Source organism: Nuphar pumila, chromosome 2, assembly GCF_984573655.1.
Source record: "Nuphar pumila chromosome 2, dmNupPumi1.hap1.1, whole genome shotgun sequence".
NCBI lineage: Eukaryota > Viridiplantae > Streptophyta > Magnoliopsida > Nymphaeales > Nymphaeaceae > Nuphar > Nuphar pumila.
The window spans coordinates 95,593,304-95,665,392 of NC_143250.1; the positions used below are offsets into that span (position 1 = coordinate 95,593,304).

Consider the following 72,089-nt stretch of genomic DNA (forward strand, 5'->3'; position numbering starts at 1 on the left):
TTGGAATTGAGATCCGTCGTAACAGAACTAAAGGTGTCCTTGGCCTATCTCAGAAATCCTATATCCTTAAGGTTCTTAAAAGATATGGGATGGAGAATTGTTCTCCTAGTTCGGCACCTATAGTGAAAGGGGATAAATTGAGCTTGAAGAACTGTCCTCAGGATGATATTGTGAAGGCTCAGATGGATGTTGTCCCATATGCTTCAGCAGTTGGGAGTTTACAGTACGTGCAGACCTGCACTCGACCTGATATAGCATTTGTTGTGGGAATGCTTGGTAGATATCAGTCAAATTCAGGCATTGCGCACTGGAAGGCAGCAAAGAAGGTCATGCGTTATTTACAAGGAACGAAAGACTATATGTTGACCTACAGGAAAGCTGACCACCTAGAGGTCGTTGGATACTCTGATGCGGACTTAGGGGGATGTATTGATAGTAGAAAATCCACTACTGGATACATTTTCCTTCTAGCAGGTGGTGTTGTCTCATGGAGAAGCGGAAAGCAGTCTACCACTGCTGCTCATACCATGGAGGCGGAATTTATTGCTCTATACGAGACTTCGTCACAGGCCATTTGGATAAGGAACTTCATTATGGGTCTTGGTATAGTGAACTCTATTGAGAGACCACTAAAGATCTTTTGTGATAATGAAGCAGCCGTGTCTTTTTCAAATAACAAAAAGAGCTCAACATCGTGTCGACACATGGAGTTAAAATATTTTGTTGTTAAAGAAAGGACTGAGAATCATTTGGTATGTATTGATACAATTGGGACGAAGGAAATGACTGCGGATCCCCTTACTAAAGGGCTAGCACCGGGATTGTATTCCCAACATGTAAAGGGGATGGGTCTTTTTTATTCCTTCTGATGTATGACAATACATTATGTAATCACATTTGTGTTTATGTTTTGATTCTCTAAGGTTTTGAGTTATTGTTGATTTTGCATAAATGATCTCTCATATGGGTTAGAGAGAATAGCAGAATAATAATATTAAAGGACCAATAGAATAAGTGAGAGACCAACCTATTCATAAAAGGTAATTTCTTTACATGCCTAAGCACTGAAGGTGAATTGTAGTGTAGTACAAGGAAATATGACATTTCATAAAGGGGTGTTCATATCCTTGACTCATACGATTCATCCTTGTGATAAAGGGTGGCATGTGAACCCACATGAAGAATTAAATCGAGATAACGGTATACACCTCGATTTAGTACACTTTTGGTGTCAATGGGTCAAGTGGGAGAATGTTGGACATTATGGGTTACGGGTCCAACCCGCAATCTGACCCGGTTTGACACCATGTTAGTGGGTCACGTAAGTGACTGGATGATGGAGGTAGTGGGTGGGAGTTACGTGAATGTGGAGAGACCACATTCACGTAACTGCCCAATTCTCCATTATAAATATGGGATTAGGGGCTATGAAGTTGATGAGAGTTCATAGCCATATCCTGCCCAAACTCACTTCTGCATTCAAGCTTAAGCAGAACAGGGTCCTGCTCACCGTCGACATAAGGCCTGGGCTCATTGTGGGCGTCGACCGGCTGAGGAGAACGCTGAATCACCTACACGATCAATGGCGAATCCAGGTACGCTCCCTGTCTATTTGTTTTCACAGGGTGTTCGCCTAACTGATCTCCCATGTTGCCTTCTTCTTCTATTATTGTCTCTCTCCTTTTCTCTTTTTCTCAATCTCTCTCTCTCTTCTTTATCAACCTTCTCACAACAAATCTGAAGAAGTGAGGGGCTCGTGGGCCTCTTATATAGAAGCTCACCTATAACTCTCCCATTAATGGAGGTCCCTCCATCTCCCCACTACTGAGATAGTGGGCGAGAGGGAGAGGCTTCTCCCTTAAGGCATTAAAGGGTGAGTTTTTTTTTTCCTCTTTCTCCACTAAGTGGGGAAGAGGTTGGGACTCCTCTCGTTCCCTCTCTTAAGTTGGGTGGGTGCTTTTGGAGCATCTCATAAGCTATATAGTGGTACACTGATGAAGTGCTATATATATATATATATATTCTAAAAATGAAATTGTGTTCTTGCCACATGAGCAATTTCACTATCGACTAGGGCCTATGGCCTTATAGGCTTAAAATGATCAACTTGCCTGCACGCACAAATTTAGAATGGTTTCATGGTTCATATGTCTCTTTACGGGGCAAGAAGTGACACGTTGATCATGGCCCTATCTTGGTGTCTACAGTGCAAAACTCAACGGGTACTCTCCTCAGTCCACTGAATATAGCTTTTCATTAGCTTAGAAGCTTCATGGCAAGGGTTGCAGATGCATGCCAGATTCCAGATATTGAACTCCCGATGACCTTCAACTTCAACACCTTAAGTCGCCCCTAGTCTGGTGTGAAAAACCATTGTGGGCAAGTAATAAGTAGATCACAATAAATAGATAAATAAGCAAGTACACTGGCATATTAGGTGTATGTAGACATTTGGGTGAGAAATAATGATACAGGAGGCGTGCTTCTCAGTTACCGTAAATGGGAAACAAGCTTCTCACGTTTCGTCCACTTTGAGGGAAGTATAGTGCTCCCTGCTTTAAAGGCATGCTTACTGAGAACCCCCTTAAATAAGTGCACTTACTTCTAAGGTAGTGTTTAAGGCATGCTTACTGAGAACCCCCTTAAAGAAGTGCACTTTAGATGCAACCACTTATCCAGATAAAGGGAAAGCCCAAACACCTAAGGAGGTCTTTTGGCATCTATGTTTTAGTCTTTTAGATTATAAACAAATGAGACATGACATGAGCAGCTTTCCCAAGAAGCAAGAGCATCACCACTGAGATGATATCCCATGTGGTAAGCGGGGTCCTGTGCCAAGCTGAAGGCCCAGGTTCGAATCCCTCTGTCACATGGGTGTTAAGAGAGATCTGAACCCCAGCTTGCCTTTCAAAAAAAAATAAGCAAGAGCATCAATGAGGCATGTTTGATAGGTCACCAGCATTTCATGGCCCATGAATGAATCAAGGCAGTCAAGGAAGGACAGTGCAATGAAGGCTCATGGGCAGTTGAACAGTTCTGCCAACAGTGTTCCTAATTATAAGCCATTTGAAACAGGAACCATAATGATTAGTTACACCAACCTGACAACCAACTCTCCCAAAGGGAATCCCAAATCCTGTAATCAGACCGAGTACCTTTCAAGCTATTCGACCACCGAAAATTCTTAGGCCCAGAGTGTGCAGGTGCCTTTAACTGGTGAGCTTCTTAAGGGCTTGGATGTCAGTGACCCCGAGTCCGTGCCCACGAGGGCTTTGATCATCTAATAAAGAGGACTTGTGAACTTCATTAAGTTGACACGATGTCACAAGTTCGAAACCCACAGGTGGCATCCATTGCCGTAAGGTTGAAACTTGGTGTAATCTCCAGTGGGCAGGAAGAACCTCAAGGGTTTTAACCAATGTGCGTCGATGGAGTGTTTCCCTTGGATTATCCAAAAAAATATCACCTTGCATCTTTGAACCCATATTTTTTTTTTTTACTAACATAACCTCTTCTACCCTTTGGATTTATGGGTCTCAATAAGTCTAATCTTGTTTGAACTTAGGTTGGCCCAAACCCGGATCTGACTTTGAGGTGCTCGTACTTGGTCTAGTCAGACCCACCATAAGAAGAACTATATTTACGTCCTATAAAGATTACAGGACCAGACTCAATCTATATCAAGTAAAATAATATTTTTTTTTACTTTTATGTTGAAAATTTGTAAATCTTAATTGGAACTTGAGTCGAACCTTGTTGTGGTATGAAATTTCACAAACCATACCGGGCTCCATGTGCTAGTTAAACCCTTTGAGTTCGATCCAGATTCCAGACAAATCTCCTGCTTTTTCACCAAATCCTGACCCTATAGGATTCCGTACGGGACAATCCTCATCAAATCTGACCCACTGACAACACTATTCAGAATCAAACAAAAGGTAGCATAGTAATATTTTCCTAGGAAACCGAGGAAAAATCGCACGGTTTTACCAGGTACCAACCCACGTGCTGAGGCAGCTTCCTCCATTACTGCACTTAAAAATGGCAGATCGACAAGGATAGTGAACTTAGCCCCTGGTTAGCACCCTTACCCTCCATACCATCCAAAGGATTTATGACTCATTGAAAGAGAGGCCATATCATTAATGCAACGTATGGCCCTATTGGCAATCCCCATCAATGTTGTCAGAGTCGGTGAGTTGAACCATTTCTAGAAAATATCAGAACAATCGGTCTGTGGATCAAATCTACTCGTTTTGAATAGGTTTATTTAAAAAATGGTTGTAAAATTTAAAAAATATCTGAAAAAACACATAAATTAAGCAAATAATGACTAAGGGTTCAATCAAAATTCTTAAATATACATTTAATACTTAAAAAAAATAGAGATGAGATCAGGTCGGAGGCCGCCAGAGCACCTCTGGATGTCGTTGATCTCAAGATGAATGGCATCCAAACCCTTACGAATGGGATGCTCGTCACTTGGATGGGCCCAATCTTTTTTTGATGTCGTTTGTAGTTCGAATGGACGGCATCGGAATGGTTTAAAATAAACATTTCACAATGAGCTTGTTCATTATTTTGATGAGTGTTTTATGATGAACGACATCTAAGGGGCCTGTGAGGGAGTGGTGCCTCTGACGTGATCCTCTCTCTAAAAAAAGTATAATATCAAACATCATAATCATCACAAAATACTAAAATGTAAAAAAATAAAAATTGTTATGGCCAGTTTTTAATCAAATCCATGAGGTGTCACTTTGATTCAAATTGTCAGATTAAGGTGATTAGATTTGATTTCAACAGTATTTCTCTCGTCCACAAGGGCTCCGAGCATCATATCACAAGTTCAAAATCCACAGGCAAGTGAACCCAAGCCTTGGCTCAGGTAAGGCTTAGCTCAAGCTGAGCTTGTGGCAATTATTGAGAAAAAGAAAAAAAACAGGTTGTAATGCTTTGAGAGGGCATGATTCGAACCCACCACCTCCTGAGTAGAGAGTAAACCTCTTACACTATCTTTTTTTTTATTTATGCAAAATAAACCCCTTATATAAATATATATGGGGGCTCATCGAGTTTAATGAGATTAATCAAGCTCGCCTCATTTACTCTGTTGGGTGAACCAGGACCAGACTTAGATGACCTGAGCTCAAGCCTACCTGGTCCGTTGCACACCTCTAATAGTTTATTCCTAAAAGAAAGAAAAAGGATAGCAAACCTTCTTTCACTTTTTTGCAAGATTTTATGCCTTTTTAAATTTAAAAAAAACATCAAATACCCCCTAACGTTTGGGCTTAATTCATCTGCACACCAAACTTTTTATAGTTTGCAAATGCCCACAAAAGTTTTTACTTTGGTTAATCAAATGACTTCAATCATAAATTAATGTTGGGTTGTTATAACTCATGTTTCGAAGTTACTATTTTTACCCTTTTTTTTATTTTTCACTCTCCATAATTGAAGACTCTCTCTCTCTCTCTCTCTCTCTCTCTCTCTCTCTCTCTCTCCTGCCATTGACATGCACCCACCCACTCTTTCCCAATTCCCTACACCATCACGGTAATCTATCTCTCTGCGTGCACCCACCGACTCTATATCTCTCTCTCTGCAAAGCCAAATTTTCTTGTGATTGTAGAATCGCAAAGGACCTTGAGTGAACATGAACTAGCAAAGGCAAAAGCATGCTAAAAATTAGAGAGGAAAAAAAAAACAGTTCATTGCAAAACTACCTGAAACTAAATCTTGAAATATTTCTGTAACAATTGGTTTGAAAATTGTGGGGAAGGTATGAAGAAATAATCTGTGGTTAGGTTCCAATTTTTCTCTCAAAACATTAACTTCATTAATCTTTTTTAAGGGGTGTTATGTATTTATGTACATCTTTTCCTTGTTCACTTAAAAGCACACTGTTGTTAAAGAGGCAAACCAATTGGAGGATGTTGTGGTCAAATGTCTACTATCCACCACTTAATGAGGAGTGTAAGCTTGCTAAGTCATACATTCAGATGCTAAGCCTCTTCTTAGCCTTTGGGATTAATCGATCACTGATGGATCGTGTGCCTTGAAAATTGAACCTTTTTTCCGTAAAATGTTGCAATCTAGAGAAGGTAGTTAGTGTCATCCATTAGTGCATTATGTGAAGATCTTAACATAGTTAAGACCATAAAGACTTAAGTTCTTAAGGCCAAGTGGAAAGGTGGTATGTGATGATCATTCATCTAAAAACCAATATTACACCGATGATGCTACAGTAAGAGTAAAAACTGACTTTTGTCCTCTCGTTTAATGTGGACAGAATTGTGGTCGAACAGTTGGTGCAATGGTAAAGATTATGCTTGTTTTATCATTCTTTCTGCTTTTATAAATTGTAACTTAGATGGGTTTAAATTGCATTCATTATCGGTTTCTCAAGGAAGAAGCACAAATAAATAAATTGTCAAGATCTGTTAAAGCCCAATTGTCGTAGTATGTCTGCAACTCAGAGAGAGTAACTTGTTTTTTTGATGCGTCGAACCCATGATGGCGAGAATCGGCAAATAGTCGGTGGGTACACGTCAATGTTAAGGAAAAAGAGAAGAGAGAGACATTGGAATAACCCAACATTATAGTGAGTGAAAAATAATTTTTCATAGTGACCAACTTTTTGCTCCTAATGGCGAAAACTGGTCTCACATTTCTTAATTTTTTTATATGGGTCTCTATTTTCTTCGAAACTACCAAACAAATGTGTGCATTTATTATTGCCTATTAATTTAAGTTAAATTTTAAGTCAAATAACAATAATAGGTGGTTAGCATGCATTAAAAAGGCCTAAATGGAGTCATCTTAGGGAATGCCATCCACCTCCATTGTTGGGCTTAAGTAACCCATCCAGACCTTAATTATTATAATGAGTAAAACGTAATAAGACGGTTTCAATTTCATTTATTTTTTACAGGTGAAAGTTGTGAAGCCATTTAAGACTGTGCTGCTGATTGGTCATTTGGGGTCAGTGACGTGCACCAACCAAACAGGCCTACCTACTGCTAAAAAATTTGGTAAAATAAGGTACACAACCTCAAATTCATACATAAGACAAAACCTGCTCCAAGGGCACGTTTGGAAGAGAAAAAAAACTCTCATAATAAAAGAAAGTTTTGCTTAAGAGAGTTTTTGATATGAGAAGTATTTCAAAAGAAAAAGTTTTTTCCTTGTTTGTGTATTATGAGAAAACCAAAGTGAAAAATGTAAAAAAATGAGAGAGAGGAAGAGGGTGGTGGTGATGGCGGTGGTTAGTAGTGAGATGGATGGTGGTGATGACTGTGAGATGGTGGGTGGTGGTGGTGGTGGTGATGGTAATGGTGAGATGGGTGGTGGAGAGAGTATTAAAAATAAATTTTCTCTTGGTAGGAAACATTCCTCCACCCTTCTCATAGAGTTATGTTTCCTAACAAAAAGTGCACTTTAAAAAAAAACTCTCAGCAAAAAAGTCTCTCTCGTTTGGAATGGTCGGAAAATCCGTACTAATTCTTTGTATTTTGTATCACTTTTCTACATCTTTTTCGCTTCCAAACGTGCTCCAAAAGTATGTGTTGCCATACTGAAAAAGTGAGAAGCCACATGTGTGTGGTGTACCTAGGGTGTCAACGGGCCTGGTTTACCCAGACCCAACCCAAACCAAACCTATAGACGTTTGGGTATGGTGATAAATAAGAAGATTCAATTAAGACTCGGGTCCAGACCCGAATGTCCATTAATTAATACATGGACTCAGCTATAGTTTGTAAAATTTTATACCGGACCCGACCCGACCCGACCCGAGTTCAGATTAAGACCCACAATTTTTCAATGTAAAAATGATAAAAATATATAGTTTTACCGGGTTTGGTTCATATAGTTTGTATTGCGTTCGGGTATGGTTTTTCTTATAGTGGACCCAATTAGACCTGGGTCCAGACCATATATCATACCTGAAAATCTAGTCCAAGCCTGGTTCCACCTGGGTTCGAACCAAACCCGACCCGTTGAGACCCCTAGGTGTATGTACCTTTGGGCTAGCTCAGTGCAAGGTTGGTCCCTCCCAAATGAAACACCAGGGAGAGAGAGAGAGGGAGAGAGAAGGCCAAGTCCTATTAGATGACATTTGAATTGCTGGTTTTTACGCAAGCGGTTGGTGTTTGACAGTAATTTGCAAGTTTAAATCATCAAACAGCAAATTATCTCTTAGATAACCCAGGCTTGAATTGTTCAAGCTATTCTTGTGACGAGATGAGCTAAGTTCGAACTCATGATGAGCCTGGGTAAACAAGCGAGCATCGAGCTCGCATGTATATAAAAAGAATACATTGTTTCGAAGCTAAAGTAAGCCGAGAAAAAATACATTATTTTAGAGCTGGAAGCAATAAGTTTGTCAACAAACCTATTGCTTGCAAACCAAATGCTTTTTTTATTGATAGGCTTTGCAAACCAAATACTTCAATCATTTGTTCTATATTATATTATTTTATGTGAAATATTTGTAAGATATATTTGTCACTTTTTAGTGAGCATGTACGAGCCCAGCCGGACCAAACACCTATTTGTTCATGTTTGGTTTGCCAAGTCAATTTTATGCGTTCAATTGAGTTCTTTACGAGCAGAGCCACGAATGGCACAGCTTGTTTTTCCCAGTTGAGACTTCATGTTGTGTTGGATCACACGACAATCACTTTCTCATTTGAATGAGAGTGATTCTCACATGGCCCCAAGTCTCATGCTCAACCAAACAAAAAAAGGTGGATTGTGTGAGAAACCTAATCAAAGATGATTAGGTTTCTCTCCAACCGTGAGGGTTGGGGTTAAAATGTGAACCCCAATGTCTCTCTCTCTCTCTCTCTCTCTCTCTCTCTCTCTCTCTCTCTCTCTCTCTCTCTCTCTCTCTCTCTCTCTGTGTGTGTGTGTCTGTGTCTGTTTTTTTGAGATTGCATTCCTCACGCTAAACAAACATAAGAATTGGAATCACATGATTTTGAATCTCATGAGATTCCAAATCTCATGTGATTTATTTTGACTTATGAAAAACACAACCAAACATAAGTGGGATTTCATATAAGTTTCATTACTCAAACAGGATCACTAAAGATAATTTATGGTTTAGGCAAATCTGAAAATTTATTTTTCTAGCTAATTTGGTATTGAATCCTCTGGATCGTGTTAATGAGCCTTTAATGTGAAGCTTTTAAAAATGATTTGATAGAAAACTGCCAAGTCATTCTTGAATATTCACCTTAAAGTTCATTGATTCAAGTCATAATAAGGAGCTCAGTAGGTTCACATATCAATTCCACTTTCACTATAACGGAAATCCTGTCTTGATTTTTTAAGAAAGAGCTAGCCATATCTTGCTAAGTTATCACGGGATGCGACTTGATCTTGATAACAATGCTGCAAATCTCGTTTTTGTTAAAACCTTATAGATATTTCGAAATTTCTGGTTCTTAGCAGAATAATCTCACGAAAGTATCGATGTATATAAAAACATAGAGATATAAGTAATTGGAATTTGTAAAAACATTATTTTTTTATGTTAATATCAAGATAAAATCATGTTTTATTTTCAAAATATCTAGATAAAATCAACTTTGCACCCATTAGCTCAACTACAACCGCTAATATGAGTAATAACAACTGAGCCTTTCAAAAGTTGATCTACCCACATCACACCCATGGTAAGGCTCCTAAAGACCAGACCCACTCCCACTAGTCCAACCCAAACAAAGTCCCAATTTTTTAATCCTAGTGTGAAAATATGTGCTGCTCTTCTTTCATTTAAACCGTGCATCCAATCCAGGATTCTCTACAATGACAGAATGATAGAAACTTGAAACAAGGAAGCCAAACAGGAGACCTGACAAGGGCCAACCAGCAGTATCTTGGGAAAGGCAAAGCAGTAAATGGTATTGGTTGAGGGAAAGTTAGAGGTTGGCACTAACATTAACTGCATCCGCCCCTTCACTCTCTATTTAAAGACCCCATCTCACTCCCTCCATACCCAAGTAAGAAGTAGCCTTTTATAGAGGGTTGAAAAGTGTGTGTGAAAAACGGTATCAGAATCACCATGGCTAGCCTTTCTGTAAGTTCCCTTCTGTGCATCATCTTTGCTTTCATGCTGCTCTTTGCACCCCCAAGTGAGGCCATCCAATGCCCTGATGTTATAAGATACCTGATGCCGTGCGTGGGCTACCTGAGGGGCAACGGCGGGCCGGTGCCGAGTGCATGCTGTAGCGGCGTCAGGGGGCTCAATGGAGCTGCTAGTGCAACCCCTGATAGGAGGACTGCTTGTGACTGCATCAAGAAATATGCTATGGGAATGTCTGGGCTCAATCCTCACCTAATTAGCTCGCTGCCTGGGTCCTGTGGGGTGAACCTTCCTTTTGTTCCTACTCCAAGCACTGATTGCACCAGGTCTGTGGTCATACCAATACCATTAGCGTTGTGGTGCATAATGGTGCCTCGCCAACTTTGAAATTTCTCATTGCATGATATATATATATATATATATATATATATATATATATATATATATAGAGAGAGAGAGAGAGAGAGAGAGATTACATAGCAAAACAGTTAAATATCATGTTAGTTATGCCAAGGATAATAGCTGATCATACTTTGTGAACTTGGTTTTCATTTTTCATTGTGAAACATGAGTTTTATCATATTGTTTTGATTACTGATCTTTGTTTTTTTTTTATATGTTGGCAGGGTGTCTTAAGGTGGTATGAAGATCATCATAGCACTTTAGTGTATGATGGCGATGATATGATATGATATCTAGGAGTAATAAGAGGGAGACTGGTCGCACGTGCGGCTCACGTAGAGTTGCCATTTTGTTGTGGCCATTCTTTTGTAGTGTTTGGTCTTATGAGGGTAGTGTGTTGCTTCTCCTTTAATCTACATAGTAATAAAATAGTTGCTTCTATATACTTCATTGCCTTTCTTTGGTTCAAAGTTCTCTCTCTCTCTCTCAAACGCCGATTGGCTAGATGTTGACCCTTAAAGACAGATCACGATTAAAGATTAAACTGCATTTTGAAAATGGTTCCTGATACATTGTGCCGTGCATGCCCACCATGCAGCGATGCTGCAGATAATGTGTCCCGTTTGGATCCTTAGGCTCATTTTCCATCGTTTTTATATTAGGGGGATGACGAAGGAAAACCCTCAAGAAGAACCGGGTCACTTAATGGGCTCATTTTCCTTTGTATTGACTTTGTGTCATTGTCAACCAAGCATCAATTAACCTCACGAAGAAAAGTAGAGGGATAAATGCATTTTGGGCCAATGGGTCGGGTTTGGTTCAAAACCAGGTGAAACGAAACCCAGACCTGATTTGAGATGATTGTACCGGGTTTGGACTTGGGTCTAATCGGACTCACCGTAAGAGAAACCATACACAAATCCTATAATGATTTCATGAACCATACCCGGTAAAATAATATTTTTTATCTTTTTTACATTGAAAATTTGCTAATCTTAGTTGAAACTCTGTTTGGGCCCTGGTCTGGTATAAAAATTTACAAACCATACCCGGCTCCATATATTAGTCTGACCCTTTGGGTCTGACCCGCATTATACTCAGACCTTTTTTATCACCAAACCTTGACCCTATAGGGTATGTTATGGGTTGGGTCCGGGTCAAACCCGACCCATTGACACCCCTACTTGCGTATATGCATATATATGAGAGAGAGAGAGAGAGCTCATGAAATGTGGTACACATAAATTAGAACAATGAAGCAGCCATTAATTCGAGCAGTATAAAAAAAGTATTAAGCAGTGTTGATAAGCATAATGTGAGATTATGAACAACTTAATGTTACAAGGAGGGTGCACATGTACGAGACCCCGCATTATTTTTGGAGCTTGTGGATAGGGAGCTTTTCTCTAACCCCAAGTTCGAATCTCCTTGTAGGCACTCCTTTCTGCAAGGCAAAGCAGGAGGCTCCTTGGGGATCAATAAGGGTGCGTACAGAATTTTATGCAGCCGAAATGGCCATCTTAAGTATGACAGTATATGACCGGTGTGACCAGGTCTCTGATCCCAGAAATGGTTTTTGTGTAATAAACAGAGAGAGAGAGAGAGATGTATTAGTTAATTAAGAAACGTAATAAACAGAAGAGGACAATAAATCAGACTGTTTATTTCCTAATCACGAGTATTAGATGTGATTGTTTGGAACATGGATTGTGAAAACCAAAACAGACTTGCAATACAAGAGCAGTAATGAGAATGAGGTACCAACGGGGCTCCGCGTGGTTGGTAGGAGCTGTCAGTGCAGGTTTCCTTGTGAGATGTTGCAGGTTCAAAACCCAGTGGTACGTTGAATAATAACTGGTGGGGGTCAGACAAACCCCAGCTTGCCTTTCAAAAAAAAGTAGTGAGAATGAAGAGCTTGGTACCGAGGTCTGGAAAAGTTATTGATAGTGGATAATGCACATGGGCCAGGCCACCGATCTTGATTCCATGATCAAAACTACCAAGGCAGTGGAACCGTCTTTCTTGCTTTGGAAAGCAACTCGGGAAGACATGATTCCATATCTTCAGTTTTGCTCGGTGCACAAGCAAATCCTATGACAATCTTTGAACATAACGCCATGCAAACACACTACCGATTATCACCCCCAAGTTCAGAAAACCTATTGGCGCCATTCATCTTTTGACATGGCCGGTTACAGTTTTGCCATGTCGAAGCTGATGAGTCTGGGAAAACCAAAACTAGCCAAGACTTGGAAAGCATGGATCTGAATTCAAGAACATAATGATATTTAAATCATTCATCCACGGTACACCCCATTCATGATTTTTTTTTTCATGAAAGGCAGGAAAACCACCCTACGAATCAGAAACCTAGTCAAGCTGGCTAAGTACGGTATCTGTGCCGACAGAGGCTATTGAAGTGGAAGGTTGCTAAAAAGGGACTGGAAGAAAAGACCAGGATGCATGCCTCTGGCCAGCCAGTAACCTACTCTGAAACTGACCTACCATACCCCAGGGAGTAGCCAAGCTTCAGCTGAACAAGGGTTTATCCCTTGCCCCCATTAATGCAAGGGGCTGATGCTCATGGGAATGGAAACCTGACCACACGTCTAGTAGCCAAGGAACCTTCCACTGCACCAGGCCCCTTGGGGCTACCCCATTCATGATTCACCCGATAAAAAGATGTCTCATTAAAAGATTCACCAGTAGAAGTATGATAGCTTAACTAGACTAATACCAATACCTGCTGTAAATAATTTCATGAATCTAAAAAGAACATCCACAAGTCCAAATATTTAGCAGAATGCCTGTAACCAAGAAAGAAAAAGCATAGCCGGACAGTGCATTCTGTGAATTACAGCAGAGTTTTCCGGATAGATCCTCCTGTGAGAACTTGTACAACAGAATCTGCTGAAAAGGATCACTTAACCACAACCACTTTTAGCGCCTTCGCTGCAAGAAGCTGTCGTGGCACTGATTATTTCGTTGTCACAGAATTCATGAAATAAAAGCACACGCTCATGAACTCCTCCATCAATACCTTGAATGCCAGGAATACGGGCGAGTCCATTTTCCAAGATTACCCAACTGGACTGTTAACAGCTACAAGATGGAAGCTACTACAGCAAGGGAACTAGAACTAAACCTTGTTCCGGCTTTTGCTCTCACCTCTCTCTTTCTCACGCTTACTGTACAATTTTTCCAGAACTCGCTTTGCTTCACAATTAGGAAAATTGACAAGGTCATAGTATTGAGGTGCAATGTCGATCAGCCTACACATAAGAGTTAAAACAGCAATTAATCAAATAGAATCACAGTCATGGAGGACAGAGGAAGCATGTGTGCACAAGTGGATCGTGCATATGTTGGTACACATGCATGTGCGCAAGCACATTTCTGCAGCTGACACAAGAACAAGGTAGCAGCTAATCATAATCGATCATAAAAATAGGAAAGACATCACTGGCACTGTGCATTTTACCATACACTGATACACAGCGTGTGCAACTGTGCATTCATCCGCACGAGAATGCTAAAACATCAAGCCTTAGTACTATAAATCAAACTTTAGTATTATAGGCTGTCACAGAAAGAAGAAACAGCACACACGTGACCACTGACCAGAAAACGTAAATCAGCAAGGGAGTAAAAGACTGTTCTCCAAACAAGAGTCGCTTCACAACAATGCCAAAGCTCAAGCAATGTTTAGCCAAGAGACAATGACTTCCACGTAATTATGTTCCAAGATTCAAACCTAAAAGGCACATCACGTAACAATAAGCTAATGGAAGGACATGAATGGATCGACTGTGCCCACACATTAGAGCTTCATAGCATAATTTTTGGATCTCATTAAGGATTGGAGGAAAGGGGACAAAAGTTTTAGAGTGGACAGTACCAGTAACAAGACAACATCTTACCATTCTCCGCGGATGTCAGTAACTGTACGAATGAAATTTCTGCTTGTCAAGACATACTCGTTGTATATAACCCATTCTGGCTTGTGGTCAAGGCAGTTTGAAGGATGCAAATGAACCACCTGACGGTGAAAATTCACAGTTACTAGGTTTGTAAAGATCCAATAAGGAACTCAGATTCTGAGAATGAAGGAGGTATACCTGATTGTCTTTCACTGTCAAATAATGACCAGTACGCTCAAGGTGTGCAACCTGCATAAAATACCCAGCCAGCATAGCCTTCCTTATGTTGACGTAGTAGTCGCGACTGTTAAAATCTGTGCTGCATAACTTAAGATTGTATCTGGTCATGATACGCACAAGTTGTTGTCGTACATTATCAGCTGCCTTCATAGCCCTATGATTGATAAAATTCTCATAGCACCAGGTGGAATCTTCATCTGCAGCAGATGAATTGAGAGATCAAAATAAGTGACCTGCACTAAGCAACACAAGTACATACTATTACTATTAAAAGAACAAAAAACCACTAACAAATACTTACCGTTCTGCTTGTACGCATGGTAGACATTGAGTAGTGTAAGGTGATCCCCATCAATATGACCGAACCGAGCTTTTGCTTCATCTGCCGCTTTTTGAGCATCCCTAGGCCGGAGAAAGCAATTTGGGACTAAAGAAAGAGAAATTTGGTAGCACAGAGGAGGCCCATGGTAGGTCAGCAGATGCATAGAGGCGAGAGGACACCATGTGCTTCATTAGAGATATACTGAGAACTGCAACTAACTGCATCAGCACTTCACTTAAGAATTCCTATGGCATGCACCGACCAAATAGTGGCACGGAGCACAACTTAAACTTGGCCATGACAGTTGCTGATGACAGCCTACAGGGCAACCCAAACTCCTAATGCATCATTGCACAAATACATGCACACGTGCATATAATACACAGCAGATATGCATATATTTGTGCACAATGCAATGAGTACAAGATGCATTTGGGACACTAGCATAACCACAAGGAAAACATGGATTCCAAGTCAGACACATACATGGCCGACTTGCTGGGACAAGGAATGCTGAATCATTGTCATCATCAGTGAGTGAGATGCATGATCAGACTATGTAAAACTCGTCAGTCAACATACAACACTTTTTATTGGTTTTTTGCCATAATATTCATGGCATAAGTCTAGACAACATCTACAGGTATTCAAATGCAACACTCAATGGTAAAACATGTAGAACTTACATGCTGTCATAACAGATATCGAAGCAAAGTTCTCTTTTTTTTGTTTGGGGTTGGGGAAGAAAAAGGAAAAAATTGAAACAGCAAGTGACCAACTTACCTGAAAGCATAGCAGAGATTGAGAGAATTTCATTCGAACAGTTGAACTCAGGACTAACAACAAGCATCTTTGACATCTGAGGATCTAAAGGAAACTCGCTCATGATCTCTCCCAACTTTGTCAGGTTCCCTTCATCATCCAGTGCACCCAAGTAGTTCAAAAGCTCTAAAGCACGCATTAGAGTTTCAGGGGCAGGGGGGTCCATAAAATCAAAGTGCACCAAATCATCAATGCCCAGCTTCTTTAAAGTGAGTACAACATTAGCTAGATTAGAGCGAAGGATTTCTGGGTATGTTTGTGGCTGAAGATCTTCATTGAAACTCTTTTCCGTGTAAAGTCTAAAACATTTTCCAGGCTGTGTTCTACCAGCACGGCCTGCCCTCTGGTGTCCACTAGCCTTTGATATGGGAGAAACCAAGAGAGATTCTACACGGATTCGTGGGTTATAAACCTTTTGTTTTGCAAACCCGGGATCAATCACGTAAATAATCCCATCTATTGTCAGAGATGTTTCAGCAATGTTAGTTGACACAACAATTTTCCTCCCAGGAGGCCCATCCTCTTTCAGTGGTAGTGGTGCAGGCTCAAATATCTTCTGCTGCATTGCAGGAGGCAGAGTAGAATACAGGGGCACAACTTTGACCGGCCCAACCTGGTCACCCAGGTTGTTGATCTCCTTGTTGATTCTCTTGCAAGCATCCTCAATCTCTTCCTCTCCTGTCAGGAAAACAAGAATGTCACCTGTTGGCTCACACATGTGTATCTGCATAACAGTCCTAATTGCTGAATCAAGATAATCCCTCTCAGGCTCCTGGGTATAGAAAATCTCCACAGGGTGTAATCTTCCAGGTACTTTCATGAGTGGTGCACCATAAAAATAACCCTGAAACTTTTCTGCTTCAAGTGTGGCACTCATAACTACAAGCTTCAAATCAGCTCTATTTTTCAGAACTTCCTTAAGAAGCCCAAACAGTACATCTGTTGCCAAGGTTCTCTCATGAGCCTCATCCAAAATTATTACTCGGTAACGCTCCAGAAGTGGATCTGTCATTGCTTCTCTCAAAAGCATACCATCTGTTAAATACCTGTAAATGTATCAATAAACAAACTGTTGGAACCATGGAACAGGAAAATCAAGAACAATGAATATGACAAAATAAAACCCATTCCCAGCACAAATATAGCAACAGAATTAGGTAATACACAAATAATGACTACGAAAAAAACAACAGGGACAGCCAGAAACTTACTTTAGAATAGTTTTAGGACCACTACAATCCTCAAATCGGATGCTGTAACCAACTTCTTCGCCAATTGTGACATCCATTTCCTCTGCAACACGCCGAGATACAGACATTGCAGCCACTCTACGGGGTTGAGTACATGCAATCTGCTTGCGGTTGCTTGTATAACCAGCCTCAACCACAAACTGAGGAATCTGTCTAACAGTAATATTGTCAGATAAATATTCATTGTTCGAACTCACCAAAAGCAATACACCATCTACAATTTAACCACAAACATCATGGTTGATCACACTGGGTATATTTACTCCATCTTTGGAAGCACAAAGCATTAAAAGCAGTGTACAAGCTACCTCACAAAGATATGGTTAAAACCAACAAGCAATGCAAGTTAAAATATGGATAAAAATGGGGGCACAGGCTTGCAAATTGCGACAGAAAAGGTCAACATAGGTAAAACATTGAAGCTGACTGAGAGCCCTTGTGGGTTTCAACCTGACATAGGGGCTCTGCCGCTCCAGTTTCATCTCACCTGTCCCCAGTTTCAGCAGTTGAATAGGGATGCAGCCTTTAAAACAAGAGGACACAGAAAATATACCTTATAGTCTGGTTCAACCATCTCATTTGGAAAGATATGTCACCTTAAAAATGTACCCCAGGGGTCTGGCTAATATCCTATCTTTCACGTACCCCAAGTGCACAATGGCTAGACCACCAAGGCTATGATTCTATGAGGACATAATTCTATATATTATTAGTAAACTAGACATCAGCAAGTCATCCACCCCTATGGAAGAAAACAACTCACACTTTTAACTATGAGTATGAGCACTGCATATATGCCATTTTTCCTGCTCAACTTTCAGTTCTACTCGAGCTCAGCTTTTCCTAAAATATATACTAGCAGCAGCAGCAGCAGAACTAGTAGTAGTAGAAGCAGCATCATCAGGAGGAGGCAGAGAGAATAGCAACAAGTCACCAACTACTACCCCAGTTTAATCGTCATTTAAACTCTCAACATAAAAAAAAAACATGGTATGAGATTTCAGCTGGGTAGACCGCCTGGGATACATAGCTGCAAGAACAATTACCAATTTCCTGCAACTTAATCTTAAATCAATTTTTACACAAAACAACGATGACTATCCAACATGATGGAAAATGATGCACCATCTATTCAAAGTCTAAAATAATTGCAATGAACAAATATCATGGTAACAAATACATTATAGGTTTCCCAAACTAAAGGTTCTACTTGACCTATGCTCACCCCAAACATGACCACCTTCAGGTTACTAAATGAGTACATCAGGCCTAAGATATAGTAGTCATGATTCTGATGCAACCATACCCACTAGAGAGGCCCAGGCTTCAACCTAACCCAAATCTTATCCTATTCAGTGCAAGGACCTACACATGTGGACAACCTGGCTAGGTTCACGTCAAGTCAGGCCAAGCCCAACCGAATTTTTTTTAACCCAGATCCAAGGATAGGCCACGGTTTTATCTGATTAAGGTGCAGCTTGCCGCAGCTTATCCTTAATCAGGTACGCACTATGTCACATGGGGGCGGGGGCGGGGGCGGGGGCGGGGGCGGGGGCAGGGGCGGGGGTGGGGGCGGGGGTGGGGGTGGGGGTGGGGGTGGGGGTGGGGGTGCGGCACTTTCAAAACCTTAGGTTCGGGGGTGCGGCAAAAAATAAAAATAAAAATAATATATAGAAGGGGGGTCCGGACCAAAATTGGGATCTTTGGACATGGGATGCCCATAATACGACAGGCTAGTCCCAAACCCAACAAAACTGGAGTACGGGTTTGGTGTCAGCGTGCTCAGAAAAATGGATCGGGGCAAGCACTTATGGATAAAATCCAACCCAAACTTGTCCCTGCACCATGTCCATTATATTCCCGCGTTCCAAAAAGGCAGCGTCAGATTGCGCCAACACGTAACAAGATGAACGGTGAAGAATGCACAGATGATGGCCCCGCCACCGTCCCTCGTCGAACGCAAGACTGTCACAATCCCCACCACGTCGAAAAGATGGACTGTTCTCATTACGCAAGAAAAAGGTGTGGCTCACCCCATCATGAGAAAGCACAACGCTCAAGCAATTATGATCTTACACTGTCCATCCAGGAATCATGTGTTGCAGATCTACCCATACAAGTCATTTCACAAGCATTCGCTGTATAGGAACAATGCTCTCTGTGAAAAAATAGCCAATATAAAAGCACCATGAGAGAGAAACTTTCTCTGTCTCTCTCTGACTCTATCGCTCGTCCGTTCTGGCAAGAGAGATGGTCGAGAGTCACGACCATCGTTCATCAGAACAAGTAATCTCTCTCTCTCTCTCTCTCTCTCTCTCTCTCTCTCTCTCTCTCTCTCTCTCTCTCTCTCTCTCTCTCTCTCTCTCTCTCCATATATTGTATTTGTGAAGTTGTTTGGGACTTCACAAATATGGAAGCAAGAAAATGCTCAATATTTCTCTCTTTGTATATCTTGGTTGGTGCATTTCTAGTGATTTTCTTGTATATTACTTCGATCAACAAATTTATTTGTTTTATTTTTTGAGGTACTTGGTCTGTGCTATCTTTTTTAAATTCCACAGCCCATTTCATAGGGCAAATTATTATTTTTTTTAAAAAAAAATCCAAAAAATGGACCAAAATGACCCTGGGTGTGTTGACCGCACCCAGGGTCGGGTTGACCGCACCTGCATCGCGTCGATGCGGGTGCGGCACCTGTCTGGCCGAATCCCTGTGACATAGGGTACGCATCTACCCTTATTAACAAGAAACTTATTGCATTTGGGTCAAGTTATAAGTCATCCAAGTATACTGGGGAAAAAAATCTTGCATCTGGAAGAGCACACAAACTCAACAATTCAACATGGTTTACTTGCAATATTTTTTTTCTTGTTTTTGAAGAGGAACATCATGATTTTTAGCTTGCATGAGAAACTAAAGAAGAAATCCGAAAAACTTGAATGCAAGAAGCCAAGGTGAAGTGAAACAGCAAGAAAGGCATAAAGCTGGGGAACATAAACATATAAATGCAAAAAATGTAAACTAAACATTAAATATTCCACAAGCATAAGAGGCTGATGATGATTGTAAGTCCTTCTAAGTGCTCAGATTGACGACCCTATCTTGCAGCTCCAAAGCACATAAAATGCTATCTCCAAAGTAGACAAAACAACTGTTTTTCTTTTTACAAAATTAGAAAGATCTTTAACTCCAATACAGAGCAATATCGTCCAATGACAAAGCATGTAAAAAATATCTTATGTGAAAATAAGCTTCTGATCAATTACATGTATCCCCACAATCGCAACCATTTCTGAAAGCGTTCGCTAAAACTTGAAAGGAAACAAGATCACATCACCATGAATCAGTAACTAACTACCCAAAAAACATAATTACCTCAAACAACAACACAACCTTCAAATCATATCGATCTGATATACCAAATCCAATAAAACTCCCTTCAATTTATACAGGATAACCAGAACAATACCCCACATACCCACTTAGAAAAGCATCTACCATACCATCACGAAAACAACAGAACACATGCTTCACCGAGGGAGGAGAACAACAACACCGGACTTCGAAAGACCTCAATTTCGGGTAATCGGAGACCAAAAATAAAATAAAATAAACGTTTTTCATTAGAACTACAAACACCCACAAATCGCACAATCCGAAATAAAAAGAAGAAACCCTAAACTATCATGACGCAACATCTACAATAAGCACAAGACCAATCCACTTATCAAGGAAACAGACATAACACCCGCCATAGTCGGAAAGAAAGAAATAGAGGGAAAGAAAAGCAGACGAGAAAGAAAATCACGGACCTGCGTCGTCTTGCCGCTGCCGGTCTCGCCGACCAAGATGAGAGTCTGGGTCTTCTCGAGGACGTCGAGGAACTCCTGCTTCTGCAGCCACACGGGGAGCGTCTTCCTCTTCTCGAGGATCTCGTGGTACCGGGCCGAGTAGGGCCGCCCGGTCCACCGGTTCACGTTCGCCGACAACTTGACGCCCACCGTCCCGTTAAGCTTCGGCAGCTTGTTATCGTCCACCACATCGAAGAGGCTCACCTTCCGCTTCCTCTCCGTCCCCATCGCTACAGCACCAACCAGAGAAAACCAAACCCTAACGAGATCCTCCGGAAACCCTAGAGAGAGAGAGAGAGAGAGATCTGGAGCTTCACTCCTCCTCCTCCTCTTCTTCTTCTTCTTCTTCTTCCCGTCCAGTGGGAAAAGAGGTGACGCTATGCAACCCGTCGCCCTTGGATGCCCTAAAACACGATGAAAACCTCAAAGCAATAAGCAATAGGGTTTTCCCGATTCTTCTTCTATTGTAAAATTCTGTAATAGAGACGGCCTGGTTAGGAATTTCAACGGGTCGGATATATCCAATATCCAACTCGATACAGAATCCAATTAGTCGGATTCGGATTCCATTTAAGTATTTCATGACCGAATCCTGTTACATGTATTTTCCCGGATTCAGTATTAGTTTTTTCTCGTTTCAATCTATTTTCAAATATGAGTACGAATTAACCAATACCGATTAGCCATGTTTGGTATTATCTACATTCGACCCAAATCCGAACGGTTTACCTCCGTAGTGAGGGGCTCCCGCTCTCTATTTTCAAGGTCGGGCAAAGCCTTGCCCGTGCACTTCAAGAGAATTGCATGCATGAAAGGGATGTCTGTGCTTTGGATTTGGGTCGGTATCACAATTGGATCAGCTTAGGCCTTAGGTGGGGGCATAGTTGCTTGGCACGGCAAAAACAATATGTTATTTGAAATGTCACACATTCAAAAAGACGGTTGAGAAAATTAGTATAAAAAAACAAGTTGCAAAATAATCAACGAATAATATGTTCAAGTTTAATTTGTTTTAAATTTATTAAAACAAAATAAAAAAAATAAACATATACATGAGATTTTTCTATGAAAAACAAGTTAGGATATAGGAACAATGAGATTCATATTCAAGAATCACTATGATGCACACCCAAGATCTGATGCAATTGGATCTATAATTGAGTTTTTTTTTAAGTATTTCGTTTAAATATAATGTTTAGTGTTCTAAATGTTTCTCTCAAAATAATGCGTTTTTCAGTGTTTTGCAAGTTTATATAAAGAGTTGGCGTAATAAAATTGCATAATACCATATTATTGTTGATTAATTATTATATATATACAATATTTTTGTTATTATCTTTATTTACTTTTTTATATATTACAAAAAGAAAACATTAGAGTGTTTTGTAGGTTTCAATCAGCCTTACCAGAAAATAATTATAATCATAATGCAATTCATATTATTTTACAACTTTTATTATTTAAATTATTTAAACATGAGATAAAGTTGATTTAAGCTGATAGTAAACAAATATCATTTGCTTTATTTAGTATGATAATCATTGTACAATTGAAAATTCATAATTTTAACTATTTATCTAATAGTAATCTTATCTTGTATAGCAAAAATATTTATTAGTTTTTATAAAAAAAATTATTATGATGCATTTAAGGAGATAAAACAAGAATGTAATAAATATTATCAAATATTTTTAATAATTTAAATTATGTTTGCATATTATAAACTTATTTTTAATATTGAGTTGGTGTGAATCAAGTCACATAATAACATATTTATACAGATTTGTCATTTCATGTAAAAGAAGTATATATATTTTTTATTATCTTTATTTGATTATTTTATATATTGCAAGAATAAAATGAAAACATTGAAGTTTTATTTCCAAGTAATTTAACTAATGAAGGTTATGAAACAACCATCTTTAGGTATACAGGTCGAGCCTACATAACACAAAAATAGTCTTCCTTAAATCCTATAATATAGAAAAAAATTAAACCATAATAAAAATGAAAAAATAAAAACTTCTTGTATACAAAATGATTGATCAGTACCCATATAGTTTTTTGCAACTTCATTTGTGTCAATTCTCCTTCACGTCTAACATTCTTTTATTAACCTTTGAAAGTCGGTGTGATGTGTAATTGAGAATAACATTATTTTCTTATCATATTTTAATAAAATATTTATGTGAAATAAATTATAAAGTTTGGGTAACCAACTTATGCCTTTCTTTATCAGAAACTTTAAGTTTTTCTACTTCTATATCAAGCCTTATTACTTTCTTTTTTTCAACTAGTCGGTAAGACTCGTAATTTTTTCACTATCTTTCTGAATAAATTCATGAGGCATTTCAAGTGAAAATAGCATTCAAACTCGAAATACAAAACAAATGATTTCTACGAATCACTTATACTTAGGATGTTCGTATCTTCGCGAATATATGATCAAACCATAAGAGAGTCATAACTTTCTCTCTGGATAAAATCAAGAGATTTGTACAAGCTAACTTTCTTAGTTACGTCAATACAAAGATAATGACATACTCAAAAAAATTTGAAAAAAAAATTATCGAAAACCTGAAATTTTTGTGAGACCCACAGAAATGTTCCTCAGAAAATATCTTGTGCGACCCACAAAATATCCCATGAAAATATCTTGTGGGCCCCACCTCAAAATAAACCTCTTGAAAATTCTGAAAAGCCAAGGGTAAAAGCGGAAGGAGGATTTTCTAGAAAATTCTCAAGAGGAGGTGGGTTTGGGCTATAAATAGCCCTCTCCACTCTCTCTCTCTTTTCATAAAAATCCCCCCCCCCCCCCACACACACCTCCTTTGCCTTCTCTCTCTATCTCCTAAACCTCCCCTACCTAGCCTAGCCTGCCTGACCCGATCCTAGCCTGCCTGACATGGTCTGAACCCACCTGACCTGGTCAAAACCCACTTGACTTGGCTTGAACCTAGTTGGGTTTAGTCAAAGTCCCTTTTGATCCTGAAACCTGGTTTGGTTCACTTGACCCAGATCCAGCCTACTTGGGATAAGTTTGGACCTGCTTGGCCCAATTGACATGGACCGAACCCAATTTGGTTCAAACCGCCTAGGCTTAGCAGCTTGACCTGCTCTTCCTCTTTCTCAACTAGGTCGACCTCATCTGACCTAGTCTGACCTCTCGAAGGAAGGATCGAACATTGTTCGAAGCAGTCAGAGCGTTTCGAAGTCGTTTCTTCCCTGATTTGAAGTAAGTTCGCTTCGTTGATCCATCTTTCTCAAGTATTTGCTTCATTGTATATGGCATATACCATCTGAAGTAGTATCTAGCCTTAGTCCTTGGTTGAGCCCTCTAGGACACTTCGGTGTTCACGTGCTCGCATTGTGACTATCGTCGAATATATATGTTTGAATACGTAGTATATGCGTTCTTAAAAATAGTATCTCGCCCTAGTCCTTGGTTGAACCCTCTAAAAAACTTTGGTGTTCAAGCGCTCGCCTTGCGACTATCATTGGATGTTGATTTCTGTGTATAATATATTTTGTCTTATCGTCGCGTTATATAATGTCAAGGCTCCTACTGTCTGCAATTTATATTACGCACTTTCATTACGCATTTTGTCTTATCATTACATCAAATGATGCCAAGGCTCCTGCTTTATGTAATTATATATGTAAGATATTTCGTTCGGTTTCACCCTCCGAACAATATGTATATGCACTCATTTACGCCGCTGTCATATAAAGTACATGCTTTTGCTTATACTAAATATAGTACGCGTAAATGGGCATTCAAATGGAGATCAACTCCAAATCGCCAATGTGATTCCATTACCGCTCCTCGATCAAGATTCTGCTTGACGAATGAAGCCTCTATTGGAAAGGCTTCGCCTTTGCGCAAAACTGTTTTTTTGTAAGAACTAAGTAACTTGCACATGGCCTGGATATGGCTCAAGGTTCTATCAAACCTTGATGGATGCAAAGTACGCACAACAATTCACATCCATTTCCGAGTTAAAGCATAGCAATTTTCCTGTCAAAGAGGGAAAGTGTTACTGAAAATTCTGAAAATATGCTCACTAAGCTTAAAAGAAACGCACGCTTTCTCAGATAAAGAGAGAGAGTACTGTAGAAATTTCTGAAGAAGCTCAATCAAGCTTGGAAAGAGCGTAGCATGTTACTCCATCATACAGAGGATGTGTTGCTTGTATTCCATCCAATACTTTCTACAACGTATAAAAGTTCGACTGACTCCTGCCATCGAAGCAGAGGAAGTGTTGTTGAAATGGTTGGCATAAGAGCTGTCGGAACCAGTTGAATGGCACGAAGATGCCTTGTTGTTGGAACGCTGTTAGAATGACCCATTTTCATGTTTCGCCTGTAAGAGCACTTAACTCGTAAGGGCCATAGAGCTAGAGTAGTTATTCACCTTGACTAGGCCACTGCTCGTAACGGCCGCAGAGCCAAAGTAGTTATTGTGCCGTGAATAGGTCAATTGCTCATTGCAGTGATTCACGTTGAGAGCCAATCCGTTGAGATCAAGTGATATGCATGCTCATGGATACTATTATGCAACTAGACTCGTAAGGGCCACAGAGCTAGAGTACGTTGTCCACCCAAAAGAGGTAAGGTGCTCATGATGGCCGTAGTACCGAGAGCTCAGTTAAGCATGCATATGAATAAGACTTAAATGTCTCATGAACCCCATGACTGATGGCCATGTTAGGGAGGATTACTGAATGGGGTCGGGTACATATATCCTCAATGCGGGATGCATTGACTTGTCTGAATGGCAAGAACATATCTAATAAGTAACAATTAGACCAACGGACTCCTTCAGGACTAACGCTCATCGTGGCAAATGGTGATGGTACAGCCCGAGTGACATGTATTTGATTATGAACCTGACAGAGCTCAATGAGACTTCAGTCACTCAAGGGGTTTGAGGTCGTGGTTATCCTTAAGATCTAAGGATTGAACTCAACTACTACGAGTAGAGGATGCATCTGAACCGTCTTGTTAGGGTTCTCCCAATACGAGTTTACCACCCTAACATGGATGGGGTCAACAGGCCTCTGGGGTATCTAAAATACATGGAATAATCAACCCCCAGAACATTGCATTGATGCATGGACAATGCTTCACCCGCATACCAAGAGTGAAAGAGAATAATGTTGAAACAATGCATTAGCTCTAGGTTCAGCGATGTATTGAATGTATGAGTGAATGAACGTTACTGTGTCAAGTCCTGAATAACCTTAGTGAAGGTATCATGTTTGGTATACCACTAGATAGATAGGGCAAAGACCCGTGTTGTACCTACACGACTAAGCGAAGCTCGTGGAGCTTGTGTCTTAGACTCGTAAGATACGGATGTGCCAAGTATGAAGACTTGATCTTTGACATCTCAATTGTGACCCAAAAGAGGTCAATGCTAAGTCATGGAGACTTGAGCAAGAGATTCAAATCACAGTCCTTAAAAGGCTTGCGCTAAGTCATGAAGACTTGAGCGAAGTATTCAGCTCATAGCCCTGAGGAGGCTCTTGCGATATACCCCAAGTCGTGGAGACTTGAGCATCGTTATTGCGAACTGTGACCCTGAGTGGTCAATGCATTTGCTTGAGTTGAATGAATGTATGAATGATTGCTTGCTTACCAAACTATCAGTGGTTCTGACCCCGTTTAATAGGGATTTCATGTGTTGGACCTGCGTTGCAATATGCGAAGCAAGGCGGCATCGAGTTCCAGGGTTTCTCTAGACAATGTTGTATTGCTTCCTTTATTAAACCAAATACTATTTTTTCTAAGCAGTGATGTTTGTAATAAATAAGTGGTTTTGATAAATAGAATACTTTGATGGTCAAGAAGAGCTTGGCCACATACCTGTGACTTGCCCGAAGTTTTCTAAAACTGACGACTCATTATCGTCTGATTCCGCTGCTAAAAGCTTTTCTAAGTTTCGCTGCAAAGAAAAAAAAAATCATGAAAATTTTAACTTAGCTTTTTTTTGAAAATCTGAGGCATTACATAGTCACAGTTCTTTTACAAAATTACATCAAATAAATTATTAAATTAACAAATAAAAGAGTGAAAAAACTCATCTCTGATGTTTGGAAATTAAAAATATGAAAAGACTAATAAAATAAAGTTTACATAAAAAAATAAATCAAAATTATACCTCCAAGAGCTTCATTGTTACTTTTAACTAACCTTATCAACAATGTTTTTTTCTTGAAAGATAGAAAAATCTATTAGTTTTACAAAACTTTTTACCATGATGTATATATATTGATATAAAACAAGAATGTAAGGATATAATAAATTTAAAATTACACTTTAAGAAGTTTTATTTTTTTAATAGAGTTGGTGTGTATTTGGTCGCATAATAACATATTAGTGTTAATTGATCATTTTATGCATTAAAAGTACTTATTTTTTCTTTGTTATCCTTATTTAATTGATCTTTTAAATAAACAGTCAGTGTGCTTTAACTTACATGCTACATACTCTTAATTTAATTATTTTATATAAAATAAAAATATTTATTTTTCTCTTATTATTTTTATTTATTTTTTTATATTACAAAACTAAAAGAGGAACATTTGAGTGTTTTATAGGTTTCAACCTCTCTTACATGAAAATAATTATAATCGTAGTGCAATTCATATTATTTTACAACTTCTATTATTTAAATTCTCTAAACATGAGATGTAGTTGACTTAGGCTTATAGTAAAATGAATATCTTTAGCTTTATTTAGTGTGATAGTTGTTGTATAATTAACAAAACATATTTTTTCATAAAACTTTTTAATATAGTGTAACAAAAATTATGTCATTAATTGTATAATAGTTTATTATCAGTAAAAAAACAATATTATGTTTTATTTTGTTTAGTTATTTTTTAATAATAATTTTATCTTGTAAGACAAAAAATTATATTAGTTTTTATAAAAAAAATTACCATGATACATTTAAAAATAAAAACCAAGAATGTAAGAATTTGATAAAAGATTTGTGACAACCCACAAGGGCAAGTTTAAAACCTCGTAAGACCAAAGTTGGGTGTTCTCTGTGGGAGACAGGGGTCCTTACGGAGGTAAGGGTACCCATCAAGTGGGGCAGCCTGTCAAAATTTGGGTTCTTGACCCAAATTTGATCGGGCTAGGGTTACACTTTGCAGCCAAAGCCCGAATAAAGCTGGGCCTAGCCTGACCCAACCCAATTAGATAATGGAGCCCTAATCAGGTCAGGCCCACATGCAAAATGCATAGGGCCTGACAGGATTTGGTCAGGCTTAAAGTGCCCGAAATCGAGCCCAACTCGGGCCCGATTATAACTGGGTCAAGCAGGTCTCAGGCCTCAGTATAGGTCACGCCGCTTGGCCCAGCCCAATGTCTACTCCTAATTAAAGTTCAACCAATGTGCAGTCGATGGAGGGTTGTTCCCTTGGATTGTCCAAAAGAAAAAAGATTTGTGAAATAAAAAATTGTGTTTCAGATAGAAAAAAACATGTCGATGAGCATTTTTTTTAAAAAGAATGTTAGGGGTTACCCCAAATTTATACTAAAGAATAAAAAAATTACAAAAGATCTTCCTTAGAGGGTAGCCAATCTGGTGGCCTATCTTTCTCTAATAAATTATTACATCACTAAAGAAAGAAAAGAACATAGCCCATGGCCAGCAATGGACCTTTTAGCAAAACGCCCCATCAGAGAGGAAAGCATTTGCCAAAATCCACCCAAATGACTAATGTATGGCGATCTTCTATAGCAACTCTCACTGAACTGCACCATCATTTATTATTTGAAATGACACACACATGCACTCTTTGCTGAGACATTCTCCTCCAACTCCAAAATAAAATTGAGTGTGAGGGACTCTCTTTATCGCAAAGATTTTGCACAGAAATTTTCAAATCAATTGGATAGTGGGACATGAAAACAATATATGGGATTGAGTCTCTTCATTCTTTAAACAGAGGGGGACATTTTTTAGGCAACGTAACACCAAAGCCCTTCAATCTTTATTGAGTAAGAAGTCTAGTGTGACCAGTCAAATATGCAACCTAGGCGGCCTTGGGAGGAATTTTCTTGGAGCACAAAAACCCATAACAATCATGCACAAAGGCATTATCTTGAACTGCTTCCCAAATTTCTTTACGACTAACTTTTGCAGTACATTTACTGTCATTTCACAACAGACTCTTTGAATCATAAGAGAGCCAAAACCTAGTCAGATTTGGGCCACATGCTTTCAAGGTCTGGGAAAGGAACATGACGCTCCATACAAAGATTCAAGCTTTTCTTGACGCTAATATTTTTCATGTTTTTGTGTCTTTCATTCTGAGGGAGGAGAAGTAGATGTGGTGGCCCCATCCAAGGATCGGCCCAAAACCGCGTAATAGATCCATCAACCACCACACAAGACATCAATGGTTCAATCTTTTTTCATCCCCAGAATATTCTCTTTCATGCTCCATAACCATCTTGTCTTTTTTTCATATTTTATGGAGTCTAGAGTTTGATGTCCTCTGTTGGCTTCCTGATGCTGTTAAACTAATGTATGTGAAATTGTTGAATAGGTCAGGCTATTTCTCATGCTATTGCATTTACAACCCGAGTTGCTTGGTTAATGCCAAGAAAGCTCTAAGCTCAAACTTTCCTGATTCAAACCCACCTTTTAATTGATATTACATGTCAGGTATCAACCTTTCTTAGATCCCAAATCCAAAACCTAATGCTTTCTAAAAGTGTCAAACAGGAACCTTGGGCTAACTTCTCCCCCAAACAAAAATGGTGGGACCTTTTTAAAGTTTTGTAAAAGTTTCAATTTTACCTTTACTCATTATACATTATTGTGCTTATAAACACAAGGGGGCAGTGGAGGATAAGAAGAGATCAAGGGTATTTTATTGATTTAAGTTACATCAGGTCCTTATCTGACAATTATCAGTAAAATCTAAAATTGTTAAAAACACATAATTTCTATGCAGAACCAAATTGAAAACCCAATTACCTTCTATGATCCAAGCAAGTGTTGCTTTTGAGCATAACTGTCACATAATCAAGTTCAAACACCTAGCAGGATAACAACTTTTCTAGTTTTTTTTTTTTTACCTTAGAAAGAGACTCGAGTCAAGTTCATCCTAGAAAGTCATCGAAATCCATAGGTATTAACATCTTCCAGGAAAATTGACAAAATCTTATGTCTGGCTGGAACAAGTCAAATGCCACCAAATAAAAGGCCATGTAGGGATGTTGGCAACATAGATTTACTGAGCATGCTAAGAAACAAAATATGATTCAACAACAAGATCAAATTTATAACATTCAGTTAACAAGAGGCAATTTTTATTGTTTATGCTAGTTCTACTCTAAATAAAACTAATTAATTGTGCACATATTTGGGTTGCACGATTAACAACTTAAAAAGAATGTAAGGTCACAATATCCAACATTGTGCATTGTTGCCTCTTCTATCAGTATTGCTCTACCATCTATGTGGTTTTGATGATCTTATAGAACTTAACATAGGCAACTCTACTGATGATATCTGGTTGCAAATTTTATAGGTCCTGCGCATATATGGCTTTGCACCATGGTACCCCTCAAGTAAAAGGGATTATGTGCTGCCAACAAGTGCTCATTTGTTGTTGCAATGCTTGGAAGAAGAGCACTCAAGCTCCACTGAACCATCATCAATTTTTGATGAAATATAAGTTCTAAAAATTCGATATATGCTTGAATCCATGTTCTTGTATGCAAAATTATTTTTGAATAAGGTTTTGGCAAAAACCTTTTAAGGTTTGGATGTTTTATTATAAAGAAAGTTGATATGAGCATACAAAATAGTTTAATTCATGTTTAGCATAATTAAACATGTTATTTCATGAATAAATCATGATTTTATGTTGTTTAACATTTTTTGTGATTCTTGAATAGATAAAATTTTATTTAAGATATTTCATGAAGATTTTGTGTTTTTTGGATGATGGATATTATTTTAGCAAGATTAAAATAAATATGATTAAAGATGCATTGTATAATGTTGTAAATATATTTAGAGCATTGAAAATTATGATTTAATAGATTACAACATGATTATTGATCTTGCTTAATGAATCTTGCATGAGTTTGAAATCTTGAATTTTTTATCTTCATTTTTATTCTGACCAGTTTTAAAAAAAATTTGATATCTTTACAAAAATAAAGTCAATAAATAAAAATAAAATTACAAAAGTGTTTTACACATCTGAAGCTTAAATTTAGAATTTTGTTTTGTTTTGTTTGTATCAGTTTTGAGGCCAAAACATCCCTTGCTACAAAACAAAGGTTTTCTGCGTGTCAGTAGGACTATTCCGACTAGAGATTTTGAAAGTTCAAAAAACCTAATCAAAACTGATCAAAATAAATTATAAGAAATTTGAGTGATAGCTAACATATATAAGAAGATCCTATAAAAAGTTTTTTGCCAAAAGATTTATCTATAAGTCTTGAGAAATTCTTCAATCTAGGATAAATTTCTGTAGTTGACAGGATCTGTCTTATATTTTTTTTGAAAAAGATTCAGTCTCAGAATTTTTCTGATTTTATTATCATTGGTTTTGCGGTTTTGTTTCTTGGACTGTGTTCCTAAGATGTTGGGGTAGTTTCAGTTAAATTTGTAGAGTGGAATTTGGTTCATATGATTTTTAGTGGGTTTTCCAAAATCAGGTTAACATGGATCCGAACTGCACTAATATGGCATGTGCTGGTGCCTAATTGTATTTTACTTTGTGCAGTATGGTTATGGATGCTTAAATTGGAATTTGGTTTGATATACATGTTAACTGGATGTATTTAATGTTATTGTTAATTGATAAATATTCATATGACAAGCATGTTAATAAATATTATGCATCATAAGGCATGATCAATATAAAATAATTGGTTACAAGTGTTATTTTGCTTGTTGAAGCATGATCATGATTACATGTGTGTGCAACCTTTATGTATGCATGTAGGCATATGATATGGTGATAAAGATGTGTGATATGAGCATGAGTGTGGCTCAAGAGTGAGCCTAGAATTCGTGGAACTTGTGGGTGCCTATAGTGCACAAAAAAGGATTTATCTATGCACATAATTCCCTTGTGGAGGTTGTGCTCAATGTGTGAACTACGAGCTGTTTGAATGGGTTAGAACAAACGGAGATTGGGCTTGTGAACCCGAGTGTGTGTTGGGAGCACTTGAAAATAAATTGATGAGCTTAATAATTAAATAACACTCATGATCCATTCATGCCTAGATCACTTTAGAGAGAGTGATGATACACACGATCAGTTGATCGTTGTTAGTTTTTTATAGAGCAAGGCATCTCCTTTGGTCCCCAGTCGCCTATCGTAGGAAGAGTGAACTACCATGTGTCTTAGGTGGTATATCTAGAATCTTTGCAGAGTAAGAATCGATTTCATACTGGACCATTAGGAGATTCTCTCAATCATGGACCGCTCTAATAGAATCTCTATGAAAGGTTGCAGATTCTTCAATTCAATGAGGCTAATAAAATATATGGCATAAAAAACACCTCATTTGGATTGGTTGAATCAAAGTTAAGAACCTAAAAGTGTACCTTTAATGAGAAACAAAATATCAATAATGGAATCATTGCAATATTTCAGTTTGTGCATGAATTGTTAGTTCATTGGCATGATGCATTGTGATATATTTGTTCTGAAAATATGAATGCAAGCATGATTGATTGTAAAATTGTAAATTATGATTATTTCTCATATGCAACACAGTTATTTCATGATTTAGATGTTATCTGAAAATGTATCGATGCTTATTTATGTGATTGAAATATATTTGTATTCACGTGTTTTGATAAAATCTGTTGAGGTCGTGAACTTGTGCCTCTACTTTTAATATTTCAGGTAACGAGTAGGCTGAAGGGTGATGATAGGAGGCTCGGGGTGATGCCAAGAGGGTCACAGTTCTTTAAGGTTATTGAGAGGACTTGATACATTTTATTATTTGATTATTTTATTAAGTCCTATAAACTCTCATAATTTTTTAGACTAGTATTTGATTCGTTTAATGCTAATGATGGTTTGATTCAATTATTCTACTCTTACATATATATGTTAAAAACTGTAATACGCCCAAGGCTTGAACCGTACTTATAAAAGAGTTTGTGTTGTGTTCTTGAAAATTGTGTAAAGAGATTTAAAAAAAAATCTTAAAATTTCAGTTTCAAAAATTGGGGCATTACACCCTCCTCTCGAAATGGTATCGTCGGTGGCAATGGTGGTTGTCGGTGGCAGAGACAGAGGGAGTCAACTCCCTATGTTCCTGTCTCTTTCTCTCTTACCTTCGATGGGCGGCAACCCGCCCTTCCTCATGCCTTATAGAGAGCGACAGGGATAGGGGCTACCCTTTGTCCCAACCCTCCCTCTCTTCTTCTCAGAACAAGGTTACCGATAATGGTGGTTGTCGACGATCGTCCCCCCTTTCTTTTTTTTTTATAAACCATGGAAGGAGGGAGAATGGCTTACCTAATGGATGATGACTCTTCTGACATGTCTCTTCTGCACTCTCTCATTCCTTCCCCACCGTCTTGCGTCCCTCTCTAAGGTTCTCTTTCTCTCTCTCTCTTTTCACTCTCTCTCTATCCCCTCTCTCACGTAAATGGAGAATTGAGAGAGGGGACCCATGAGCTTGTATAGGCCCATGGGTAACCTCCTTTCATTAACGAGGGGTCATTCCCTCTTTCCCACTAATCCATGCATGGGAGAGAGGGAAGGACCCCCATTAATGTATTAATGGGTGCCATTTTCTCTCAACCTGGGGAGGGAAAGGGACTCCTCAAGTATTACAGTTACTTTCACGCCAGTAAAGACTTCTTTTCTTGTAGTGACATGATCCAAGGCTTGATCCTTAGCAAACAAACCATGTTGAACACATCTATGTGGTTAGATTGGGTTGATACACCTTGCGCCTGTGATTTTTAGCACATTATTTTTTACATTTATTAGTAGCAAATGTTATATTATATTATATTATATTATATATATACATGCAAACCTCATGACGTTCACACAAATATATTGTGAACCTCTTAATATGATTAAAATCATCGAGGAGATTTGTAACATATTTGAGCGGACCTCCTGACATTCACACAAATATATGAAAAACCTCTTGACATTCACACAAATATGTTTTTAGTCTTTTCGGTGATTTTTACCATATTTGGAGGTTCACAACATATTTGGGAGAACGTTTTAATCACAATATATTTGTGCGAACGTCAAAAGGTTTGCATGTGAACGTCAGGAGGTTCGCGTGTGAACATCAGAGGAGGTTCACAAAGGATAAAAATATCCTAAACAAATCAATAACCAGAATTTTGGACATGAGAAAGATTTTTGGCAAATTGTGAAAGTATTTTCGAAAATGTGCCATTTTACAAGGACAACATAGTTATTTTCGGACAGGTTTAACCAACATCCGATTAGTCATATATGGTATTTGACTGCATCCTACCTGAATCTAACTTGTTTACATGCCCAAGCTCCATGAAGCCCATACTTCAAGCCACATATGCTTGGTTCTCACAATAAAAAAAAAAACTTTTTTGGATTTTTATACTTGATAGGAATGGGACCAATTGCAGCGTGCACTGACGTATTTATGCAAGATTAGCTTATTTTCAACCAGTGGCAAACTGCACCCTTGGACAAACTTCCAGAATGGTTTAATTTTTAGGGTGTGTTTGGATTCAAGCAATTTAGTAGAATTGAAATCCAATTCCACTAAAATCCTGTGGCTGAAGATGGCCATAAGATTTTGTAAAATTTAGTGAAATTGGATTCGAATTCCACTTGATTCTCCGAACCCAAACACACACTTATTTCAAAAGAGCAACCATGGATTAACATAATGAGCTACTATAGGCAGTACGCTACTATTGAGCGGAAACTCAAAACTGTAGGTAATATTTCCTTCTTCTTTTTTGAAAGGCAAGGTGGGGTTAGGTGGACCCCTACCATGCGATGCCATTGGGATTTGAACTTGCAACATCCCAACACAAGTGACGTGCACCAACTGCTCCTACCAGACAGCAGGAGCCACGTTGGTGTATTATTCATATTTTTACTTAACCTTAATTGGGAAGCCAAAGTGTAGGTACTATTCCTATTTGTACACAATTCTATATATATGGAGAAAGATAGAGAGATATGAGGATAAAATGTTCCAAGGGAGATATGTTTATTGAAGGTAAAGCTAGTACAGTTTTGAATTTATTAACTAATAGCTTAGTTAAATGGACAATAGTTACTAGGTGTATGATTTTGAATAGCAGAAGACAAACTTGGATTTAGATTATAAAATAATATGAGGTACATCTTTTTTTTTTGGAAGAAGAAAAAGAAATATATGAGGTACATTTTTTGTAAACGACCCTCAAATTTATTAAATAAAGATCAAATTATTATTTTGCACTTACATATGACAAGGATAAACTGATGGAAAGATCTGCAAAGTTGCATATGACAACAACAACAAGAGTCGATGGAAACTTCTCTTAAAATACTTAAGTCACAAGAAAAGAAGTCAGCACGTCTTAGCAGCTGGCGAAAACCTCACATGAGTCTTGGAAATGCAAGTAAAACCCCAGTTTTCACCAGTTGACACAAGGATGAATGTGAACCCGTTGTGCATTGCGCGGAGGGCTCCGGCGATGGTGGCGGCATCGGCGGATGAGGAGGCTTCGAGAGGCGATGGCGGTGGAAGAGGCTTTGGGCCGAATCTGGAGGGGAAGGGCTTGGGGTCAGAGGCGGAGCTGTAGCCCAGTCCTGCCTCCCGAAATAGTTAGTTTTTTTTTAAAGCCCAATCCTAGCCCAGCCCTGATTCCATATGAAATAGATTTTTATCCATTTTTTTAGTTCAGTCTTGACTGCAGCAAACAGTTTGATTTGTCCATATGAAATAGATTTTTATTAATAATTGTAGCCATTTTTATTTTATCTCAAAAAAAAATTTGGGGGGACACTGCCCCTGAACCCCCGACTATCACACCAGATTTTTTTTTGCTACACCCCTATTTGCCCCCCCCCCCCCTCCTCACATGAATCCTAGCTACACCACTGGTTGGGGTGGGGGTGGGGGTCAGGGTCGGGGTGGTTTTAGGCTTTCTGCCTCAACCAGTGGCGCCAGACAACAACGATGACAATGGGGGAGACGAAACCAAGCTTTTTTTATTTTCTTTAATTAAGATTAGTTTCTCTGTTTTATTATTTAGTTAGTTTCTTCCCGAGGGTTTGGTGGTTTGTTGAGTCTTTATTGTATTTTGGACTGCGCTTTTTTCATTTTGTTTTAGTGATTGCTCGGGGTGTTCGTTGCATATTTTTATCATGTTTTTCTTTCTCTTTTTTCCTTTCAATTTGACATTATGGTTATGGCGGATGGAGATGCATGTTTTCCATTTCTTTTTGGTAACTAGGTTTTTATGATTTCTTTTTTTGTTGGTTGCTTTTTTTTTGCATTTTGCTTTTTGGTATAAAAATATGAATATGACTTATTTTCTTGCATTTTTGGTTTGTATATAAAATGAATATGAATATGCATTTTAGGGTTTTTGGTTTGTATATAAAAAATGTAATTTCATATTTTTTTTCAAATTACCCAAAATTTAAACCTTTTCCGTACTTGGATTTAGTTTGAGATCAATATTTGGAGCTAAAATCTATAATTTTTTGATAAACGTTCATAATTAGATCTAATAAAATACTGATTAAAGCATTCACATATAAAAAAATATCAATCTTATTTTTTTTAAAATTACACAAGTTTTTATATTTTTTTATTTTAAATTCAATCCAATATCTATATCCAAAGTTAAAATCTATAATAACATGTTAAAACTCTCATATGGCTGGGCATATAGGGTTATACAATGTAAAACGAAGTAATCTAACCTATTATCCATTGACTATCAAAGTTGTTCGCACATCGTCATCAAACAATGGACATTTGGAACACAGCATATGAGTACAGTCAAAACAAGCATTGGACTTGGTACAATTGTTACGAAACAAACAAAACCATTGTTATGTTTTCATTCAATCTTGAACAAGTCATTTCACCCTTAAGGAAGCCTTTTTTTTTAAGGGCCACTTTGAAGAAAAAAAATACTTACTTAGGTATGAACCCACTTGGTAGAAAAGCTATTTTTTTTGCATTTATTGTAAATCCCATCATATATTTTTCATAAACATGTTTGTTTCACCCTTTTAGAAAACCCTTTGTAGGAAAGAAGCCCTAATTCCTATAAAAGTGAATCTCTTTATGAAACAAATGCCTCCTCTTTCACATGCTTTCACCCATAAAACTTTTGAAAATCCACCACTTCTCAAGAGTACTTCAACCAATGTTATCGAAAGTGCCTCAAGGTGCAAAAAGTGTCTCACCTCAAGATGAGGCACCTTACACCGTCAGATACACTTAAAAAGCCTAAAGCCCTCAAGGCATATGCCTCAAGAGCTATGATGTGCATGCCCCATGTCAAGGCACACCTCGGGCTATTTAGGCGTGCGTCTCAATCAAATGGAGGCTGACCCTAAATATGAGGAAAGGTTGATACTTGGGGCATGTTTGATGGCTTATTTAGGTTTGGACAAAATGAACAAAAAGGATGGAACAAAACATTGGTTCTGTTCGTTTTGTAACAATTGTTCCAAGTCCAACATTTGTTTGGATCGTACTAAGATGTTATGTTCCAAATGTCTGTTGTTTGATGACGATGTGTGGATAACTTGGACAGTCATGGATAATGAGTCGAATTAATTCATTTTGGATGGTCTGACCCGATCCGCTTACCATTGTACTAGTTTTAATAAGTTTATTATGGTTTTTTGCCCAAATATGGATTCAATTACGAAATTATATCTAAAATCATAAATTTTTGCCCTGAATATGGATTTGAAATTGGATTTTTGCCTTATTATGGATCTCGAATGAGATTTTTGCCCTGATTATGGATTTTGAATGAGATTTTTGCCCTAAATATAGATTTTTGCTCTGAATATGAATCTCAAATTGGATTTTTGCCCCGAATATGAATCTCAAATGAGATTTTTGCCCCTAATATGGATTTTTGCTCTGAATACAACAACAACAACTACGCCTTCATCCCAAAACAATTGGGGTCGGCGATATGAACCAACAAAGAAAATCATTATGGGTCTTCCACATGAATCCTTCTCCTCCAATCATTTCTATCCAATGCCATGTCCTCGGAGAGGTTCAAAGCATTCATATCCTTTCCTATCAACTCCATCCAAGTCTTCCTAGGCCTACCCCGACCTCTTGTAACTAACATATTTTCCAATTTCTCCATCCTTCTAACTGGAGCATCATTAGGCCTTCACAGATTTTTGCTCTGAATATGGATCTCAAATTAGATTTTTGCCTCAAATATGGATCTCGAATTAGATTTTTGCCCCAAATATGGATCTCAAATTTGATATTTGCCCATAATATAGATCTCTAATTGGATTTTGCCCTAAATATGGATATCAATTTGGTTTTTTGCCCGAAATATGGTTTTTCAAAAACTATTCTACATTATACTTATTTATAAAAAAAAAGGTGAAGAAGATTTTCACAAGTCAACATTTTTTTATTACCTCAAAGTCTTAAAAAGGTAAAGAAGATTAAAAGAATATTTCAATTCATAGCACAAAACACAGAGTTATCTATATCTGTGTTTGTGTGTTGTCTTAGAACATAACACAGGGTTATCTATGCCTCCAGAAGTGAAAAGTGAAATGCTTATCGTAACTTTCTTAATCCATTCCTAAACTTGGAAAATTTAGAAGAATATCCCCATGTGAAGCACAGGAACAAAAAAAAAACCATCAATTGCCATTTTCACGGAAACACTGCAAAAAATATATGGAAAAACATAGACTTGCCTTCAGCAACGCAAAAATATAATATTGTGTATCATAGTCAGATAATGTTGGATAAGGAACTTTGAAGTCAGCATTGTTGACATATTTAAATATTAGACTGGGGGTCTTTGAGTGCTGATCTCTAACAATATCATGCAATTTCACAATGTTTGGCCCACCACAAAGGTTCTGCAAAATCTTTATCTCCCTCTTTATCTGCATCCACAAGATTAACCAGAGAGAGATGAGGAAATGCTAAGTAAAAAAAAAGTAACAAAAAGAATCATAGCAAGGCCATAAAATATATAAACAACGACGATATTTGGCATGCTTGATAAAACTTAACACTTGCAGAAGAAAACAAAGCAAAAAAGCTGATTCACAGAAGGAACTGATGCTCGACTGACATGGAGATGTAATTTGAGGCAAATCAATTGCATGTACATAGTATCCGATGCAAATTGATACTTGTTAGTTGTTACACCCTTCCAACAAAGGGTTTGTTGTATCACCTATCATGCCTATTGGTGAATTATAGTATTCTAAGCATCTCGTAGTCCACCTCTGTCCTTCTTAAAGAACTTCGAGCACGCCAAAAATTCATATTTAAATCATTAAAAAAATCAGTTTATTAGCATATGCCTCAGCAGTACAAATCAAAACTGAATGTAGTTCTTTCCTAAACAGGAATTGCTAAGAAGCTGAATTTCATGCATAAAACAAATGAGTTGATTCAACCCAAACAGAATACGCAATCGGTTCATTCAGCTATACATTTGTGAACAGCAAAACCATAAAAAATCAGAAAAGGAGGTTTCTTTTGAACAACAAATATATATATCAGATTCAATGCTTAATCAAGTTCAATACTAAATAAGAACATATGTCCAAAAAAAAAAAATAGATCCTAATTAAACGTCTAAACAAAGAACAAACACAAAAGTTATCCAAAAAAAAATCAGTTACACATAACTACATTTCCAAAAGCATAGGAATAGGGAAAAGTGTTCTTAGCTCTGGTGTTACAACGTTGGTAAGTGTTCGCCCAATAGTTAGCCTACTTTGACAGCACCAACACAACACTCAAACAGTTCAACAAGAAACTTGTTTGATCGTCTTCCTAATGGTGGCATCCATGAAGGATGTCGCGACCACATAAGGCACCAAGGAGAGAGAGGGAGAAGGTGTCTCCTTTCAGCTTCCAATGCTTTCTCATTGGCTTCCACACAGGGGAGGAATCTCGAACAACAATAGCCAAGACATGTCTCTAAAGTAAACCCTAGCTTTGGAAGTGGTGTCGGGCCGTCAAACGGACTTTTCGATCTTTTGCGCCAGGGTTTCCAGTGGGAGAGGGTGTCAGTGGCAGGCAGGATCAGGGAGGGCGATTGGGGCTCCGCAACGGATCTCCCGACAATCGACGGAGGGGCGACCTGCGAGCAGCGGGGCGGCGAGCAGCAAAGAGCGATGTTGGACGAATCGGCAAAGGATGTGATGCCAGAGGATGAATCGACGATCAGGACCATCGTCAAAGTCGATCGATATCCGCCGAAAACATCATTGTCGCCCTCCACCGCTGCCCCTCTGGCTGGTATGGCCATTATGAGTTCGTAGTAATGTCGTTTGGACTCACGAATGTGCCAACTACCTTCATGGACCTGATGAATCAAGTATTTAGGCCATACTTGGATACGTTTGTCATCATCTTCATTGATGATATTCTTGTTTATTCCGAGAACGAGGAACAATACAAGGAGCACTTGAAAATCGTCTTGAAAACCCTTCAAGATAATCAGCTCTATGCCAAGTTTTCAAAATGTGAATTCCGGCTAGACAAAGTGATGTTTCTTGGCCATGTAATATCAAAAGATGGAATCACAGTAGATCCTACGAAGGTGAAAGTTGTGATAGATTGGAAACAACCAGAGAATATCATTGAGTTCCGTAGCTTCCTTGGACTTGCCAGATACTATCGGAAGTTCATACAGGACTTCTCCCAAATCACCGTACCCATAACAAAACTTTTGAAAAAGGGAGTCAAGTTCGAATGGAACAACCAGTGTAAGGAGTGCTTCAAAGTTCTTAAACAAAAGCTTACTGCTGCCCTTGTCCTTACCTACCTTTTGGTCAAGGAGGCTTCGTAGCTTATACTGATGCCTCAAGAATGGGTCTAGGTTGTGTATTGATGCAGCACAGCAAATTGATCGCTTATGCATCACGACAATTAAGGATCCATGAGAGAAACTATCCAACCCATGACCTGGAGCTTGCCGCGGTAGTGTTTGCACTCAAAATTTAGCGACACTACCTGTATGGAGAGAAATTTGAGGTCTTGTCAGACCATAAAAGCTTAAAATACCTCTTTTCACAAAAAGAACTCAATATGCGACAACGGTGATGACTGAAATTTCTCAAAGACTATGAATTCACGCTTTCCTATCACCCTGGAAAGGCGAATGTCATAGCAGATGCCCTTAGTCACAAGACTGTTGGCACTCTCGCCGGCCTCGCAAAACAATGAAAGTTGATGAAGAATTTCGTCAACTAGAAGCTATTTTTGGTTGATTCAGGCAAAATTTGATTATCATATTTGACAATCCATATCAAGATCCTTGATCAAATTGTAGCTGAACAATTCAAGGACACCCAGTACTTGGAATTAAAAGCTTGAGCTGATAAAGATGATACATTCTTCCATTTGAAAAAAGATGAAGGGATATGGATGGAAGAAAGGATATGAGTTCCAAATAACCCTGAGCTGAGGGAAGAAATACTTCAGGAAGCACATAATAGTTGGTACACTATCCATCCTGGAGGCACCAAAATGTTTCAAGACTTACAGAAGAAGTACTGGTGGAGGGGGATGAAAAGAGACGTAACTACATTTGTCTCAAAGTGTTTAACCTGCCAGCAAGTTAAGATCGAACATCAATGACCTGACGGTAAAATGCAACAGATCAAAATTTTGAAATACAAATGAGAGAGCATTACGATGGATTTCATCGTAGGATTACCATAATCCAAGAGACAACATGACTCAATATGGGTGATTGTGGACAAACTCACCAAGTCTGCTCACTTTATGCCAATCAACACTCATTATTCAACCGAAAGATTGGTAGAAATCACAACTCGAAGAGAGTGTCGGGTGTGCGAGATGGTTCAACACGCTCATCGAGAAATTTTTTTCCCTTTCATTCCTGTTATTTTTGTAATAAGGGGAAACAAAAATAACATGTGTATAAGAATGTGGCGGACGCGCAGAACGTCATTCGTTGCGTTCAACGTTTGTTGAAAATCACCATTTTTAGCATAATTATCGTTCAAATAACATTGAAAACAGTGCATCAAACATACCCTTAGGGCACTCGCCTCTCTTTCCATTTAATCTTTGCCTCTCGCTCTCACTGTATCTTTCACACACTCATTGTCTCTCTCCTCTCTCTCACACTCTTGATCTCTCTTTCTTTGCCTCTCCTTCCCTCTAATAACTCTCTCTCTCTCTCCCTCTCCCAACCTAAAGAAAGAAGAACTCTCACTCTCAAGAATTGATTCAGGGTTTTTTTTTTTGTCATTTTTTTTTCTTTTTAGTTAGTCATTATTTTTTTTGATGGTTTTTGCCATCACAATGAATGTTGTTCTTATTATTTGTACTATTTCCTGTTGAGATAAGATTGTATTTTTTTGTCACTACACATTTATACGAAGGGGAGTTTCCTAATTATGAACAGCATATTAATAACTATATGTGTCTCACGTTAAAAATGATTTTTATATGTATACTTTAGTTAGCAACAATATTAAAAATTACAAATAATAACAAAAAACAAAAAGTTTTATCCATTTTCTTGCAAAAATATAAAGTATATAATATATTTTTTAAAGCTTTCTTTAAATTTAAAAAAATTTGAAGCTTTCGCTTAGCTTCAGTTTTTTGTGGATCGCCTAGCTGAGCCTGAATGCTTTTCACAACATCGACACCAACTTTGCCTTGCAGAACAAGAAAAGCTTTTATTACAAAAACTTAAACTTAAAAAATACAAAATTGGAGTACTGTTGGGGCACGTACTTTTTTTTTAAAGGTAAGCTAGGGTTAGACATATCATTCAACTACCACACTGGGTTTTGAACCTGCAACGTCCCAACACAAGCGACGTTCACCCAAAAGCTCGTACCAACCACGTGGAGCCCCCTTTGGTGGTGGATGAACGTACTTGAACAACCTGTTTTGAAGAAACAGAAACCATGTTGGGAAATGGTAGCTATGATGAAAGTTTATGCATCTAACACTTTTTAAAGACGCTAATCGCCAAATCTAGGAATTGGCAGCTGCAACTTTTCCACAGAGAGAGAGAGAGAGAGAGGCTGGTTAACTCATGGTGGTTGTAAAAAGTCTTACAAACCAGCATTAACAAAAACATATGAAACTTGCAAAAATGAAGAAAAAAATACGAAAGATGCAAACAGAGGCTTCCCTTGTTTGGTAGGAGCTGTTACTGCACGTCGGGTAACTGAGGGTCTGCCAAACCCTAGCTTGACTATATATATATATAATTTAATGACCTCATCAAAGAAAAGCGCCATCATGAATTGTGCTAGCCCACAGAAAAAGCTCAATCCATCAACTGACAGTGATCATGTGGCACACTGTTTAAAACCAAGAATACTTGGTGGTTCTATAGGGACAGCTTCCTCGCTAGGAAAAGAGCAAACAACTTGGGTTCATGTGGGAAAAACACAGAGCCTCCTGCCGTGGATTGAACATCAAAAAAACCCAAAGGCAACAATACCCCAAAAGAATACACCCAAAGGGGTTTGGCGGGATGGGAGCCTTGGCCCGTTTGATGGTTAGCCCAGGTTCAAATCCCATAGGCATCATCCCTGCGTAAGCCGAAGCTTGGTAAGCCCTCGGAGTTTCACGCTGAGGGGGACAACGACCGTAAGTACGGCAGGTCTATGCACCTGGAAAGGTTTCTCCGAGTAAAAATAAAAATATATATATATATCCAATAAAAACAAGCAAATGAAGAGAAAGAGAGCAAATAAAGGACAGGAAAATTGGAATACAGTAATTACAAAGGAAGGTTAATGTAAACAACGAACATTAAACGAAGTAGCAGATGCGCTTAGCCAGATACTCAAAATGGGTAAGAGCAGGAATGTAGGAAAAAGCCAGGATCAGAAAACAACAAAGAGAAAACATTAGTTTTCTGCTCCTGTGAAGCAAAAGAAACTTATTGCACCATAAAAAACACAGTAAAAGACCCAGCACCACCGTTTTTATCATCACTGAACCATACGATTCTGAATTCGCACCTGATGCATCTTGGCCATCCTTACCATCTTTTCTGCTATCTACTGCCTTCGGCAGATATCATGGTTGATTGAGAATGTCTGATCTGGGACTGTGTAAGAAGTCTATAAACGCTAGCAAGTTGGGTTATCGCTTGGATGGCCGCTGATCATCGTCCCCGTCGCCAGCATTATCACTTCTAGACCTCTTCTTCTGTACGGGAACTTCAACTTTTCCACTACCAGTACCACCATCACTGTCGTCATCGTCATCATCATCATCACCATCGTCATCATCTATATCTTCATCCTCACCATTTTCTTCACCTGGTTCGAAATCACTGGCATCTTCTTCATCCTCAGCACGCCCTATAGGCCGAACAAGATACTCGGTTCCCAATTCCTGTATTCAGAGTAAACACTCGGACAATAAGCTAAGACTGCCAAACACATCGACTAAACAATTAAACAAAACATACAACAGATTGGAAACTGATGAATGCAGAGATCCTTCTACCCTTTGCAAAAAAGAAAAAAATGTCAAGTAAAAAAAACACCCAACGTTAGCAATGAAAGCCAAGAAAAGATAACTGCAACCAGCCTTAGAACGGGAGAGTGGAAACACTACATCCTATGAAGAACAAGACTGGCATGGAAAGTGAAAAACGCCCTAATAAAAAAGTTAAAAAAACACAATTATACCAAAAAGTGTTTTCAATGTTCTGCAAACAATGGAGACGACGGATACCAATTACCATTTTCGCGATAATAGACTGATTACCATCATAACTATCATGATAGGGATCAAAGCTCACGAGTTACCTCGAGAAAGGCATATTTGGTAACCAACCACACACACACTGTATAACCAAATCAAACTCCCTCTCGATAAGTTACAAAAAAAATCGATTTGATCTTTTAAACGATGAAGATTTAGATGATCTTAATAACCTTATGATGATTCTACAGCACTATTAAACAAGTTTGTGGGCTTGAATATATTTTTATCGTCAATTAAATAACAAAAACCACCAACAAATTTACCTTGTCTTAGATGGAGAGGTTATGGTCACCAATAATTTAAAAAGAGTTTCAATATTAAAATCAGTTGGTACAGGGTGTGTGGAGGCTCAAACTTTTGAATGGTAGAGAAGGAACAAAGGGAAGATAAGGCATTAAACCAACTACCGAAAGGAGATAAAGGAATCACTCATCCAACAGGACAAGCGTAATGATGAAGCAGTCATACGGTAGCTGCAATAGTGCATATAAAATTACTAGATAAAGAAGAGAGAACAAGGAATAAATCAAAGAAATAGCACTACCCAGGTGAAAAATCCAGACAATATGACCCAAAATAAGCAGTAACCAGAATAGTTAAAAGCAATTAAGCGCAACAACTAGATAAGAGAGCAAGACTGCACGAGAGCTTAGAAAAGGAAAAAACATCAAAAGCAATTACAAACCACATATCTTCTCCAAATTTCTTCCTAGAGAAACTCTCATCGCCTAATAAAAATCCAAAATCAGTATCACAAGGAAATGGAAAAAAAATAATATTGAGGAAGCCAAAATAACCACTATTACTTCCATAAGAAGAAAACCCAAATTCAATGAAAATATACCAGAAACCAATTTATAACCCTCTGTTCATCCTCTTCTTCCTAAAGGAAAAAGAAAACTCATTTTTTTTGTATTTTCAGAAAAAAATTGTTCTACAATAAAAAGAAGAAAACCTAAATATTTTTTAATATTTTACCCCCAAAAAAACTACAAGAAGAGTAGATAAATAAAATAGAATACAGAAATCATTGCAAAAACTCTTATCCACTAATAGCACAGACTAACAATAAACCATTCGCCGTCAAAAAAGAGTTTCCATTTACCAAAATGAATTATATGTCTAGTCTTCATCTTTAAGAATACAACGAGAAAATAGCATAAACCACCATTGAAAAAAAAAAGAAAAAAAGAAAGCTCTTCCAATAATGACCACCATGCTTAATTCAGTACATCCTAAAGAAGGAAATAGAGAAGAAAAAAAGGAAAATGATCATCACAATCTAAAGAAGAAAAAATACCTCTTCTTCCTCTCCTTGCTCATCGACCTCCCCTTCATCATCATCATCTTCTTCTTCCTCATCGTCTTCATCACCACCACGACCAGATGCGCCGGCACCATCATCGCCTCCTTCATCATCCCCATCCTCGTCATCATCCTCATCGTCTTCATCATCATCATCACCATCTATCTCCTGAATCTGGGGAGCCGTTGGTCTGGACACCATCACGCCCTCATCCTCATCATCTTCGTCCGCTTCTTCCTCCTCCCCATCATCGTCATCATCATCATCATCACCTCCCCCAGTACCATCATCATCATCGTCGTCCTCGTCATCATCCTCGCCGTCTATCTCCTGAATCTGGGGAGCGGATGGTCTAGATACCATAACATCATCATTCCCATCATCTTCCTCCGCCTCTTCGTCCTCCCCATCATCATCATCTTCAGCGTCGTCATCACCATCATCGTCGTCATCATCATCACCACCACCATCTTCATCCCCATCCTTCTCCTCTTCATCGTCGTCCCTCACCTCAACCACCTCTTCTACATCATCATCGTCATCATCAGCGTCAACATCAACATCATACTCCACCTTCCCATTCAGAATCCTCACTTCCTTCTCCTTCTCCTTCTCCTTCTCCTTCTCCTTCTCCCCCTTTCCGCCCATGGCTGCTATCCCCTCTTTCTCTCTCTAGAAAAAAAATCCGGACATTCAAAAAACTAGAAAACCCAAACTTTTTCTCAAACAGTACGAGCGTTCCCTCTATTTCCGGATAATTAAAGAAAAGGAAGGAAATAAAAAAAAAGGAGAGAGAAAGGAACAAAGGGGAATCGACTCCACCAGTTACGAGCTCTCTCTCTCTCTCTCTCTCCCCTTCTGCAAACACGAACCCTCGATCTCCTCTTACAGCCGTCCGATGGATTGGATCGATGACCTGGCGGTCGATCGGACGGACAGCATCCCTCGGGTACGCCAAATGCCCTTTTCTTTTGTGCTTTCAAATAACACGCTGCCTGAGGTTTTCCTCTCCTCTCTCTGTCTTCGCACGTGTGGGGGCGCCCCATAGGAGCCTAGGGCTGACGTCATCACAGACAGAGACGATAAATCAAACCTTTTTTTTTCTCGGGAAAGTATTGGTACATATCGTAGGCACGAAATATATAAAAAGGGTCAAAAAAAGACGATTAAAAGTTCGACTTTCCTTTTTTAAAAATAAAAATTCTAAAAGATAAAAAGAGGTTTTATTGTATGAAAAAAAAAATGAAGTTAACGTTTTCTTTAAAAGGTTAAATATCTAGTTAACATCGCTGTATTTTTCAAATGGATGACATTTAAAATATTGCGATATATTGGTGTTCAGCATCTGGAAATTTGAGATATTTACAAAATATCGGCGGTATTTTTTGCCTGAGATATGGATCATGGGAACCGACCTACGCTTTTTGGCGAATAGGCCGAGAGTTGAGCTTATTTTACATCAAGGCCATTCCAGCATTCAAAGAGCAGATAAGACGCTCACAGACATTGACCGTAGATCTAATGGATGGACGGTGCATCAAACTCTGAACCCTTAAGGACTACGTCACAAATATATCCGATATTTTGCAAAAAGAATCCCAAAAAGGCGCGATATTTACAAAATGTTTCATGTAATATGCTAGGGCTTTTTTTTTAAAGGCTAGCAGGGGTTAGGATGACCCCTACCGGTTATACAACTATAACATTGGGTTTTGAACCTGCAACTTCCCAACCCAAAGGTAACGTGCGCTAGCTGCTCCTACCAGACAAGCCGAGCCCCCGTTGGTCTGAAGGGACATGTTTACTTTAACCCATAACAGCGAGGGAATGATTCCCATTTGCCTCATTTTTTTTGGTGCATGCAATTATGCATGAGAATTAAGGTAGAGAGATTTTTTGATATTTACATGAATAAACCACCCCCAATATTAAAGGCCTAGCAGTTCTTGTTTTGCCTGTCATACTTACGATTAGGGTTGGTAAAGGAACTGAGCTAACTCGCGGCTCAGCTTGGTTCAGCTCGTCCCAAACTCGTTCATGTTTGGTTCATATAAGCTCGTTTAGACATAGTTATCAGTGTTGTGAGAGGCGTACGCCTCAGTACTTGAAGCGTACGCCTCACAGGCGAGGCGCACGCTCAAGGTATTGAGGCGCACACTCAGTACCTGAAGCGTCGGTGCCTCCTCCGATCTGTGGCTAAAACCGAAAACAATTACACAATGAGCAGAGGAGGATATTCCGACGAGATTTACGGTAGAATTTCTTCTCTTCGTGGCCTGAAATTGGATTTACTCGCCGGAAAAAAAAGCAAAAGCTTCCAGCGAGTTTAACAGACTGAGTTCTTCCGACCGTTGCCGTAACCTGCACAGAGTCACGGACCCGTCGGGAAGCAGAGCTGATACCCTCTGACCAGGTTTTCGGCGAGGGGCGGGGGGACTTCTTCTCTCTGCGACCGGAATTGAGACCTACTCTCTTGATCATGAAGCTTACGCTTCAACACCTCGAGGCTTACGCCTCGCTTCATAACATGTTCAACGCTTCGCTTCGCCTCATCGCATTTGACAACCTTGATAGTTATGTAGAATTTATTACACTACAAATTTTTAAAGGCTTGTTTGCTCAATTGGGTCGTTGGGCTCACTTGCATATGTAACAGGTTGAAAGTTCCATTCTCGTTATGAAACCTTTCAATAAAAATCTTTTTTATTTAGGCAAGTCATCGTGGACTTGTTTTATCTAGGCATATACGAGCTGAGCTCGGATCGGTTCACACAAGCCATATGAGCCGAGTCTGAACACGATATGGTTGTAAAAGAGCCGAGCCCGAACAACCCTTGTTTGGTTCGTGCAGCTCGTTTATCAATCCTACCGACTTACGATTGTTGTCCTGACAACATAAAACTTTGTGGGCTTACCCCTTGCCCTCAGGAGTCTTCGGCTTGCGCAAAAACACGTGATGATGCGAGTTGGACCCGCAAAAATAAGGTACGATGACACAGAAAATGTTATTTTTTAAATCAATAAAAAACTAACTTGTTGATATTTTAATGTTAGCATAATATATTTTTTATTGAAATAAATTTAAACTAATTTAAAATATTAAAATATTGTCAATATGTGTTCGTGCTCTTGTTCGCTCATGTCACCAGGGACACACTGATGTGACATAGGTTCACCCTGTGATTTGGGGCCATATTATTCCAAATCACATGTGATTTACAGCAGCATAAGATGCAAGCAAATGTGCCCTGAAATATTTTGGATCTTTTCACAACCCCCAAACATTCAGATTGGATCCAAATCTTACAGCAATAGATCTCATGGATTTAAACTGTTGAAACTTGGCGTCTGTGAGAGTGTGTGTGTGTCTGCACTCTGGGGATAAATATTTACTACTATCTACGGTATGTACAATCAATCCAGTTAGAAAATCATGGCTGCGAGTTGTATCTATTCAATCTGACCTCATAAATGTGTTTTGCATGTTTTCTTTGCTAGGGAACACACTTTGAATCATACTTTTTTAAGTAAAAACATTATATTTCAATTCATGAGGTTCTTGATTTTTGAAGCCATTTAACACACCACAAACAACTTGTCTCAATTCCCAGCAAGTTAGTGTGACAAATATCGTGAGATTTATGAAAATCTTGCGATAATATTGTGAGAATTTGCCTGAAAGTTTAAAATGGCAATTTCTTGCGAGATTTACAAAATATCGCAAGATTTACTAAAAAACATAAATACCACGATTTAAACGCGATATTTATGTTTTAAACGACTATTTATCGTGAATAAAATCATGTATTTTTATTTGTAAGTAATTTTTATTAATATTTTCTTATAAAAAATAATTTATATATTTTTAATTAATTTTTTTATTGCCAAAAAAATATGAGATTTATGGGTTTTTTCCAATTTCTTGCTAGTTTTTTAAAAACGAGAAATTGCCGATAAAAACATTTGTCACTATGCCAGCAACTCTTTCATGTGAAATCTGCATCGATCCCACCACCGAGGTGGTATCCCATGTGGTAAGCAGGCTCTTGTGCCAAGCTGAAGGCCCAGGTTCCAATCCCTCCGTCACATGGAGCATAAGAGATATCTGGTAGGGGTCTCCCTAACCCCAACTTGCCTTTCAAAAAAAAATGCTTCCCACCGTTCAACATGTAACAAATGCCCATGACAAGACGGGATGACAATGGACATATGTTGATTTGGTAAGACAGTGGTTGCTTAGTGATAGACATAACCTAGAGAAAGGGATGTTCCACCCACTAAATAGTTCACCCCATGTCTTGTCATTCAAAATTTGTATGTTAGAGATGTTTGACAAATGTGACCATATGCATGTAGTCTCCATGGGTGAAAATGCACGATTAGACTCTTGGATTAAAGTTTTTTGACGTGTAATGATGCAGGAGTAGGAGAGAGACACTAATGGGGTTATAGGGTTTATTCAGATCTGTTTTTATTATTTAGTATTTTTGTAAACATTTAGTTTGGATCTTAGTTTAGGGTCTTGTTTTGGATCTTATTTTATATCATATATATCTCAAATCCATATTGGTTCTTGAGTCATGTTTGGATCATAGTTTTGGATTTTATCAATCTTAGATTAATATTAGGTTTTTCTCTCTTCATTATAAATATTCCTTGTAGAGAGACTGAAAGGAGATAAATAAATTAAGAGTGATTTTCATTGATTTTCTTTTAGTTTCATATAATTTTTTTATTTTCTTAATTTTTAGTTTGTAATTGTGTTAGGTGTCAATTTTTCCAATATTCAGAAGTGATCCTCCTCATCACTGCATAAATTTGGTATCAGAGCTTCATTTATTCTCCTTGATCATCATTTTATTGCAAAATTTGGGGGAAAATCCTATTAGAGAAAAGGGATGACTCTCCTTGATTGATTCAATCAAACAATTTAAGAAAACAATTCCATCAGATTAAATATTGAATATTCAACTTGAGGAGCGCATTTTGATCAAACATAAGTTATTCCTACCTTGAGGCTTTTTCAGATCGGTGATGATCTTGGTCGTCGATCAACAATATAGTGGGAGGACCAGGTTTCTCATAATTTTCATCATGACGGTTGTTAATTATCATCGCGACCAACCCTATTTTGTGACTAAAAAGAATGATCAAGTCATCTTGGGGGTCACAGTACCACCCACCAAATATGGTTGGCTGCCTTGCCTCGACAAACCTCTCTGAGCTACATGCAATGGAGAGCAGCCCCATCATTTTTCCCATAGACGGAAGGGGTGCTTCTATAACGCCCCAAAATTTCACCCAAAAATTTCAGTATTTTTTTTAAATAGTAAGCACAACAAAAAATAATTTAATCAAGATGGCAAACATCTTGTGCGAGTTACAGGTGTTAGCATCCAAACATGACATCGATTAAAATTAATAAAAATCAGAGTTTCATCATTTAGAAATTTAAAAAAGTTATTCTAATAAAATTTATTCAAATGAACGGTAAGATGTTCAAATAAATAAACTAAGAATAGGATTCTCAAAGATTGTGTAAATCATGACCACATCTGTAGAATCCCACAACAACTCCTGCATTATCAATCCTGACCTATAGATTTTTGGCAAAATGTGTAAAACCTATAAAATTTTGATAATTATTGAAATAGAAAAAGTGAATTTTTCTTCAAAATAGATATGATAATATGAGATTATTTTAAATGAATTGAATCCAAATAGATCTTGGATCCGAATGGGGTCATATTGAATCCAATATGTGAATTTGGATATAGTATGTAGATCTGGACCACGGTTGGCCCCAAAATCCAGTTGGGGATTTGATTAGATATTTAATAGATCCAAAATATTGTGTGATCTAATTCAAATTTGAGATCCATCCGAAAACTAGAATGCATATAAATAAATTCATGATGACATAAATTATAATGAAAAGAGAAGTAGTGTTTTGGAAAAGTGTATTGCTTCTTTTGGGAGATGACGTGAGTTCAAATCCCACCACACATGGTTTTTTGTAGGTATGTGCTATATTTCTTTTTTTACAAAACTCTTATATATATATATAAATAAATCAATATAGACATTAATTACAATGATAAAAGTAGTAGTGTTGTGGAGAGATTTGTTGCCTCTTTGGGAGATTACTTAAATTCAAATCCCACCACACACGGTTTATGTAGGAGATGTGCTACATTTCTTTTTTGATAAAACTTTAACTATTTTTTAAAATATATGTTTTTCTTAATAGAGATAAAGTCAATCAAGCAACCAAAATGAGATACACGACTATGGTTTTGAAATTCAAGATTATAGTTTTAAGACATGAGGACATTCCTCATATCACACACATTTTTTTTTATTATTGATTAAGATGAAATTTAAGAAAAAAGGAAGTTAAAAAAATGGTTTTTGGTAAGCTATTAAGTCTCTTCCATCTCATGATTTTTTTTTGTTAATTTAAGATAGCTACTTTATAGGCATGGCTAGAAGAAAGAGGTACGTATTGAAAGAGGAATAAATAAATAAGAAAAACAAAACGGGATGAGAAGGACTAGCCTCTCATATGTGTGAATGGAGAAAAGGGAGGGGCAATTTTAATAAAAATTGATTAGGGCAATAAATCAAAAGAAATAAAAAGAAAAATTTCTTGAGGTTGCCAAAAACACACTATACAATTTTTGGCTCTCAATCTTCCTCTCTCTCAAACCCTCCTCCTCTCTCTCTTCCTCTCTTCTCTTCTTCCTCCTTCCTTGTCGTGCAACCACTCATCTTGGAGGTGTTAGACGATGGATTGATTGGAGGAAGGACTACAAACCCTTGATCCGGCCATACTCTGGGAGTTTGTTCGGTGACTTAATTCATCGAAAAGAGGTAGGGGCATGCTCTCCCTATGTGTGTGCTTAGACGTGTGATACTTGCATCTATCCTACTATCCAAATATATGTATGAAAATACATATACTCAGCCATGGGTTTTAGACATGGTCGATCAAAGATCAAACTGATCTTAGGAGGTGAATAACGTACAACATATGGATGATGCTGGAACATGTTTTGGGTTTCTGTATTGAACTACTCTAAACAGTGGGATCGATAGCATAAATCATATATTTGATTCTCTCAAATATATGGGTATCTTATGACGGATTCAGGACTGCTTTTGTTCAAATCGTGTATGGAGCATTGATGGTTAAGCCAAAAAAAAAAAACCCGGAGATGCATATCTTATGTTTCGAAAGGGAATCAAATATTGCAGTTTCTTTAGAAAAAAAAAATATGCTTAGATCTAAATATATCATCATGTATTGTTGGGTAGTAGGTTATATTGGTTATGATTTAAAAAATATATATAGCCATGAACATGCATGTTTGATATGTTACAAATATATATATATATTATATGCAAAATATATCAGCCTTATATTGTCATGAAATATTCATGTGAAGTAGTCGTAGATGACAGGCTCTGTTTGCTACATAAAAAAATCTATTTCAATGAGTTTGAAATGTTGTAGATCTATTGTCATTCATGATTTATTGTTGGAATTGAGATTTCATGATTTAATAAACCACTCATGCCATGTACTCGATTAGTTCTAATATGATTTAAAAACTTTGTATACCTGACTGTTATTTTCTATTAATGTAAAATATATCATTCATGTTGTGTATGTTAATTTGTCCTAATATGATATGGAATTGTGTATAGAAAATGACTATCATTTCATGTCATTGTGAGACATTTTGGTGTATTGATTTCTCGCTTATGTGAACCATGAATTGACTATTTCAACATATACCCATATACAAAGATTTATGACTACTTTTAAACAAATATATATATATATATATATATATATATATATATATATATATATATATATATATATATATATATATATATATATATATATATTGGTTAGGCACTGCAAACCTGAACATCATAACATGTTGTCTCAATGGGGTCTGTCGCAACCAAAACTTACTTTTCAAAAAAATATATGTTGGGTTGGGCGTTGCAGACCTGAACAACACCACCTACTATCCCGGGGGTATGCCGCAGCCCAGCTGTCCATTCAAAAAAAATATACTATGTTGGTTGTATGTTGCAGACCTGAACAACATGGTATTGCTATCTCAATGGGTTCTGTCGCAGCCCCTGCTCATCTTTCAAACAAAAAAAATATACTATGGTGGTTGTGCGTTGCAGACCCGAACATTATGGTATTGTTGTCTCGATGGGTTTTGTTGTAGCCCCAACTTGCCATTTCAATATATATATATATATATATATATATATATATATATATATATATATATTGTTTGACTGGGCATTGCAGACCTGAACAACATCATATGTTGTCTCAGATGGGTTCTGTTTAGGGGTGGCGATTTCTGACACGACCCGCCAACCCGCCTCTTAGGCGGGTTCGGGTTGGGCTTAAGCCAACCCGTTTAATAAACGGGTCGACCCGTGTAACCCATTTATTAAACAGGTCGGGTTCGGGTTGGGGGTATGCCAACCCGCCAACCCGACTGACCCGTTTAATAAACGGGTTAGGCGGGTGGGTCAACCCGCCAACCCGTCTGCCCGACCCGTCAACCCGACCTGTCAACCCGACCCGCCAACCTGAAAACCCGTTTACCCGACCCAACCCATTTATTAAATGGGTTGGCGGGTCGTGTCGGGTTACCCGTTTATTAAACGGGTCGGGTTCGTGTTTGCCACAGCTGACCCGTTTAATAAACGGGTCGGGTTCGGGTTGAGGTATGCTGACACGCCAACCCGACCCGATTGCCACCCCTAGTTCTGCCACAGCCCCAACTTGCCTTTAAAAAAAAAGAAATATATATGTTATGTTTGATTGGGCGCTGCAGAACCGAACAACACCATAGGCTGTCTCCATGGGTTTTGCCACAACCCAGCTTGTCCTTTAAAAGAATATAAAAAAAATGGCCAACGGGTTTGGTTGTCGTGGTCATTGCCGATACTCACCTTTAGTAAATGAGTGATCGACTGCTATCATTAGTTGGGTTGCAGTCCGTCATGAAATTTCTGCAGTAAAGTTGTAACTGAAAAATAATAAGTAAACAAAGCGATAAACTTACTACATTGGACAACCTAACTCCCATTCGGGATAGGTACGAGAATGGATCAAAGGAGGTCTGTATAGCCCGATCCACGTAAAACACAATTATATGTGTGAATACGGCATATATAGTTATATATGTTGAGATATACATATAATTTGAAGGTAAAAATTGGAATGGACTCTCAAATCGCATCTCAAGTTGTGAGAATGCATATGAGAAGTTCACATTCTCAATACCAACTAATGTCAATATTAAAATCAATTGTACCCTTAAGAGGAATTTAGAGTATTTCTAAAGCTCAGAAATGAATTTGTGATTTCGCCGAAACTGTATGGTCCCATAGGATCTTAGTCAAAATTTATAAAAGACATGACATGGTCATATACATTTGAATTGTCAAAACGACTTGACATTTAATGAAAGAGTGTTTGGCGAACATGAGCATGTGGTTTGTGGATAATTGTCTAAGTGTCTTATTGCACTAAGTCGGACGTTTACACTTGGTTTCACTCATGTGCATATTAGAATTTTGACATTCTTGTGAGGTGTTGTGACACGCACCAAGTAGCATACAACTAATATAAGCACTCTTAATTAAAATTCGAGATTCTGGGTATACCTAAAAGACGATATATGTTACTGAATTCCCTAGATTTTGGGTACGCCTGAAAAATGGTGTATGTTACCAGACTCGTGGACTACTTGAAGAGGGTAGATGGTACAAACTTCGTGGGTTTTGTGAGAGCTAGGCTTCTCACTCGATCCCTCGTCCTCAGAGTTAGTGGGTCAGGACTACCAATTTATCCTAGGAAGTAGATCCATGTTTTTTGCAGAAGCTTTAGGATGCATTCTATTTCTAATTCTTGCCATTGAGGAGTACTCTCTCGGCCATGGACCATCTCCTTTGGGTACCCATACATCTTGTCATTCGGGTTATTTAATAAAATCATGAAAAAATCTTGAGTGGTCTCAGTCTGCTATGATGTCAAGCCTGTGCATACCCACAGAGTGAGTTAATAAGACAAACTTACATATTTGTTTTTAATTTGTAGTGATACTTGTTTACCAAAATTGAAATTGTGATTCAATTATTTCGATTGAATGTTGAGAACATTTAATTTGTTTGTATGAATTATGCAATTGTGTACATTCATATTCTAATAGTTGTATGTTTACTTGTACACATGGCACTACACACATATATATCGATAGAATGTTGCTTACTCAGACTGGTTATAGTTTGACCCTTCTATCTTTCCCATTTTTTCAGGAAGCGAATGAATTCCATGAAGCATATTACGGGCATCGTTGTGAGCGGAGCCATGAGATCCAACCTTTTATAGTCCTATGGATCTCTGATGAACTTTATGCCACATGACTTTTAATTATTTATATAATAATGTGAGACAATTACTTTATTGAAATAATATTGAAATAGCATAAAATTCTTTGTTATTACTTATAACTCGCCCAACTTATTTGACTGAAGGGTTAACCAAATATTCTGTTGTGATTTAAGGGAAAAAATATTGTAAAATTTTATAGTTAAATATTTGGGGTGTTACAAAGCGCCAGTCAGACTTCACTAGTCTCAGTTGGAAACTCGTCCCAAAGAACACAAACAACACACCAACATATAAGAGCATGAATTATAAGAAATTTAATGCTAAACATTCATCAATAATAGAATTACTATAAAACATGTGAAAACATGCATTATATGAAATTAAATGTTGAACAATTATTAATATTAAAATTATACAAATCTCAAGGCAAAGTCAAAACTAACCATAGTGTATTCACATAATTCATGAAAGATCAATGACATTCAAAAATGTAAAGCTGTAAAGTTATCATTTATATTCCATAATTAACTCCTTGTGGATACACACAATTAGCTTAATCAAGACATATGAGACTATCCGGGGGTTTCTCATGCTAAGTGGTTTAATACTCGGAATGACTATCTAAATCAGATCCCTAAAAGAGCAGTGTGATGACCGAGATAACTCGCCTAAAAGTTGAAATTCCAGGATGCAACTAACTTCTACAGAAGTTGTAGGATCTACCCACCTAGGATAAATGTGGTAAACCGGGTTTCCTAACTCTTTGAGGTGAGCAGCCATCAAGCTATTGTTACTCGTAGCAAGATAGGCATACACCACTAGTACACCAGAGTATGTACCATCTACCCTCTCCAAGGTAGCACCGTGATCAGATGGGCATCAATCTTGTCAATTTAGTATTTATGACATTATTATACCTACTTTATTAAGCAATCAAGGCTTCAAGAGCCCATGTACCACACCAGAGTACAAAATGCATTTGCATTTATGGCAAGAACACCAACTACACCAACATGGTAGTCATATTCATTGTTTTATGGTACATTATGATCACACATCCATTGTACTCGTATTGTCGAAACATCATTGAGGTCTAGAAACAAGCCCCAATACAAAATCGGTCAGACTTTTTTTTATGTTTATGCACTTATTCATTAGTACTTCTTGGGCATACATAGAGTACCCCGTTGATCCAATTCGACCATATACCAAGCTCGTGGACGATGACATAGGTGCACTCAAGACACCATCACAACATAGTACTGGCATGACACATAAACACAATCTTAAGTGCTTGTGTGGCACTTTAGAGGTTCTACTAAACTTGTTTTGCTCATGTTTGAACTTTCACATAATCATAAACCAATATACTCATACCATTTATCAAACACACGCATTTAATAGTATGCACTCTATATTTGGAACTATGATCATGATATTTATAGGCAAAATATACATAACCTCATGCAAAACAATAAATGCATATAACTTATCATGCATGTTCACAAAGTTCAATAAAAGATATATAAATCTTTTCATGCATAAGTGTTAGAATTACAACTCATGAAATATCATATTTTTCTAGGCTCAATGATGCTATGTGAATCAATTCATGCATAATTGATAGAATTTTTATCTCGTTCTTGTACACTAATAAATGCACATGTGAATGTATCATAAATTTTCAATGAAATCATACATACACATTGATGTATAAGTATATATATGTCTCCCATTATGTATATACATATATTGATATGCCTATGATTTATATCAAGAGTTACAACTTAACTCTAGACATATATATATATCATAATGGTCCAACAAACAAGACATAATTTTTTATCTGGTTGCGATAGTCATATCTCCTATAAAATATATCCAAATAAAACAAAATAATATACTAATTTAAAGTTTTGAATGTGTAGATTATGATAGAATCCTTATTTGTATTTATTGGATTCGTTATTTAGAAGATATAGGTTTTCTTCCAAAACTGGCCGAGTTAGAAAATTTGGATAATCCTACAATATGTCAGAGTTTAGTTCCCTATTGCAATGGATATATCTTTTACGAAATAGATTTAATTAAATCAAATAAATATGCCAAATTTAAGTTCGAGATGTGTAGATCATGATAGAATTCTTATTTATATTTATTGGATTCATTATCTAGGAGATACAGATTTTCTACCGAAACTTATCGATTTAGAAAAAGCTGCAACATGATAGAGTTTAGTCCCTTGTTGTAGCAGACATATTCAATTAAATACACTAAATTGAAGTTCAAGATGTGCGAATCAGGATAGAATCCTCATTTGCGTTTTTCAGATTCGTTGTCTAGGAGATACAATTTTTTTTGGAACTGGGTGGGTTAGAAAATATGTACAGTCCTGCAAATAGGATAGAAACGAGTTCCCTGTTGCAACAAACATATTTCTCAGGATATAGATTTACATAAATCAAATAAATATACTAAATTAAAGTTCAGAATGTGTAGATAAGGAAAGAGTTTTTTTTTTTTTTTAAGGATAAACAAGGAAGATCCAACCAATTTTCTGAGAATTGGTCGGTATGAATACATGATAGGAAATCAAGTATTGTCAGACTAATCAAAGTATTCATGCATGACCATAGCATTCCAAATTTTTGAATTTGACAAACACATACTAATAAAAGAAAATATTTTATAATGAATATAACATTTTTATTAAATTCAAAATCTAATCTAGATCGCATACACGAATATGTGTATCATCGATTCTTACACTCATGTCATCAACCTTGTCGAATCAGGTGGGTTATCGGTCATAGAGTTGTGCTTTTCACATGATCTTAATGCAAATCTATTATTCACATGCAATGGCCAAAGAAACCTACCTTGTTGTTGTATGAAACACCCAAAAGAATCATGGTGTGCACTTCCCCACAACAGCTTCTCCTTCAATGGAGTCTCTCCCACACCAAAATTGTGTAAAACCTTTTAGAGATAAGAGGAAGACGTTGAGAGGTAGAAGAGAGTTCAATAGAGAGAAAGAGAGAGGCTTGGGAAATATAGAAAGGGACAAAAATAGAGAAGGAAAAAGGGTGAGAGGGTTGGGCATGAGCCCCCCCCCCCCCCCCCCTATCAAGCCTCCTTACACCATATGGGAAAGATGAGAGGGGCATCCCCTCTATCCCCTCTTTCTCATATGGTCCAACCTAATTTAAGGTAAGTATCTACTACTTACCTGATTTCAAATTTTCATCCTTTTTGACTTTATATATATATATATATATATATATATATATATATATATATATATATATATTCTAAATGTTAAGTCCACCTAAGGTGGATCTTATGGTTTTAGGTAGGAGAACCTACTTAAGAGGGGCGTCTTTCACTTGCCAACAACATTTCATTGTTGTGTCGTCAATTTTTTTTCTTTCCTTTTTTTTACTTAATTAATTTTTATTTAAATAAGTAACACTTGTCACCAAGAGAGAGAGAAGGGGGGTCGACCTTCCCCTCTTGAATAAGTGGGTCCCATTAGGGGGGGTGTCACCTTATCCCCTAAAACAACATTATAATTACTTCTTTTATTTTTTCTCTTTTCAAATAAAATTCATGTTTGGGTTTCCTATTTGGATTTTGATCCTATTGGATTATATCCTATTTAGATCAATTGCACAATCCAAATCCATATCTAGGTGGGTTTTGGATCTCTCCAAGAATCATTACTTAAACACTAGATCCAATATAATTGGATCAAACCCAAATCAAATTCTATAACGGATTATGGATCCACCAGAGATCCAGATCCAAATATTGGATTCAACAAATTTCAAATTTGTGGAGTTAATTTCAAGTTAAATCCCTTGAACCTTTTTAATTATATTTGAGTAATTATTTTTAAATTCCCATTTCCTTCAACTTCTATTTATCAAAATTTAAACTCTGAAAATCAAACAAAAAATCTTTTTATTGATTTAATAATTTACTAAAATTTTGTGTGTTTTACAACTTCTGCCCCCTTTACCTCCTTTAAGCAGCCAGGAGAACTAGCCAGCGGCTTAAAAACAGTCGAAGCACTTTCATTGGACTTCTCTGGCCGACAACCACCTTGGTCGCCGTCAGCCAACACCATTGGAGGCCACCCGTCTGTCAAAAATAACTGGCATGGTGTCATTGTCTTCCTCATTTTGTAGCAACCATCATTTACCGCCAAAGGAGACGTTGGTGTCGAGAAATCTTACGAACATCATCCATTGGTCAAACAATACTGACAGGATGGTCGCCTACCTATCAAACTACCCCCACAACACCAACGTCGTCGGTGGTGAGGAGGGGGCATTCATTGTCTCACCATCGACAGAGGCCACCCGTTGGTCATTCTTGGCCCCTGCCATACTCAGGTCGATGACCATCTGCCGAATAGAGGTGGATGGCTAGAGGACCGCCCCCCGGTGGCATAACCTCCCTCAACCCAAACATGGTTGGTGGGGGAGTGGAGTCTCTACCCTAACATGAGTGGGACTCTCTCACCTAATGAACTAGGTGGGAGAATTGGTTCTCCCTTCCACAACCCAATTAGGCTGGTTTTAGGGTCCTTAAACCCAGTTCAAATGGGTCTAAGCCCAATTTTCATCCCACATGCCAGAACTCCATCTCCAAAGAGAAACTTATTGGCAGAAATAAGGTGACATATGTAAGAGGCAGAGAACATGATAAGAAAAAATTATATAAAGGAAGAGTATGAGAAATCTCAGGCTGCAGAGACAGAAAGAAAGGCCAAACTAGTTCAAGAACAAGAATATGAGAGAGGCTTTAACCAGAGGGAAGAATCCTAAGTGTATGACTAAGAAATGAAAGTTTACATAACTCTATTGACCCATATGATCTAAACCACATTATCAGAATCAAATAGAAAAATAAAGTTCCTAAAAGACATGATCTGAAACTACAATGCAAGAATGGGATATATAGATATGAATTAGAGGGAGTACTTCCTAGAGAATTTTCTACCTAAAGGATGGGATGATGATATGAAAGATACTCTCAAAATCTCACATGACCCTATTCATGGGGTGTGTGGTCAAATATCGAAACAACAATAGAGGGTTGATCAATTGGTTTCCTAGAAGTTTGAAGGAAGAAGCACTATAATGGTTTGTCACCCTAAACCTCTAACAGGTCAAGGAGTTTAAATATATCATCACTTTTTATAGATTGACCTCACTTTATTCTTGAATCCCTCCTCACTATAAGTTAATTATATGACTTAATGCAAAAAAAAGATAAGAGTGCTCATGAGTGCATTAATAGATGTCAATCCATGGTCAATAGAATGAATAAGTAAATCTTAGACTCTTATCCCTTGATCATTATGGACAACTTTTCTTTAACTTTTGAGGAGCTTAATCAATATGGCTTAAAAGAAGAGTATATGATAGGTTCTTGAGGTACAACAAGGACAACAATGTCAACAAGAAGTCAAACTCGTACAAAGGTTAGGTCAATGCAGTTCAAGCCTCAAGACAGGGCCACCAAAAGTAGGGCAACTAAGGCCAAAAGGCAGACAACCAAAGAGGTGCTCCCAACAAGTCAAACTCGAATGAAAATAGGTATGGTGGTAACCCAAAATGGCCAAGGACCGACAATTTACATGGTCCAAGCAAGCTTGGTCATAGGTCCTTGATTCTCTATTGCAAGATGGTTTTGTGAAGTTGCATGATATGTCAAACCCACCACGGTTGAAGGGTAAAGACTTGGCCAAATACTGCTGATATCATAGAGTTGTGAGCAATAACATAGAAGAATGTGTTATTCTCAAGCACATCATACAAGACAATATGGAAAGTGGTGTTTGTTTATAAAGAACAACAAAATCAAGGCAGCGATAACATTGACATATTCAAAAAGTCATTATTGAACCCTACCATGAAAGAATGAGTCCAAGCTTGTGAACCCAAGGAGAATTGACATTCAAAAAAGGCCATTGAGCAATGACCACCAAGCCCTCATATACAATGCTAGTCTTAATCGACTGCATGTGGCTCCTTAGGTAGATTACCAAGGAGGAAAGAGGGTGAAAGCAAGACATACTTTAGATTTCTGTGTAGACATAAAATCAAATAACATTCATTAATGACAAAGAGAAGCATGTGTAGACATAAAATCTTATTTATATATTAAAAAAAATTGATCGAAAAGTCTATTCATATGTTTTTAACCATAGAGATCACATTCATATAGTCAGGTTTGCCAAAGAACATCTCTAAGGTACAGATTTTGAAGAGTGCAATATAAGGTGGACCACCCTCCATCTCCATAACCTATGTCAGATATGTTGTTGATATTCTAAAATTTCTCTATTTTTATATGTTATATTATGAAAGGCCGATATAAATACCTAAAAACATGATATTTTCAAATGACCATTTATTTTAAAGACATCACGTTTCTATTTCTACATTATGTGACAAAAGACAGTTATTGTGGTTTTTTTTTTTGTGAGAATTTATATATTTATTTATACTTTTATGTATCTTTTGTACATTTTATACTGTATGTATGCTTATATTTTCTAAAATTCCCACATTTTGGAAATGTCATAAAACTTTTTTTGAGATTTTCTCGAGAACGAGATTTCTGACAATCACATGACCATGTAGGTGTGGACAACTTTTCATACAGCATGCCAGTACTCGTGCCCCAAAGATTCTTGGACTCAAGGACATGGGATGCAGCTTCAACTCCCATGTCGGAAAATGTTTTCAAAATTTGAGACAAGGGTACGGATTTTTTTTAAAAATTTTAATAAAATTTATTTTTGATATTTTTTAGTATTTATATTGTTTCTATTGAAATATTATTAAAAGTAACGAAAATTGTGTAAAATATTAAAATAATAGCCGTAGAACTCCATTCTTGAATCAACATGTCCACACGTGTCTTGTCCCTGTTACATAACCCATCAATAACGTTTCGTCTACCTTATTATCCCACGAGTGTTCCATTTTTTCTCTTGAGATAGATTATTGTAAGCGTATAGGCATGGGTACGTTAAAATATATTTCTAGGCTCAAAGCGTTCCTCCCTGTCCTAGTCCCTAGAGAAAGTGTCTGAGGTGGGATAGAGGAGGGACTGTGTTTTTGTTAACCATTTATTGATTCTCATTATGGTTGTTGACCCCTTCTTCACAGATTCGACTCTCACTCTGAGTGTGGGTGCCTCTAACTGGTGGACTCCACAAGGGCTTGGGTGTCGGTGATCTCAATCATTAAAATTATTCTTTATTAACCGAGTTATGATGCCCTAACGGAGTTGGTGTAGCGGGGTAGGGCCTTGGCTGCTAGATGGGCGGGCAGTCAAGCTGGGTCCTAGTCTAGGAGGTTTACACTGCTGGAACTATGACCTTAGGTATGGCAGGCTGAGCCAATGCGATCAGGTCTTTGTGTAGGGTGCAGTTTCTTTGGGTTATAAATTGAAAAAAAATGGAGTTATGTTAGGATGCATGCTTTCTCATAGTGAGATAGAAATTTAGGACTGCAAAACAATGACAGCCAATTTTTTTTTCTACAGAGAAAGCTTGGTTTAGGCAGACCCCTACCAGTTACACAACTATACTATAGGGATTTGAACTTGCAACCCAACACAAGGTGATGTGCACTAACTCCTCCTGCCACACAAGCCAAGCCCTTCCTGTTGGTAATGGCAGCCAAATTTTAGTGAGAGATTGAATTTTGTTTTGTTTTCTTGCACTTTTATTCGTGGAATATCAACAAAAAAGTAAAAAGCTTCAAAAAATTGTGTAAAAAGAAATAAAAGAACTTAAAATATAGCCAATATAAATGTAAATATCTCGATAACATCACAATATTTTTGTTTAAACCATTTTAAAGGCCTTTTACCTCCTTATAATGGAGAGGTCGACTACCTGAATTAACAAACTTGGTAGGGTTCACGAGATTGAGCATGAATGCAAATGTACCTGAGATCTGACCCAAATCCAAACAAGATCAAGCCCATATTGTCAGATCTGGGTGGTATATATTCCAATCTAGGTCAGTTCTGAAACAAGAATTTTGGGGTTTGACCCATATCCAGTTTACCAGCTTCAGCGGATCATAACCAGATATGGTATTCCACTGTGAGATCTGAGTTGGATTTGGATCTTGATCTGGAGTCACTTTTTAAAGTCAATGTAATGTCGGGTCAAGCAGGAGTTTTGATTAGGGGTGTTAACAGGTCGGGTTTGGTTCGGACTCAGGTAAAAAACCAAACTCAGACCTGATTTGAGATGATGGTTTTGAGTTTAGAACTGGGTTTAATTAAAATAATATTTTTTTATCATTTTTACATTGAAAAATTAAGGATCTCAAAACAAGGGTCCACCAGGCCTCATGTGAAATTTCACAAACCAAACCTTATTTATCACCAAACCTAGGGATGACAGTGGACCAGGGGGAAATGGGGCCCTGCCCCACCTTGCCTCGTTTGGACCTTGGACCGGAGATGGAAGACATGAAACAGGGATGGAGGCGGGAATGAACTTACGCTTTACCTTGGCCCGGCCCATCCCCGATCCTCTTTAGTATATCTTCCTCTCCTTCTTTGGGGATGACAGTGGACTGAGGGGAAACGGCCCCCGCCCCGCCTTGCCTTGTTTGGACCGGGGATGGAGGACATGAGACGGTGATAGAAGCCGAGACTAAGGTTAAAATCAAAACCGTGCGAAGATGGAAGGCAGAATTTTGAGACGGGGCAGGGATGGAGACCTTGTCGCTGCCATCCCTAACCAAACCCAGACCCTATAAGGTTTGGTACAACGACCCATTGACACCCCTAGTTTTGATCAAGTACAGGAAATAACATTGATGACACTCAAAGTGAAATTGAAAGAAAAAGGTGAAAAGTAAAGTTATACTTTCACATAACGCATTTTTGTTCTTTTCTATCACCTGCATCTGCATGAAAATAAAAACTTTTAATTTGCTTTTAAAATAGTGACGTTAAATTGGAATCCTTCCCAACTTCTCGACCGAGTTATTACTCTCATAAACCCAGGAAAGACACTTGGTTATGGAGGGTACTACTAGAGCAGCACACCGCACCATTGCTGTTTCAATAATAATGGAAGGTCCTAGAGCCCACACCTCCACATAGGGACAAAAGTAGTATCTTGTATTCTAAAAAATCTAAATTATTAATCAACAAAATTTAAACCTTTTAGCATAATTCAGAAAAGCCTCTAACCTTTAGAAATTTTCAAATAAACGCTATAAGCAACTAGTGATAGGGTTAGCACCAGTGTTGTGTTGTGAGAGGCGTACCCCTCAATACCTGAAGCGTACGCCTCAAAGGCGAAGTGCACGCTCAAGGTATTGAGGCGTTGCAGTGAAGCATTTCAGGCTTGAAACGCACGCTTCACTCATGTGAAGCGCACGCCTCAGGTCAAAACGCGCTTCGCTTCTAAGGCGTGTGCATCATGTTGAATGTAGTCTCCGTCGGGTCTGAGTTTGGATTACCAGCCATCGGCGAAGAAGAGCGCCGAGCCCCTTAGAGACGGGTTCGTGGGGAGTAATGAAGGATTGAATGAGCGACTGAGTTGCTTGGAGGAGGAGAGACGGAAGATCGATGCATTCAAACGGGAGTTTCTCTCGATTTCTTTCCTTTTGGGGTTTTGAAAGAACCAAAAAAATTGCGTCTTTGTTGGTTTCAGAAATACAGATTGCACACCAGAAGGCCGAGCGTGGCCGCGCAGGCTCCATCGGGAAGCCAACAATCGGTGCCAATGGTGCTGTTGGGCGGAATCTGCGTGCCCCGTGGCTACTCCTCCTTGGCCGAAAACTACAACCCTTCTCAATCTGGTTCCCCTCAAAGCCCGCTTCAGTTCCCCCAAGGGCTGCCAACTACAGCCGAGATGAAGAGGAAGACGACGACAACGAGTCTGATATCAAAACCGAGAGCTACAGTTGGAAGGGACGCCTCCACGTTTCCAGATCGAAGGAAACCGAGTGATCGTGCTCTCCTCCACCTCCTTTCCCTCTGAGAAGTCTGGCGGACAGAGTGTGAAGAGAGACAGAATAACATCAAAAATCGGACGGTCCCGATTCTCAGATAGATCTCCGATCTATCGGTTTTTACCGGATCGACGTTTCTTATTTTCCCTTTCTTATTTTATACTGTCGTTTATTATTTATTATTAGTTTTTATTTAAATTTTTCATTATTTTATTAATATTATATATTTTATTATTTTGATCATGAAACTTACACTTCAACGCCTCGAGGCTTACGCCTCGCTTCATAACAGGCTCAACGCCTCGCTTCCCCTCATCTCATTTAACAACCTTGGTTAGCACAAAGATATTGCTAGTTTTACGCTGGCAGGACAGTCACCTTAAGTATGATAGGCAAGAATCAGCGCAGCTAGGTTTTTTATTTTGAAGACAGTTTCTCAGTGTAAATATCAAAAAAAAAAAACTTTTAATAACTAGAATGTACAATTGAGTCTTGATCCCATAAGCCAACCAGAGTTTTATTTGATATCTTCTTCTCTCAATTTTGGCTTTCATCGGTTTTTATTTAACCTTAAAATGTATTGATCCTAGGGATGTCAATGGATAGGATTTTACCGAATACGAGCTCTGTTTAGTTGAATTTGGCAAAGCTAAAACTATGTGTGACTACTATAACAGGATGCAGATATGGTTTTGATTTTTTTGTTGTCCAAACTGACCAAAATCTGGTTTTGATGGATATCCAAATCAATTTGCATGTAAACATGCAGATTTGGTATGAGCTTTTCACCATCCGAATTCGAATCTTAATTGGAATCCGTTTAGGCAAAATCCTACTAGTAGGATATGGTATTGACCACATCCAAACCAAATCCAAACCATTTACATCCCTCATTAATCCTTACAACATCATCATCATCTTTATGTCATAACAAATTGCTACAACCTAAAATAAGAAAAATTGAAAGACATAAAAAAATATTGATAAATTTTTTAAGATCATATTTGAGATCGTGTTATAAATCATGTCAAATTTTCAACGGATTTTTTTTTTTTGTTATCCATATTCCATAACAAAGTGCAGTGGCACTTGCCAAAATTTTTTAAATGAAGATAAATTTTTTATTTATGCTGTATATTTAAGTGCCAATTTGAGAATTACAAAATAAATTGAAAATGGTAACCTGTAAGTAATCAGTAGTCACAAAAACATCCAAACGATATTTTTCTAAAAAAAAAGGGGAAAACTAGAGAGAGAATACCCACGAAAATATCTAATGACGACATCCAAAAGTTGGGGAGGGGAGAGAGAGAGAGAGAGAGATGGGGTGGCTTTACTCATCATGGCCGTGGCCCTCATGGAGTTGGGCGTCTCTGTCCGGTTTCCGGTGGCCGGAATTCTTCAACTTCTCCATCGTGGACGACGCTCTCTGGATGGTCGTCACGGTTGTCGAGTCGGTGGCCCTCGTCTCGTTGCTCTGCTTCTTCTTCGTCTTCTGTGGTTGTAACCTCTGAAGGAATGACCACCACCACCACCGGAATCAGGCGTTTGGTTTCCTCCGGGCGGCTCGCCTCTCACATACTCCAGAGCTCAGACTTGAGACTGTAAATTACTTTACGTTTTGGCAAAAGATAAAATATTTTCAGGGCCCTTTTGTAAATCTCTCTATTTCTCTAGATTTTGATTGTGTTTTTGGAGATCTTTTGGAGTTTTGTCATGTGATGGAGTTGTTGATGGGGTTTGCGTTTAGACGTTGATAGGGAAAGTGAGTTTCTCTGTTTCTTGTTCTTGGGAAAATTCTGAAAATGCAAACTTTTGAGTTGTTAGAATGAACTTTGGGATTTGGGTGCGGAAAAAGCGTGGAACCAAACGCAGAAAATACTGATTGGGGGCGTTCCCGTAATCTATTCAGTCTTAGCATTACCATATTATATTCTTATACAGAATTCTTTTTATTTCTTTCTTCATCTATCTTCTCTTCCTCTGGTTTGCCTTCTTTTGGTGCTCTCCCTCTATGTTTGTCATCTAACATGGGATTTTCTAGCTTCGACCAAGGCCCTGCAAAACAAGAAAAAGCACAAAAACTTCAGGACAAATTGACAATTATGATTTTTGTCAAATTTGTTATCACAATAAACTGGGATCATAAAAGATCCAGCGTGTGATTTTGTCACGTTTAGTATGACAACAAACGGGATCATAAAGGATCCCTTGTGTGATTTTTATCACATTTGATGTCTCATCAAGCGGGATCACAAAAGACCCAATATGTGATTTTTGTTAGATTTGGTATCACAACAAACGGTATCATAGAGGATCCTATTTTCGTGGAAAACCGATTCTGTTCTACTCCCTTGATGCTCGTCCAAGTGCTGTGTCCTCGTTGGACTTGGACCAACCTGATCATAACTCGTTATGGATCCATTTTCTGCGTTTGGACCTGTGTAGATTAGAAACTCGGTCTCGTTGCTTGAAGGTTAGTCATACCCGAAATTATTAGTTTTTTTTCTAGTCGCCCCATGTATTGATCTGGTGGACCAGGGGTGTCAACAGGTCGGGTTTGGTTCAGACTCAGGTGAAACCAGACCCAAACTTGATTTGAGATGATGATACTGGGTTCGGATATGGCCTAATCGGATTCACTATAAGAAAAACCATGCCCGGATCCTATAATGATTACATGAACCAGACCCGGATCATACATGATAAAATAATATTTTTTTTATCATTTTGTACATTTAAAAATTGTGGATCTTAATTGGAACTTGGGTCGGGCTTGGATCTGGTATAAAATTTCACAAACCGTACACGGCTCTACATCTTAATGGGACCCTTCAGGTCTGACTTGTATTTTATGGAGCCTTCTTATTTATCACGAAACCTTGACCCTATAGGGTTTGTACGGATTGGGTGTGGGTCAAGCATGACCCATTGACACCCCTAATCTGGACCTTGTCTGGGCAACTTGTATGTTACGGAGGAGTTCAGTATAGGAAATGAATCCAATAGGATTGAACGGGGATATATGACCGGATCCATGTAACAGGTCCCGATCCAAGGAGAAAATTTTATGCAGGTATGCTTAATACATCCGGTATCCTATTAATTATATAATATGTACATAACATAGGATCGGTCAAGTTTGAAAATCATAGAATTAGTTTTTTGCCCTAACTAGATCCAGATCTTGGTCCATGTTTTTTTGCCTTGTTGACCCTAAGTTCCTGGTCCATTAATATTTCAATTAGAAAGGAGCACACCTTCTGTCACAGAGACACGTTATTTTGGTTGCATATTTTTGTGACAAGATACTGACACGAACACTGAATGCATGTTGAATATTATTTGAAAATTTTTATTATTAAAATATGTTTTTAAATACCAACATGTCAATAAATATTTTTTTTAACAATTAGAAAAAATTTGAAAATATATGTCCTTGCGAACTCAGCCCGTAGAAGGTAGAACTCGTGTCATGAGTCGGTTGTATTCGTATCTTTGTGACATGTCATACACGAAGCAAGGAAAACATACATAGGTTGCCTGTTGTACAAATTGGCAGCTCTCGTGATTCGAACCTATGCTGCCAGGACAGTGATCGTAAGTACCGCAGGCAGAGCCATCGCAGTTAGATCTTCGTGTAAATATAAAAAAAAAAAAAAACCTGACAGCTTGAGCACTTTGCCATGTCAACAAGCAACCCCTTTTATTAATAATATTGCAATCTTGTTGACAAATAAACGTGCCTGAATGAAATAGGCTTTATATAGCATGAATCTTTTAAAGATGCGCATCTCTAATAGACTAATATTGATTTTTTTTCTTTTACTCATAAGAACATGTTATTTCATTGAAGAAAAAACATGATTCAATATTTGATTCCTACTAAATCGAGAACGCTGAACACATATATGAGGTTAGATTGTGTCAAAACAACTCGGTTCAAACTAGATTGTTGGTACCAAATATACAACCTTTCTTTTGGGCATAGGCTTTTGGTTTTATAAATGATTATGATAGTACACTAAGCATCCCCATCTCTCTCTCTCTCACTCTCAGAGACGTACATATAAAAGGGTGGAAAGAAAGCCAAAGACACAAGATATATGTCTACTTGAGATATTTTCAAAGAATTTTTCTCTATTGATGAATTTGATTGGTTAAGAGCTAAGGTTTCTCAGACCGACGGTCGAGATAAAGATGAGCACGAGGAAACCGTTCCTCAATATGAGAAACGGTTTGGCATCATCATCAAGAGGGGGAAATCGTGGGAGCCCTTCCCACGATTTTAAAAGAGTGGGGAGCGCGTGTGTGTTTTTGGGGGGGTGTCCCATGGTTGTAAGATCCCTATTTAAAGGACTTCACAACCCCCTCCACCCCCAATCGTCTTCCCTAGAGCAAAAAAAAAAAAAAAATGAGACAGGTTGTAGAGAGGTTGAAGGAGAGAAAGAGAGAGAGGGAGGAAGGATGAGCTGTTGACAAGTAAAATTTCCGCCGGTCGGTCGCAAGAGAAGGGTTGGCAACCACAATGGTTGTCCGCACCCTTAGAAGAGAGAAAGAGGGGTGCCCTCTGTATCCACCACCAGCAACCAAGGGGTTGCCGACAACACCACCTCATGCAGGGGAGAAACGGTCAGTCGTCTCGGCCATGGTGGGTCGACATCGAGAAGAAAAAGAAAAAGAAACGGCCATTTTCGATCGTTCCTAGATTCAGGCCTGATCGACTTGGTCTAGACTTAACCGGACCGAGTTTGCTTGACCCAAACCGATCTGGGAGTGAACCTAGACTAGGTCAGGCCAAGTTGAGGACCGAATCGGTCTGGGTACAACCCAGACCGAGTCTGGTTAGAAAGTTAAAAAAAAAGGGGTGTACTGAGACAAAAACCATTTCGGTTTCCTATCATGAGCCAAACCATACAAACCGAATCTAGGTTTGGGTCCAGTTTAAACCAAACCCAGATTGATTTGGGTTTAGACCTAGTTTAGACCTAACCCAGACCGAATGGGGTCCGGGCATAGTTGGTACCAAACCCATACTGAACTGGGTTTGGTCCAATTATACCAAACTGAATCCAGATTCAATTTGCTAACTTGAGACTGAGACTGGATCTCTGTTTTAGGTCCAATTGAACCCAAACCGGACCAAAATAGGTTTGGTTTAGTTTATACCAAACTAGACAAGAGAAAGAGTAAGGGACTAAACCTTTCGAGTTCAGTTTAGACTGAACCAGACTGAGTCAAGTCAAACTTGTAGGATAATAAAAAAACCAAAATACCCTTATAACATGGGATTAGTAAAACTGTCATAACTTCTCACCCTAAACTCAGAATCGGGTAATGTTTGCTTTATTGAAATTAAGATGAAATGAAGAATCTTCCCATCTCTCTCACGGTCTCTCTCTGCGAGGGGTCGACCCTCCCTACCATGGAGTCGACTC

The 72,089-nt window shown here is 38.1% G+C and overlaps 3 protein-coding genes across 5 annotated transcripts; 1 reads left to right on the forward strand and 2 right to left on the reverse strand.

Moving 5' to 3' along the window:
* The first annotated feature begins 10,027 nt into the window (after nt 1-10,027).
* Nucleotides 10,028-10,939, forward strand: LOC149846231 (non-specific lipid-transfer protein 1-like). The gene is made up of 2 exons (XM_089996264.1): nt 10,028-10,422; nt 10,723-10,939. The coding sequence occupies exons 1-2, from the start codon at nt 10,076-10,078 to the stop codon at nt 10,730-10,732; spliced, it is 357 nt and encodes a 118-aa protein (XP_089852390.1). The 5' UTR covers nt 10,028-10,075; the 3' UTR covers nt 10,733-10,939.
* A 2,283-nt stretch (nt 10,940-13,222) lies between these two features.
* LOC149846232 (putative pre-mRNA-splicing factor ATP-dependent RNA helicase DEAH2) lies at nt 13,223-21,364 on the reverse strand. Of its 3 annotated transcripts, none has more exons than XR_016430270.1 (8): nt 20,865-21,354; nt 17,014-17,201; nt 15,764-16,848; nt 14,960-15,085; nt 14,617-14,855; nt 14,419-14,537; nt 13,539-13,770; nt 13,223-13,450 (listed from the first exon to the last, which is right to left on the reverse strand). XR_016430270.1 is itself a non-coding variant. In XM_089996265.1 (7 exons), exons 1-7 carry the CDS (start codon nt 21,129-21,131, stop codon nt 13,638-13,640), a joined length of 2,157 nt encoding a protein of 718 aa, XP_089852391.1. In that variant the 5' UTR covers nt 21,132-21,364; the 3' UTR covers nt 13,223-13,637. The 3 variants fall into 3 exon arrangements, 1 of the variants encoding a protein (XP_089852391.1); XR_016430269.1 differs by having other exon boundaries at nt 13,223-13,460; XM_089996265.1 differs by having other exon boundaries at nt 13,223-13,770; nt 20,865-21,364.
* A 22,496-nt stretch (nt 21,365-43,860) lies between these two features.
* On the reverse strand, nt 43,861-47,063 carry LOC149846233 (uncharacterized). Its single transcript, XM_089996266.1, has 2 exons — nt 46,198-47,063; nt 43,861-44,519 (listed from the first exon to the last, which is right to left on the reverse strand). Exons 1-2 carry the CDS (start codon nt 46,849-46,851, stop codon nt 44,265-44,267), a joined length of 909 nt encoding a protein of 302 aa, XP_089852392.1. The 5' UTR covers nt 46,852-47,063; the 3' UTR covers nt 43,861-44,264.
* Nucleotides 47,064-72,089: the final 25,026 nt, after the last annotated feature.

Bases quoted from the DNA above. Each gene is read 5' to 3' on its own strand.
- LOC149846231 (XM_089996264.1), top strand. From the start codon at position 10,076: ATGGCTAGCCTTTCTGTAAGTTCCCTTCTGTGCATCATCTTTGCTTTC.
- LOC149846232 (XM_089996265.1), bottom strand. From the start codon at position 21,131: ATGGGGACGGAGAGGAAGCGGAAGGTGAGCCTCTTCGATGTGGTGGAC. The intron at 17,202-20,864 runs GTCCGTGATTTT...ACTGTTAGACAG, and splicing joins GCAGCGGCAAGACGACGCAG to ATTCCTCAGTTTGTGGTTGA. The intron at 15,086-15,763 runs GTAAGTTGGTCA...CTCTTTCTTTAG, and splicing joins AATCTCTGCTATGCTTTCAG to TCCCAAATTGCTTTCTCCGG.
- LOC149846233 (XM_089996266.1), bottom strand. From the start codon at position 46,851: ATGGGCGGAAAGGGGGAGAAGGAGAAGGAGAAGGAGAAGGAGAAGGAG. The intron at 44,520-46,197 runs GTATTTTTTCTT...CTCTGAATACAG, and splicing joins AGCAAGGAGAGGAAGAAGAG to GAATTGGGAACCGAGTATCT.